The sequence below is a fragment of the Cryptomeria japonica genome, chromosome 6 (assembly GCF_030272615.1).
Source record: "Cryptomeria japonica chromosome 6, Sugi_1.0, whole genome shotgun sequence".
Taxonomy (NCBI): domain Eukaryota; kingdom Viridiplantae; phylum Streptophyta; class Pinopsida; order Cupressales; family Cupressaceae; genus Cryptomeria; species Cryptomeria japonica.
Window position 1 is genome coordinate 667,942,711 of NC_081410.1, and position 72,089 is coordinate 668,014,799.

The following is a 72,089-nucleotide window of genomic DNA, read 5'->3' on the forward strand; positions in this document are numbered from 1 at the left end:
TTAATCATGTTCACGAGGCCAAAGCAATTTATGGGATCCAAGAGAAGCGGATGAACCCCCAACACCAAAGTATTATAAAGTATGTAATTTACTCTCGAGATTACCTTTTTTGCAATGAATTTCCTGATGTCAAAGTTGTTGAAGTAAAGATTGTGCTCTGATACCATGTTCAATTTTGAGAAAGTTTTTTATTTTAGGAAATTTAATATTTTTAAGTTTCCCTTTTCAAAAAAAAAATCATTTCTAGGAATCCTTCAAGCCCTAATTAGCATGTAGTTTGTTTCTTGGCCATGTAACATGGTTAAACAGACTCTATTTTTTGCCAATAAGATTGTAGATGAGGAAAAAGGGGGTTAGTTTTGAAAACCAAAACATGCATGCAATATTTCCCAAGCTAATCATGACAACTCAAATTGAAAGCTAACTTTCCTAATCCAGCCAACAAAGTAATTGAAACAAAACACAAAGTAAATGCAAACCATTAACTATGCTCCTTCAATTAGACCTGGATGTGCTTCTTTTCAGCTCTAACGTTGATATGCCACTCTCAAAAGGCAAGGTGCATGAAACAACGAAAGCGAAGTGGATGGTGTATGAGCTTTATTCGAAATATGTGATTAAAGATGACTTAGTAATGATTATCTGGACAAATTGATAGAATAACAATGCTCAATCTAAATGATTACTCGAAATTAGGACAAAATAAAATTACTAAAAAAAGGGATGAATTGATTGAAGGGGGAGCCCTCAATTTATAGAAAAATGGAGACTCGATGGACAATTAGGATTGAAAATATTTTTGATCGAGAAAATGGATGAGATCGGATGCATGATAGAGCTATCTGTTAGATATTAGAGTTGTTGGGATACGTTGTTTTCATTTATGTCAACATATTCCTATGTTGCAGTGAACTAGTTTGTTGCAGAGAGTTGCTTTGGTGATCTGTTGCAAATGTGCTGATGCAAATTATTGGATTTTGAGATACTCATCTCTAGTTGATTTAGTATGAGTTTCATGATGCTATGTGGTGATTTGGTCAAGTTGTGAGGCTCAGTATGTGAACTGGTTTTTTAGTATTCTATGTTGCAGAATTGATCCATATTGCTCTGGAATGGTTATATATTGAGTTACGGATTTTGGAGAATGTTTGGGATGCTCATGTGTGTCCTTTGATCAGGTGGTTCATGATTTAGAACTTCACAAGCATATCTTTTAGTTTGTCAGTTGGTGTTCTTGAGCTCTAGTGATGTAGTAATGATGAATCTTGTTATCCGAGGTATTGTGGTGATTGTGATGGAATTCACATTGCTTTTTGATATTCTATGAACATGTACTATACATTTTGGTGGTTCACGTTGATCATGGTGCACGTTAATGAATATTTTATTGATCTGGTGGTATTCTTCATGTTATGCAACATATTTGATGGTGTACTGTGTTGCGGATGATCTTGGAAAATTATTTTATGGTCTAGCATGTTCGAGGATTTGATTTGGGTCCATGCTATGTCCTTGCTAACATTTTATTGGTTCAATTATGGATTTATGTATCATTTGACGTAATTTAATAATTAGGTCTTATGTGTTGAACTGACCTTAAGGGTTAAGGTTGATGATTTGTATAAATAGGTATTTTAATCATGTAAATCATGTGTCTGCATGAATGTACGAGCTGTATGATGGTATTGTATGAGCGAACAAGAGAATCTATCATTCAGAAGTGTCAAAGAGCAGAGAAGAGTTATTGTGCAGATAGTGTGCTTAACCATAACTATAATCAGGCATTTAGAAATGTTATTCTTTCAGTTCATGTAATTAAGATTGTTGTCCGAACAATCTTTGTAAGGCAGTGAACCCTCTTTTATGTTGTAGCCCTTCTTGTTTTTTAGTAGTGAGCTCTAGGTAGTGTGCCTGAATGCATGTGCATTCCCCATTGTAATATTTGCACATACTACTCTAGAGTATCATCTTATTGTGGGTAGATTCCCACCATGGTTTTTCCCTTAATCTGATCTTCCATGTTAAAAATCCTTGTGTTATGTGTATTGTTGATGTGGTAATTCGTTATGTTATTGTTGTTCATAATCAAATCTGAAGTTGGGATTAATTTGGTTGAGTTTGGTGAAAGCCGATTCACCCCCCCTTCTTAGTTTTCTTACATTATTGTTGCCCTACTATAAACAATTGGTATCAGAGCTAGATTCTCTAGAAGGAGCTTGTCCGCTTGAGGAGATCTGAGATGGAAGTTGTTATTTTCAAGAAGGAGAGTCTGAGATTTGATGCAACTAATTATTATATATGGAAGCATCAGATGGAAGTTCACTTGAACTATCTTAGAGAAGACTATTGGACAATTACAAAGAATGCATACATTGTTCTTGTGAATGGTCATGTTATTGTTGATGAGATCAAAGATGTTGAACATAATATAAGAGCTAAGGAAGCATTGTTGAGGACCCTAATTGATGTCTAGATGAGTAATGTGATGGATTGCAGACTGCACATGAGATTAGGGTGAAGCTTGAAACCCTGTATCAAGGATATAAACATGTGAAAGTTGCTAAACTGTAGAGATTGAAAGGTGTAGTGTCGTAAAATTGTACCCCTTACAATTTTGATCGTATTTTGGGCCCCTACCTTGGCTATATCATCTCCAACACTTGATCGGGATCCAACTATGCCTCCACCATGGAACTAGGCCTTATTTTTGCACTTTAAAACTTGTTTAGACCCTGTTTTAGGCCCCAAAAATGGGCACGACCGTTGTGTGGCACCCCTATCCCCTTAGAATAGGACCTTGGCTACCTTATCCCCTTAGGACAGGTGCATAGCGCCCTTGTCCTCCCTCTTTGTGTGGCCTCAAAATGGGTCCATCTGACCCTTGGACCTAATTTTCTCTTCAGGATTTAATTTCCCCTACATCGGCCTTCAGTGAGATGATAATTAACCCTCCAAGGCAAGTATAAAAGGGATCCAGTCCTCTCATTTTCATAAGCGAAGATAAGCAAAAATTGGGCAAACAAGTGGAAGGTCTCCATTATTGTCATCAAGCGTTCAAGTTTTCAAGTCTTCAAACATCTTCTTCTTCATGTGTCTTCCTCATTCATCGATTGGAGAAACATTACAACATTCATTTTCAAGCATGTGTGTAAGTTAGGGTTTTGTCATGTTACATGCCATTTCATGCAACACTTATGATTACATTCAAGAAGAAAAGAAACCATCATCAACAAATTGCAGATCTACAAGGTATACATTTTCATTATTTTCATTTAAGCATTTGTAATTACTTTCTTTCAAGGTTGATTCCTCAACCAGGGTTTGACTAAGACAAACCCCTATCCACAACCCTTCTTTTCTTCTTTTCTATGTGTAGGCTACAGGTGTGTGACTATAATTGTAGATTTAGGCTTCATTTTCAATTATGAAAAAACCCTTTTTGACTTGTGGATTTTTTCAGAGGACCGTGTGCAAGTTGCACATGGTCCCAATGACTTTTCTCCAAATTTGTAGGGCAGATCTGTATCAGTCTAAATACCTCAGATTTGAAGTTACAGCACAATCCCAAATCAGTAGCTCCTTATTTCAACCATTTTATCTTCATTTCCTATATAGTCAACAAGTCAAGTCTTGATTTCCCTTGATATTCATGGTTATGTGGATTCAAGCTGGGTAGGTGATATTTGAAAGTAGAAGATCCACCATTTCTTATGTGTTTACTTTATTTGGTGGTGCAATTAGCTAGATGAGTAAGCAATAGGATATGATTAATTTATCCACTATGGAAGCAGAGTATATGGTAGCTACCCATGCTTGTAAAGGAGTCATTTGGACTAAGAGATTGTGTTTAGATATTATAATAAAACAAAGTGCAGTGACAGTTTATTGTAATAGTCAAACTGCAATTTTCTTTGCTAAGAATGTGACATTTCGTGCTTAGACCAAACAAATTGATGTCCAATATCATTTTGTCAGAGATATTCTTGAAGATGATAGGGTGAAGCTGGTTAAGGTAGAGACTTTGATGAATGTTGCAGATTATGGCCCCTATAAATTAATTTATTGTGTAGATAATCCATTTTCTCTTGCAAGGTGTTCGACAAGTGGGAGAATGTTGGGAAAATGGTGTCTCAACCTTGCATTTACCTGAGGTTACTATGTATAGTAAGTTTTTGTTTGAGCACAAAATGGTGTGAAATTCTTCCCAAAGCTTTGGATTGGCTAGATAAACATGCTAGTAAACTTTCATCGCAAGATCATAGCTAGTTTTGAAGATATTAGTTTTTGTTTTTGGAAGATGTGATCAAAGGTTTAAATTTAATTTTGAGGACTTTAGACCCTCAATAATACCCTAAAACAGTTCATCAATCAAACACCCAGTTCACAAGTTATGGCCTTCAGAAGTTTGGACTCTTGGAATGGGTAAGTGCAAGAAGTTGTGTCCACTTAATGTGGAAGTTTTGGACTTAGTTAAAAAGTTGATATCAGGCAGAAAGAATAGGAGACGAATCGGGATCCCATTGGCTCTCGGCATCCTGAGCCTAAAATCAAACGGGATCTCGTGGGCCTCGGGATCTCGAGCCTAGAGCTCCAAACGGGATCCCGTTTTGAAAATGAAACGGGATCCCGTGTTGAAATGAAACAGGATCCCGTGTTGAAATCTCGTTTCATTTCAACACGGGATCTCGTTTTGAATATATCATTTTTTTTTAAAAACGAAATGTTGTTCATTTTTATCATACGCCTGATCTCGATTCAAGGTGTGGAGCCCTCACAGGAATTGCCAGCAACTCGCCTTCTAGTCTTCCAGGTATGCCCAATACCCATTTTTATTCAATAATTCATGTTTAGATTAATTTTTTAGTTGAAAAATTAGATTTTTAGTTTTAAAATTATTTTTTTTGTTAATAATTTTTAGTTTTAAATTTTTTTTTTTTGTTAGAAAAAAATGTTTTAGTTCAATAATTTTATTTTAATTAGAAAAGTATGTTTTTATTTTGAAAATTAGTTAAATTTAGTTTGAATTTTTTTTATGAATTGATTAGATTGGGATTTTTTTAAAACGAAACGAAAACCCCAAAAAAAATCAAAACCAAAACATTTAGTTTACAAGATCAAAACAAAAACAAAAATGAAAACCAAAACCAAAAAATTACAACAAAAATGAAATATTTAAAACATCTTTAAATTGTATACAACATACCCCTTACGACCACATAGGATCACATCATGTCCAACCCCTTACGACCACATATGACCCCATAGGATCAGCCATAGTGTCCAAAGGGGTCATGTATGTGGTCTTAAGGGGTCATGCATGCACAGTCTAATGTACATGTGTGACCCCTTAGGACCACATACATGACCCCTTAGGACACTATGCATGATCCCATGGGGTCGCACATGTACATTGTAGAACACATGCGTGTATCCCCTTAAGCCATCTCCTATTTTCAAATTCATTCCCCTTTTAAGCCACATTTGTCCTATAATTTAGTTTGAGCCATGTCTATATTATACCTTGAGTTAGAATGCATGTATGAGTGTGACGATCCTTTACTAGGACCACATTTTGTTCTAATGGGTCATAATATGGTCCTAAGGGGTCACACATGTGTGACCCCTTAGGACCACATATGACCCCTTTTACCATCCTAGTAGTTGGGGTATATTGCATACACTAAGTATAAGATGTTAAAAGGGCTCATATGTGGTCCTAAGGGGTCACGCATGCGTTAGAACACATGCGTGACCCCTTACAACACAATGTGGTCCTAAAGGCCCGTCACACACATGCCATTTTTTTAACATTTATGTACACAACATGTACCCCTTATGACCCAATTTGACCACATAAGATCTCCTATATTGTGTACATACATCCATCCCCTTAAGTCGAGTGTCTTAAGTACATGAAATTAACTAATTAACTATTTATGAATATACCCCTCTTAAAACATACTATTACAATCATACCCAGTTTAATGTATACTAGGACCTATTAACTGTATTTACAGTAAATCTTCTTATAAAATGATCCCCTTAACTATATGTATACTAGGACCTATAAACTATATGTATACTAGGACATTTTAAAATGTATACTAGGACCTTATAAAATGATCCCCTTAAGCCACATGTGTGTCCTATATTTAAAGTAAATCTTCTTTCCTTTACTTGCCACATACATCCTATAATCTAGGCAAATGGTATTAAGCCACATACATCCTAATTAGCTGAATCCGTTTAAGTCATGTGTCTTAAATGATTAATTACAAAAGTTGTAGATGCTAAATTTGAAATTCCTATTCTAAACTTACATGAAATTAACTAATTACAACCATACGGGCCTCTTAAATAGCATGTAATAGGTCCTATTAACTATATATTTAATTTATTAAACTTAATTATGATCAAATGTAATATAATTTCGACCATGTCCCCTTAAGACACATGTAATTAGGAAATGTTGCACGTACATCCTATAATTTCTAGGCCTATCCCCTTAAGCCAGATACATCCTAGAATTTATGCCTCTCCCCTTAAGCCACATACATCCTATAATTTGTAGATGCTAAATTTGAAATTCCTATTCTAAATACATTAAATCAACTATTTACAACCATACGGACCTCTTAACATACTATTACGACAATTCCCCTTTTAACATATTAGGACCTATTAATTATATATATTATTAAATGCCATATATATTAAATAGCATGAAATAGGTCCTATTAACTATATATTCAATTTATTAAACTTAATTATGATCAAATGTAATTTAATTTCGACCATGTCCCCTTAAGACACATGTAATTAGGAAATGCACATACATCCTAGAATTTATGCTCGTCCCCTTAAGCCACATACATCCTATAATTTGTAGTTGCTAAATTTGAAATTCCTATTCTAAGTACATTAAATTAACTATATTTACAACCATACGGGCCTCTTAACATACTATTACAACAATTCCCCTTTTGACATACTAGGACCTATTAACTATATATATTATTAAATGCCATATATATTAAATAGCATGAAATAGGTCCTATTAACTATATATTCAATTTATTAAACTTAATTATGATCAAATGTAATTTAATTTCGACCATGTCCCCTTAAGACACATGTAATTAGGAAATGCACGTACATCCTATAATTTAGGCTCCTCCCCTTAAGCCACATACATCCTATAATTTGTAGTTGCTAAATTTGAAATTCCTATTCTAAGTACATTAAATTAACTATATTTACAACCATACGGGCCTCTAAACATACTATTACGACAATTCCCCTTTTAACATACTAGGACCTATTAACTATATATATTATTAAATGCCATATATATTAAATAGCATGAAATAGGTCCTATTAACTATATATTCAATTTATTAAACTTAATTATGATCAAATGTAATTTAATTTCGACCATGTCCCCTTAAGACACATGTAATTAGGAAATGCACGTACATCCTATAATTTAGGCTCCTCCCCTTAAGCCACATACATCCTATAATTTGTAGTTGCTAAATTTGAAATTCCTATTCTAAGTACATTAAATTAACTATATTTACAACCATACGGGCCTCTAAACATACTATTACGACAATTCCCCTTTTAACATTCTAGGACCTATTAACTATATATATTATTAAATACCATATATATTAAATAGCATGAAATAGGTCCTATTAACTATATATTCAATTTATTAAACTTAATTATGATCAAATGTAATTTAATTTTGACCATGTCCCCTTAAGACACATGTAATTAGGAAATGCACGTACATCCTATAATTTAGGCTCCTCCCTTTAAGCCACATACATCCTATAATTTGTAGTTGCTAAATTTGAAATTCCTATTCTAAGTACATTAAATCAACTATATTTACATTAAATTACTATTCTTAACATACTATTACGACAATTCCCCTATTAACATACATTCAATCTATCCCCTTAAGCCAATCCCCTTAAGCCAATCTATTAACATACATCCTAATTAGGCCTACCCCCTTAAGCCAATTGTCCTAGTTAGAACAATCCATTTAAGTCGTTTGTCTTAAATGATTAATTACAAAATTTAATTACGACCTATTTAGGCCTATCCCCTTAAGCCAAAATTATCCTATTTCTAGTTTGATCCCCTTAAGCCACATGTCCTAACTGTAGGCCAGTCCCCTTAAGTCATGTGTGTCACTTGATGATTAATTATAAACATTTTCATGTAGATGTTAAATTTTAAATTCTTCTGTACATGATCATATATATTATATGTAAAATCATGCATGTTCTTGATTTCATACATGTACACATGTAATTTTTTATCATTTATCTATTTGTAAAGTTTGCATATGTATATATATGCTTACAATGTATATATATGTAGATTGTACATATTTTAAAATTATTTGTAATTAAAATTCATGTTTTAGTTTCAAAAGTTAGAATTTAAATTCTTATTTGATTTTTAATTAAATGTATTGAATGTGTACATGTGTATATATATATGCAGAGCTCAGATTACATACACATCATCACATGGATTTGTTTGATATATAAGATTTTCTTAATGAAACAGGGCCTGAGCAACCCCCCCCCAGATGACCTTGCCCATGGTGCACCACCTCCACACCCACCTCCTCCTCCACCTCCACCCCCACCCCCACCCCCACCCCCACCTGATCATCATCCTCCACCTCTTGATTTTGTTGAGGGTCGATTTTGAGCCATTATTGATGAGAATGTTATTTTCATATAGGGGAAAGTTAATGAGATCCTTAGAGCACCACATGTATCCCTACACATGCACCATTTTGCATCGAAGATGCAAAACGTTATTGATGCAGTTAGGTCTATAGATGTAGAGCTCGATTCACATCGAACATGGAGAGAGGAGAGACGCCAGTTTTATTATGATGGCCTCTCCTATAAGGATATTTTGAACCTAAGAATAGACAAATCTCACCTTGTTCCATATTTTTCAAACCCCGTCATAGGTGAACCCATTCCACCAAATAAATCCCGCATATCCATGGGGTCGTGTACACATCGAGGCATAGCCGATAATTTTTGGGATCGATGGTAGATGGTATTTGATAGTCCACAACATGCCAACTTAGAGTGCCCTTTATACTTCTTGAGAAAATTATATGCAGAGTTTGTTTGGGGTTTAAAGCCCAATTATTTTGATATAAGAGCATTCCAGGGTGTTGGTGGTGGCATGCCACAGGATAGGTTGGGGGCACGTATTGACCCCAATAAACCTGCCCATCACCAGGCCATCATGGCTCCTATGCCTGTTATACCTATGATTTCTCATCAGTGACCTGTTATCTCCATATTGGACTCATTGACCACACTCACTGGTAGCCTTAGTCAGCAGACAGCCGATTTGTTGGACCGTGGCGACATTGACACTGGTGAGGATGATGTTGACATGAGTACAACCATTCCATGTACATCGACACCTCATTTTTGTATGAGTTGCCATCGACTATGCTATGGGTCTTGTGATGGTCCACACCTTGCTTCGAGTTCACATCATGGTCCATCCTCTTCAGCTGCTTGGGGAGCATCCACTGATTATGATAATATTTGTTCATATGTTGATTTTCTTTGTGCCGATGATCATCCCATAGATCATGATTTACGTGGTAAACAGGTATGGGGATATCCAGTACATACATTTACAGTTTGCAGTTTTATATATATATATATATATATATATATATATATTTACATAATTTATATAGATCTCTCTATCTATATGTCTTCACTGTTTACACATTTGCATGTCTCCAGCCCATGTTTGGGGCCACTACAACACCGAATTCCATGTTGGATTACCCATCTACCACTGTGGTGAGTGCAACTCCTCCAATATCGGTTGTTGTGGATGAGCAGAGAGATTCGGTATGTTGACACTCTATCTTAATATATATATATTTACAGATTTAATTAATTTTGTTCATCAAACTTACATTCAATATTTTAAATAAATAAATAAACATCATGTACATTTGATTTAATATCTAGATTTAATTAATTTTGTTGTACAGGTGGACACGACCGTCAGGATGAGTTTAGATCCAGATGGACCATATGATCATCCTGATCCACTTGATAGTTTTCTACAGACATCATCATCATTTTAGGTATTTAATGTTGATTTAAATTTTAAAAAAATTAATACAAGTTTCAGAATCATATTTTATTTAAAAATTAAATTAATTGATACATATAATTGACACATGCAACTCTTTTTTAAATACCTTGTAGGATCTTGTTGATAGTGGCTCAGTTTTTTTTTATGGCGCCCCGGATACTGTAATGCCTAGAGGAGATGACCTGAGTCCAGTATGTATGCATATGAACATTAAATTATCTCTAGTTCAAAATGAACATTTTAAATATAAATTAGGTCTATATTTCTATTTTAAATCATCAATTGATCTTGATCTATATATATGTGTGTGTGTGTGTGTGTGTGTTCATTTACTATATATAGCATGAGATACCAGTTCCATCGACTGCCCCTATAGCACCTAGAGATGCAGAGCCCTCAGTAGAGTCTAGAGGAGATGAGCCTAGTCATGTACACGTATGTGCTACTGAACTTATAATTGAAAATTTTAAATTGTTTATATATATATATATATATATATATGAATGTGAACTACGTAGAACTCTCACAAACTTGAACATTTATGTCTTGTAGAGTGGATCTTCTCCTCTTCGTCTGCGTGGCTTGAAGAGGAATCTAGATCATATTTAGGGCTTACAGTCATCTTCATTTTAGGGGCTAGATTTGTTACATGTTTCATGCAGTTTACTAACATTTGATCATTCCATCCCATGGGACTTGTTTATTTTGCGCACTTTGATTATATATTTCATTTTGAGCATGGACTTGATACATACATGTGTGTACATGTGTACACATTGGGACTTGTTTATTTTGTGCGTACACATGGACTTGTTTATTTTGCACGTACACTTTGATTATATTTATATGTTTTACATTGGAGTGTTCACTTCTCTAGTACACATACATACATGTGTTTCATGGACATTATATTTATACATATATTTATTTATTTATAATCATCTCAAGCTATATGTAAATTTCATTTATTTTTAATCTAAATCTATATATGTATGTGTATGTGTACTTACATGATACTAAAACCAAATAAATAGATTAAAAATAAATGAAGCAAGTGCAATCTTGAACACATATATGTAGTATGAGCAAGTGCAATTTTGAACACATAGATTAAAAATAATAATTTAGAGCTTCATCCACATCTCAAAATAGCAAGTGAAATTGAACACATACACACACACGAGGAATTGATATTTATAAAAATAGCACACTTGTACACATGTACATATATATCATTTATTAAAAATAAAACACTTGCAATTTTGATATTTTTCCAAATAACACATGTTTACACACACAAATGTTGTATACATTAAAAATTTAATTCAAAGCAATTGATAATTTCTAAAATTACCATGTACATGCACACATATATACATACTAAAAACTTAAATATAAAAAAGTTTAATCCAAGTGCATCTCTTGAATATATAATAATTTAGCTTCATCCATGTATCTCAAATTTAAAATTTTCAAGATCCACACGTCTTAAATCTATATATATATTAAAGTCTAACTCAATATTCTGAAATCTAAAGTATTATATAAGTTTGATCCAATCTAAGACATTTAAAGCAGGTTCAAAAATGATCTAGATAAATTAGATCGCCACAATTTCAAAAGCAATCTAGAGATTTTTAATTAGATCTCCACAATTAAAAGCCTGGTAACAAGATGTGCCTACATGCACACAAAAAAAAATTAATCAGAACTTAATTAGAAATAATTTGTTAAATGCATGTATATTAAGTAAGTCAAATTTAATTTAAAATACCAAAATAGGACATGACTCGGCTTAAGGGGATGGGTGTACAATTGGGACATGTGGCTTAAGGGGATCAAACTAGAAATAGGACATGTGCGTTAAAAGAGGATCATTTGAACTAAATTATAGGACATGGCTTAAGGGGAGATTAATTAATTAGGACATGACTTGGCTTAAGGGCATGGGTGTACAATTAGGATATGTGGCTTAAGGAGATCAAACTAGAAATATGACATGTGGCTTAAGGGTGTCAAACTAGAAATAGGACATGTGCCTTTTAAAGAGGATCATTTGAACTAAATTATAGGACATGGCTTAAGGGGAGATTAATTGATTAGGACATGACTCGGCTTAAGGGGATGGGTGTACAATTTTGGACATGTGGCTTAAGGGGATCAAACTAGAAATAGGACATGTGCGTTAAAAGAGGATCATTTGAACTAAATTATAGGACATGGCTTAAGGGGAGATTAATTGATTAGGACATGACTCAGATTAAGGGCATGGGTGTACAATTGGGACATGTGGCTTAAGGGGATCAAACTAGAAATAGGACATGTGCCTTAAAAGAGGATCATTTGAACTAAATTATAGGACATGGCTTAAGGGGAGATTAAAATTGATTAGGACATGACTCGGCTTAAGGGGATGGGTGTACAATTTGGGACATGTGGCTTAAGGGGATCAAACTACAAATAGGACATGTGCCTTAAAAGAGGATCATTTGAACTAAATTATAGGACATGGCTTAAGGGGAGATTAATTGATTAGGACACGACTCGGCTTAAGGGGATGGGTGTACGATTGGGACATGTGGCTTAAGGGGATCAAACTAGAAATAAGACGTGCCTTAAAAGAGGATCATTTGAACTCAATTATAGGACATGGCTTAAGGGGAGATTAATTGATTAGGACATGACTCAGCTTAAGGGCATGGGTGTACAATTTGGACATGTGGCTTAAGGGGATCAAACTAGAAATAGGACATGTGCCTTAAAAGAGGATCATTTGAAGTATAATTTTAAAGCAAGTATAATCATTTCAAAAGACATACATAATTTTAAAACAAGTATACGTACCTCTATATATTAAATAGTTATTCCATTACATGTGACACAATTGTGTAAGAGCTCTCAATAAGGGGATGGACCTATATATATCAAACAATAATATTTAAACCATCTATATGATCAAATGGTATGTAATAAAAAGAAATTATACATGTACACAATATATACATACATACATTTAACATGTATACATACCTCTTTATTTAAATACTTATTCCATTGTACCATCTACATCCTCTCTTTTTTCCAAAGCATAGATAATTATCTCGTGATCTTCCATAGAAATTTTCCACAACTTTTTATTACTAGGTCTGCTGCGATATCTCACTAGTTGTATATTTGTTGCAACAATCAAATGCGAGTAGTGTATTATCTTCTTATGTGTTTCATAATCTTCAAAAGCAGGCAAACCATTCTTCTTTGTCAAATATTTCCTTAGCCAAGTTCCAACAACTACCACTGAACCAGTCGGATAATGAAAATCATCATCATCTTCTCGAGGATTAACTAGTTTGTGTTTAGTCTCAACACATCGAGCCAACCAATATTCTGTTTCCTCTTCATTGTCCTTAGGTGCAATAATGACATACACATGTCCTAGACAAAAAAAAAGTTAATAAATTATCACAATTTAGAATTTAAAAAATGCCATTTTTAATTTACACCAAATATAAAAAAGTTTGAAACTAATTTTATTAAATAGCCAACAAAATAATAAAAAATGATTACCTTTCTGTACAAGGTCTGAAACACGATCATAATCATCTGATGCAAATAGTTCATCATTATCTTTAATTGTGTTAATCTGATCTTGTGCTTGAGTAGGAGTCAACGATCTTTGATTCCAATCTTCAACCCATTCAATATTCTCACATACATCAGAATCACCTGAAATACAAAACTGACAAAAACATGCAAGTTCCCTTATCCATATAGTCCATGTGCTTGCATTTGAACTATTAAATGAATGCCATTTTGCTGATCTGCTAATTGTCTCACAATCAAGTTTCAGCACAATGTTTTCCTCTTCAACTAACCAAAAGAATCGTTGAATTGTATAGTTCACACTTGATCCAATAGATAAGGTTGTGTTGCACCAATCTACAATTGCACATGCATCTTTAAATTTTACATTATCTTCAAATTTTAATTGCTCTCTAGCAAGAATTCTAATAACACATGCACCAGCTCCATCATGTTCTCCTTTGCCATGTCCAGCTTCAAAAAAACTCCATATATGTTGGATATTGTATTCCTTGTGAGCCCTGCTAAACCAATAAAACATTCGAGCATTCTTGAATTGTCCAGTACAATTATCTGACCATATAAGATGTTATGTCATCTGGATTCCTCTTTCTCTTATATTTCTGTAGAATATGCTGAAACAATATTGAACAAACTCTGACGAGTGCATCCTATTATCACTCACATAGAAATGATACTCCCTTAGTATTTTTCTATCATCCTCTGTGCTATCATCTGCGTGTCTATAAACAATATGAACAAAAATAGCAACTTGAGTGGAATTGTAATAGTGAGATTGAATTTCCTCTTGTGGCTTAAAAGTATAGTTTTCTGCAAAGTCCACCACTAATAGTATACTTCCAACTGGAAATGTATTTCTACATGTGTGAAATTGAGAATCAAGCCATCTAGCATGTTGAGAGTGTGTCACATATTTTGGTACAATCTTACTTTTAAATTCTTATATGAATGCATGTACACTAACTTTCTATGTGATTAAATCAACACGCTTTCCTATTTTCCCATCCTTTAAGGGATACTCAACATTCTTAAATCTTCTAACATCCACTAGTTGTTGTCCAAAATTAGTTTCACTACTCTCATGCATACATTCTACTAGTGATGAAAAATTGCCACAACTAGAACATTGTCCAGAAATACATGAATGTAAATAAAATAATTGTGCATCGGTTCTTTGACAAAATAAACTTGCTACAAATTCTTTGATTGATTCAAGTGGCATATCAATACCACATTCCTGGATAAGCATGTTACTATGCAAAACACAACGTATGTATCGAAAAACATCATAATAGTAATGAAATTGCACGTGCATTTTACAACAACAAGAGACTCTTTGCTTGTTAATTTTCACATACCAGGGCTTACATTTTTCAAATGATCTTTGACTTATAGTGATATTTCTAGGTAACAAAACTTCATCCAAAAATTTTATATAAAATTCAGTTTGAGTTGTGTCTAATAGGTGTTTTGGATGAGGGTCATGAATTTTACACCCCACTCTCAACTTTAGAACATCTCTAGCATTAGATGATACCCTTGTATTATCATGCCAAAACTTTTCAACCAAAGATTTCACTTCAATATTCAATTTCATATCTGACCTGCAAAGTCTACCACTAAAACTCCAACTTTGGTTGATTGGATCACTTTCAATAATTTCTCTTCTTTTAGCTGCTCTAACCAATGTTTTAGGATGCATCTTTAAAATTCCACTAATGTTGCTTACCATCTTTTTATTCAAGGTTGCTTTATTCACTATGGCAGTTGTTATAGCTCGTCGTGCTGCATTCTTATCTTTAGATCGACTCGTTGTACCAATAGATTCAATGGCACTTGCAATAGTAGACATAACATGCTTAACAGATTCATTTGTTTTTTATGCTTTCACATAGATGCCTATTTTCTTCAACACTTTTCTCATTTTCCACATTCTCATCAATTGCATCATAAGTTGACATTAAATTGCAAGTTTTTCTCGATAAAAAAATTCTTTGTATATTCTATTGGTATATGTTCTTATCTGTCTCCAAGAAATCTTACCACGAAGATTATCCAAAACATTTTTTTCAATTTTTATAAAAAAGTTTCCCTGATTTTCAACAATTGGAGGATTTTCATTTTCACCATGTTCAAAGGGATTTTCAGTTTCAACATTCAAAAGAATTTCATCTCTACCAACATGAAGGTTTTCATTTTCATGGACAATTCTATCAATCTCAACATTGGTATATCCAGCTTCTACTAAATCAGCAATATGAAGATCACCTATAATCACATTATCCATGTCTTGCAGAGAAGGATTTGAAGATGTACCTGGATAATTTGAAGATGTACCTGGATTTGAGGATGTTGTACTTGGCATATTCTTCATAATTATTTCATTTGCATCATCATCATCCATAATTGCATCATCTACGTCCATATGATCCCCTAAGGCATCATCTTGAATGTTTGTCTCTTCCATTGTTGTGGATCCAGAAGCATCAGGATTATTCATTTGTCGAATCATCATTCTTCTATCCCTTTGACGTTTGGCCTCCTTCTCTCGTTCTTCTTGAATTTCCTCGACGGTCAATTTCCTCCTTTGTTTCTTCTTCTGACGTTGTTTATACCCCATGACTAAAAACTTATGCAATAAATGCCACCTTCAAAAAATGGATCTAAAATTGCAACCAAAAACCATCCAAGGGACAACTAGATCATAATATATCATTTAAAAACTTGCACATTTGAATCAACATGTTTTATTATGTTAAATGATCATATATTTATATAATTCAAAAAAAAAAAATAATGGTAAAAGCAAACAGGATCCAGTTTACAACACGGGATCCCATTTTATTTCGAAACGGGATCCCGTTTGCAACACGGGATCCTGTTTTAATTCGAAACGGGATCCCGTTTGCTTTTTTTTAAAATAATTTGCAAAAAAGAATGGGATCTTGTTTTCAACACGGGATCCCGTTTGTAAAAAGATTTTTTTGGGGCCCACTTTTAGGTTCGGAAATAGGCTTGGTAAATGGTTCAGAAAGCCAAACCTGAGGCTCGGAACTGGTTTGACCTACAACTTCAAGCCTAAATCAAGCTTCATACAAAAAAATGACTTCAAAAATATATCTGAACACCTAATTTTCAGAATTGTTTTAAACAACAAAAACCCATTATAGTACACACTGTCTAGATTCCAAATATATAATTTTTTAAGAGAATGGATCAATATTTTTAATTTTAAAATAATTTCTAATGAAAGAGATCCATAAACTTGAAATAACATGGTTTTTAAAAATTTTAATAACTTTTTTGTCTTTAAGTTTTTTGAAAAAAAAATTATATGGCATCAAACTAAAGACAAATCTATACGGTTTTAAAAAAAAAATTAAAAGTTTAGGTCAAATTATGCTTGCCGTACATGCGGATTTTTCAAAACAATGATTATGCCCAATTAAAAAATAACAAAAAAAAATATAATGAAAAAAATACCAAAAAAATATCCTCATCAAAGATGAGTGAGTTATAGATCTTTTCCTAAAAGGATAAAGAAAAATAGTTTCATTTAGGTCAAATTATGCTTGTCGTACACGGGTATGGTATGGTCCTAAAAAGTGACTTTTAAACTATAGGCTTTACTAATGCCTATTCAAATTTCCTTTTTAAGATCTGGGTATTGAAAAAAATTACATATTTGGAAAGTAGACTTCGAGCACTATATTTTCTATTAATGAATGTTTTCAAGAATCATCCTTTAAGTGCCTCAAATATTTAGGTCAAATGGGATGAAATCGGAAAAAAAGGGAAAAAATTCCACTTTTTGGCCAAAAAGTGGACACAACTTCTTGCACTTACCCGAATAGAAAATATAAAATTGCATTGGAGACATAAATGAGCCATAAAAGGGAGGAACATCTGTTGATGTGTATTTTGACACATCTTAGGAAATCTATATTGGAGATAAGGTCAACTCCACTTTATTGTATGGTTTTAGCCCATGGTTTTTTAATATCATTTGACGATTTCTTTCATTGTATCTCCTATATGTGAGGTGCATGAGATTCTATGTTATCTAAAAGAGTTTGATATCTATTGAGTTACCTTTGAATCTCTGATTAGCGGTACTCCTGTGAAGAGCTTACTCTTCAAGTATATTGTAATCTATTATTTATTTCTAAATAATATATTGGGTGGCTTTTAGAGTGTGGGGTTTTTCTCCCAAAAGGTTTTTCCCTATATAAATCACTTTGTTGTTGTATGCGTACTATTATGTCTATTTTTGTTAAGTTTATATAACTTTTGTAATGATCTATAAAAGTTTTTATATTATCCTCCTCTCAAGGTTAGTGTAGGAATTTATTCGGCTACTTAACTTCCTTACAGATCCCTAAGAAGGAGAATCCTAAAATATTGGATGAATTTTGACCAATCTCTTTATGAAATATGCTATCCAAGCTATTGGCCAAAATCATAGCAAACAGACTTAAAAAAATTCTGCCAACAATCATCTCAGAAGAGCAAACTGGATTTGTCTTGAACAAATCCATTTTAGATGGTATCATCATAGCCCAAGAAGAAATTTATTCAATCCAAAATAATAATGTCTCGGGTATGATCATCAAACTAGACATTAGAAAACCCTATGATAAAGTAGATTTGAGATTCCTCTGCAAATATCTTGGGGCATTTGGATTCAATAAATAGTGGGTTAAATGGATATACACCTACATTTCTAGCCCTATATTTTTACTCCTAGTAAACAGTGCCTAGTGGGGTTTTTTGAGGTGTCCCCAAGTTTAAGATAGGGGACCCATTTTCCCCATTTCTCTTATAATAATGGCTAAAGCTTTAGGAAGATCAATCACTCATGCCAGGATGAGTGGAAAGTTGGAAGGCATCAAGATATCCAGTAGATTGGGTCCATGTTTTCATCAACAATTTGCAAATGATACCTTTCTTCTAAGGGATAGGAAGCGGAAGGAGGCCAAACAATTTAGAGCTTTCCTAGACATATATGACAAAGCTTTAAGAAAAAGATTAAGTAAAGAGAAATAAGCTATCTCTCATAGTTACATATTTTACTCCTGCATCTCATGCTTTTAGTTTGTCTCCTTGTTGTATATAGTTTCAAGTTTTGTGCCTATATGGTTATTGTCCATATCTATGTATACACATACATATATATACACATATACATATATATGTATATGTATATATACATGTGTACATGTATGTTTATATACATGTATATGTATACATGAAGAAACACACACAATAGCATAATATGTTCTATAATGATGGTTGTTTTGAGTTTTGTGGCTATATGGTTATTGTCTATATATATTTTTATATGTATATTAACAATAACCATATAGCCACAAAACTTGTTGTAATCAACAACAATTTCCTTATTCAAGGGCGCTCATTCAGATTGGTACACACTGAATTACTAAATTCCTTCTACAGTCAATGTTAAATGTTATAAATCTTTCAATTTAAATTATACTATTTTCAGTAAAACAACATTTCTTTCAATATAGTCAGTGTAAATAATATTAACAGCCATATTAGATGTCCAATGATGGTTTATGCTCCTTCGTAGTTGCATTATGCTTTGTATATTGACGATTTCTTTGTATGCGGTTTACAGTTTCATTTCAATGCTCTCTTATAGTTTAATGTGCCTATATGGTTATTTTCCACACATACATATATGGTTATTATCCATACACACACACACTCACACATATACATGTGTGTGTGTAGATGAAAACTGAACAATTCGAAGCAATGGAGGACTACATATTCAATATGACATGAACGACTGTTTCCCACAAAAATTCAAATTTGAAAATAGCTAGCTACCACAATTAAATGCATTGCACATTCGAATTATATTATAAGACAAAATTTTCCATGTCACTTTCATTACAATCCAATTCATTACATATTTCTGAGTTCTGCAAATTCTCTTTGCACATTCCTTATGTAACTATTTGTTTGCAATAAGTATGTATGTTATACATATGCATATGCATATGTATGTATATGTGCATATGTGCAATTCTATGTACATGTGCATATGTATGTAGGTGGATATGTATATGTATGTACTTATGCATTTAATATGTATGTATGAATATGTAAGGATTGTATGCATGTTGTCAAATGTTAAAGACGGTTAAAAAGTTGTTTTGCATTCAATAATGTATGGATGATTTGTTGTTACAACGTTACGCTATGCTTGATTATTACTATTTTTTGCAGGCGTGCTAGAGCATTGAGGGAAGAACCATACTTGTGGAAGATCATCATATCAATGTAAATGTGTTTATTAACACACTTCAATTCTTTGGATATTATGCCTTTAATGCTTACATTTTATATCAATTTGTGTAGATATCTTAGGTAGTTATGCATTTCTTATTAAATGTGTTCCTTAACACACTTTAGTTTGTTTTGCATTTTGTTGTGATTGTTATGGCAAGCAATGATCTAGGAGTCACTATGTCGAAGACAACACGCATTCCTCTCAGGTAAAGTCAATATGACTTTACTTTGGTAATGATCTAGTAGACAATGCAATTTGTGATTTGTTTACGTTTCAATTTGTGAATTGTTTATGTTTAAATTTCTAAATTTTTTGTGTTTCAATTTGTTTAAATTATTCACTTATTTCATATGTTTCAATCTTCTCTTTGTTGGACCAGTACTTTCGCAATGATCTAGTAGACAATGCAATTTTTTATTTGTTTATGTTTCAATTTGTGAATTGTTTATTTTTCAATTTCTGAATTATTTATGTTTCAAATTGTTTAAATTCCTCACTTAGTTCATATTAATGCAAGAAACACACTTAGTTCATATTGATCAAAAGGAAGTGCCCTATTTGAGAAAAAAATCAAACAAAGAATTGTTTTATAGTGCCTTAAAATATATTTTTTTAGATACTGCCAACAAGGAAAACTTGGCAGCTAACAAGATAGTTTTTTGTCTAGTGTTTTTTTACAAATAGGACACTTCCTTTTATCATTTTGATGCAATGACCTAGTAGACATATTAGTCATTGCAATTTATATATGATGACTGCAATTTGAATACTTATAAGTGTTCAAATTTCTCACTATCAAAAGAGGACATATCAGTGGCATCTAAATAATCAGATGACATTAATATGGCCTTTTTGATAGTGAGCAATTTGAACACTTATGTGGCCTTTTTTTATAGTGAGAAATATATGAGATCAGTTCAACTGATATATGTGAAATATCACATCACAAAAAACAAACATATGAGATTTACAACACCATCAATTCATTGGAATATCCATCTGAGATATCTAAAAACAATGGAGTTCTGAAAACATTACAAAATATGGCAGTATGTCATTCTATAATCACATCACAGTTATATCAAAACTCAAAATCTGCTCTTCAGAGGGCTCACAAAATATAATTCATCACAGACTCGATCAATTCTCCCTATGGGTATTAAATGGAGCATGTGTCACAAATCCAACCCCAACAAACTGTGGCCTACTAGGATCTGGCCCAACAACATTGTTTTCTTGGCTAGGAGGGGTTTGTAAGCAACTTTCTATTTGAGCAAGGAATGCCTGGTTTACACCTGAAGTAAGTTGCATGGTGTCTGAGGATCCAGGTGCAGTCCCAACTTGCATAGTATTAATAGTTGCAAAGGTTGGGGACAAGAGGTTCATCATTTCCATGAGAATTGGGTGTTGGATGGGAAGAGGTTTTACAACTATGGCCACATCTTTCATCCTCTTTGCACGCTTGGCTTCCTTTTTAGCTTTCATCCTCTCCTTCTCAAGCTTTTCTTCTGCATCTTTCTTTGCCTTGTCTTGTCTTCGAATGAACTTGTCTTGGGAATCCTGCAATTTTTTGTCCTGTTTTTCCACCCTCATAGCCTCATTTTCTATTGCTTTTGCTTCACGTTGTGCCTTCCTCTATCTCATCTATTCTTTCTTTCATTCTGTCAATTCCTCAGCTCTTTTCCTTTTAGACTCTTTATCTTTTTTCCTTTGAGTGTACTCATTAGATGTCAAGATCTATGACTAGCTACTAAGACATAGCACCCCTTTCCTACCTCCACGTGAATATTGATTCATTCTCTGCACTGGAAGTCTTAAGAATCTACTGATTTTCCTTGGCACTTGTTGCCCATCCTCTTGTGTGCATGGTATAAACTTAGGTTCGTCTTCACTTATGTGAACTTCGTCTTCACAATCAACACCATCTTGCTGCTCCGAGTTGACTGCATTGGTGAAGTAATGTATCACATCTGCTAGGATCAATTTCTGGCAAACTTGGCATGGAAAGGGTTACATCATCACAGTTGGCGGCTTCTTGGGTCCACTCTAGTATGTCATCTTGTGTTGGACAAGACATGCTTGTTGATGTACTTTCAAAACCCTCATTTGGTTGGCTGGTTTGTGGGGGCAGACCTGCTTCGATAGTTTGTGGTGTCAAACTTGTACCCTCAACCATTGTTTTTGTTCCGCTATGGCACTCTACAAAATCTTGAATGTCTTCCTCATTAAAACTAGCTAACTGCAAGCAAGCTTCCGCTGCCATATACTCTGGTTCTTCATCCCTTGAAGTGGCATCATGTTCTATTCCAACAGCTAGCTGTATATCAACTGCAACCTCAAATGCCTCACTTGGTCTTATATCATTTTCTAATGTGTATGGTTAAGTGGCCAAAACCCTATTGTACAAAAGCCATTGATTATATTAGCTGGTGTCAATTCTTAGGCAAAGGTCTTGCTCGCAAGAGTTGCCAACTCATCCCTTCCAATTTCAATTTGTGGGAACTTTAACATCCATTTACTCCTCTGCTGTTTGAAATGAGTGTTGAAAAGTGAGAATAGAGAGACATAAAGTGGCTGCAATTTGTGGCTTGTATGAGCCGGAAGGGTTACCAAATCTATATCTATCCGCCTTTCTTCTTCAATTGTCTTGAAGGCTACATGGCTGCCATGATCGTCAAAGATCAGTAGGGCCCTATGTGAGGGTGAAACTCCACCAGAGACAGAACGTGCAAAATGTTCCAGCCAATTTAAGAATAGCTCCTTTGTCATCCATGCATGTTCTTGGACTGCCATGCATGCTCCTGGCTCGCAGTTTGCAATGTAGTTTTGGATATGCCTCTTAGATTTGAACAAATAAAATCCAGGAATGCTAAAACCACATGCCCTAACACATGCCAAAACAATGATCCACTCTCTACTCTTCGAAATTAGGTGCGGTACACACCTCTGGCCCAATTTGGATATCACTCTCATTCCACAATTCCTCCCAACTTGCACACCAATCTCATCATAATTCCAAATCTGACTGCTACCATAGTGACTGAGGTTGTACATTACCTCAAAGATGTCATAGAAAGAGGCAATAATAGAAGGTCGAAGTATAATATCCCTATCGGAGTCCACTCCTTCTGTTGTTCTCATCATCAGATCAGGGTGCCTTCGTCTAAAACTTGCCCACCATGAACTCCCTAGCATCCCATTTTTGAATGGATTAGGCCTATTCTTAGTAATTTGGGCAACGGTTGATTGAATTTGATTGATTTGGAGACCATGACCAATTTCAGCCATGTCTTTGCATCATTGGACAACTTCATCCTCCTCCTCTGCTGATAAAATGGTGTGTGGACCCTCACAATCGTGGTTGTGGTTCCCATTAGCCATGCCCTCAAAGAGGCAATGGGGATACCATACTTGATTGATGTGCCTCTAAGAGACATGTTCTTGTCTTCTATGCATGATATTGCTTCTTTCATGTCAGATATGCTCCATTTTGGTTTGGGAACCTTTGAGGCCACCTGTACTTGTGGTGTTTCTGGAATAGGATTACAATCTGCAATAGGATGGTCATGTACAACAGTAGTTTCCACATCAGTTACATTGTTAGGTGAATGGTCATCTACAACAGGAGTCATTAGGTCTTTATTTTGGACAAAACTATCTTCATCAGGGAAGTGTACCCCACAAGTGACTCTAACTGTTCGATGTCTAACACACCTGTTTCCCTTTCTACCTCATGTCATTATGTTCAGTGAACCTACAATGATAAGGTACCAATAATAAAATACAATTGTGTGTGCCTATATAAATATATATATAGAGAGACAGATCATTGAAATGAAACCCTCAATGCCATTGAGATAAATGATGAAAAACAAATCTATTTCTGTAACTCATAATTGAACATCTTTGAACAAAATAAAATGGTATTGTGTCTCTATTTTTGTATGCATGGTAATATAGACAATAACCATATAGGCAGAGAACTTGAAAAAGCCATGTAGGAGTTCAGTATGTAACTGTGATGTGATTGAAAATAGGATATTGTTGATATTCTATTAGATAGTGAACAATTACATCATTGAACATGTTTCAACAAAAAAAATGGTGGTGTGTGTGTGTGTGTGTGTATATAAATACACACACACGTAGTTACAGAACTTGAAACATTATATAGCAGGGCGAGAAACTAGAAGCACGAGATGCATGAGTGGAAGATGTAACAATGGTGTGATTAAAAACTGGATATTATTGATATAGTATTAAGATGCAGATTCATTTCTCAAATGAGTAAATGGTTGAATGATGTTGTTGTATTTCTCATACGAAATTTATTGGAAGTAATATATGGTATGCCTGATAATACTATTTACAGTGAGTATATTAACAAATTGAAGGCAGAGCAAACAATGAAAATGCCACAAAAAATCTTCATTTCCCTAAGCTTTTAGGGCAAAAAAGATAGCGGGAGTTCGTGCAACGTGGGGCCATAACGTGTCCGCGGGTAGGCTTTAATGGGTGTTCAACATATTTTTGACCACCCATTTTAAAATTTATAATAAAAGTTGTGTGGCCTGGTGTGTGTGTGTGTGTGTGTGTGTGTGTGTGTGTGTGTGTGTGTGTGTGTGTGTGTGTGTGTGTGTGTGTGTGTGTGTGTGTGTGTGTAACCATATAGCCAGTATATAGTCATTGTAAGTAATAGTATCAGGCATACACATTATTGTAATGATAAATAATGAGGGGGTTTCGAATAATTATGAACACTAATCAATTTTTTTTTGCATTATCTGTAATGATTTTGGCATTATAAATAGAGAGACACCATTTAACAGCTCACCCATAAAATGAAATGATAAATAATGAAGATGTTTCGAAGAAAACGAAGAGATATTCAATTGTTTTGCCATTCTTTGTGAGGATTTCGGCATTATTAAATTGTAAGAGAGCATTGAAATGAAACTGTAAACTGCATACAAAGTGTAGACACTCAAAATTGTCATGTTTAATTAAATAAATATTTTATTTATTTAATTATCTAAGCCTAATTCTTCTATTAATTAAATAAATCCTTATTTATTTAATTAATTCATTTATCCTCTTCTAGCCTTATTTCTCATTTAAATAAATACATTTATTTATTTAAATTATCCCTTTCCTAAATTAAATAAATATTTTATTTATTTAATTGTCCTACTTCTTCTATTAATTAAATAAATCTTTATTTATTTAATTAATTCATTATCTTTTTCTACACATGACACTTGTCATTCATCTCTTAATTCATACACTACCTACCTCTTTCATTATTTTATTATTTCCTCTACCTACCCTCTAATCCTAGCCGACCTCTCTTTTTACACCTCTCAATCTTAACCCTCCATTTCTTATTGTGTCTTCTATTTAAGGAGATGCTTTCTTCATTGTCAAACCCTAATGACTGATTTTGGAGTACTTGGCTACACTACAATTCCACTTGCAACCACATTCCGTTCTTTGTTGAGCTCTTGTGCATATAAAAATCTGAGAGCAAGTATATCAAGCAAGATCAATGGAGATAGGAAGAATGGAGATCAAAACCCTATTGGACATGTGATGGTATAATCTTTGTGATTTTGAGTTATTTGCATTGTCTTAGGTAATCTTCATATGTTATGGTGGATCTTTGTTGTTGTTAGGCTAGGGTTTGGTGGTTGAATTCATTTAGCCTTTCAATTTTGTTATTATTGTTATCCATTTTCACCATAAACACAAAGAAATCATCAATAGGCAAAGCATAATGCAGCTGCGAAGGAGGTAAATCATCATTGGACATCCAATATGGTTGTTAATATTATTTACAGTGACTATATTGAAAGAAATGTTGGTTTATTGAAAACAGTATAATTTGAATTGAAATATTTATAGCATTTAATGTTGATTGCAGAGGGAATTTAGTTATTCTGTGTTTACCAACCTGAATGTGCGCCCTTGAGTAAGGAATGTGCAGAGGGTATTTGCAGAGCTCGAGAAAATGCAATGAATTGGATTGTAGTGAAAGTGACACGAAAAATTATGTCTTATAATATAATTCGAATGTGGAATGCATTCAATTGTGGTAGCTAGCTATTTTCAAATTTGAATTTTTGTGCGAAACAATCGATCATGTCATATTAAATATGCAGTCCTCCATTGCTTCGAATTGTTCGATTTTCTTCCATGCTTTGAATGAAACTTGGTTTTTTTAATTTGATTTTATGCAAATTCTTGGATATTGGGGAGCCTTACACTATTTGTTGCAAATGCAGGTACCAAATGCAGATCCATTTAATGCATGAAGTTGTGAAGTGATATTTGGAAGAATGTACACTTGAGTGTCTAAGAAGTCTAAAATTGATTGTTTTTATGTCATGTAATGCACCAATAGTTGTGCATATGTAATTGTAATTAGAGTACATTTGTACTTTTAAGCCACTTGCATAAAGTGGCAAATGTAAACATTAATTTTTTTTAAAAATAAAAATGTTTATTATTTGTGCAAGTTGTTTTGTATTAAAATAGGAAATGTACCAGTAGTTGTTTATTTTTTTTACTTTTTTATTTTCAACTACTAATTCATTTGTGAACATGTATTGGTGTTAAAATAAATATTTACTGGTATTTTTTTATTCATGTACTGATAAATTTTTTTTATGTTTTGGGGGGTCAACATGGTATTAAGGTGACGTTTATTGGAACTATTTCAGCTATTGGTACTCTTCCCCTATACAACCTACAACTTTGGGATATTGTTTTATGGGTATAAGTACATGATACGAATTATAAGTCACTTATTGGCACTAATATCTACATCTAACGTAAAAGTGATTTTCTTTGTTTCTCACAAAAAAGAAAGATTTATCCAATGTTTTGTTGATGCCTTGCCTGATGTAAGGGTGACTTGTGAAATTTTTAGTGTTTGAATATCTTATTGGTCTCAGGTAAAAATAGTTGATTGAGCATGTTTTTTAGCTAATCTATTTGTTAACAACTCCATATAAGGCAGGAGGAAGACGGTATGTATTTGGATTAAATCCAACAATGTATCTATTGCACTATTGCAAATAGCTTCTAAATTATGTATATCACATGGATGACAATCACAAGCTAGAGAGCGTGATTGCAAGGCATCACAACATACATGGAAATATTGATTACTGATTCTTACTTTGCAGTGTGACGGAGACGTGGGGAATACGTTGGTTAAATGAAAGCCTCTATGTGAAGAGAGCTCACCTATTCAACTGCACCAAAGAGGAAACGTGTAGATCTCTTCTTGATTTGGTAAATGGATGGTAGGGGAAGAGCATCAATATTTGTCATAGTCAACTTCGGGCACCCACAGATCTTAAATGGTACATCAGATTTTGATTTTTTTTAAGTTGTCTTTGTATGCGACTTAATTGCTTATTTTTGGGATGTGAAGCCCAACGGTTGCATGACTATTCATCTTCCCAGACTCTTCACTTGATAGCTGAATATGATTGTATAAGTATATGAGTACATGCCATGTAAATGTCAGTTGATTAATGAAGTTATTCCCCGCTTTGAGTGTGGATGTAGGCAAATTTGCCAAACCACGATAAATCGTGTGTTGTCTCTTATTATTGCTTTATTCTATTTTTGTTATCATTTTCTCTACTCATTCTAATCTTTACAATTGGTATCAGAGTCATGTTGACTTGAGCAGAGATGAAGGAAGAAGGAGAAGGTAAAACTTATAACTTCTATGGCATTTTTACGTTCCATGTAAAACTATGCTTCAAGCGTCGCGTACATTGGTGGGATGGCTGGAAGAAAAAGGGGAACTCAGTTGAAGAAGAGAATCCAACGAAAGAAAAGGATGTTGGGATTATTATTTTCTCTCCCCTTGAGCTAGCCTTGGCACTTATTGGCCAAACTGTTAATGGTCGGGAAGTTATTGGCATTCGTGTGGTGAAGGTTGAACGTCATGATAGTTCCTGTATAAACGCTGGAATTTCTGACCAGAAAGATGCTGGAAAAGAGGTTGTTGTTGAAGAGGATGAACTCAAGAGATTGTGGGATGAAGAATGTATGTCGTCGGAGACCCAAGTTGAATCTGTTGTTGACTCCTGGGATGAGGAGGGCGTAGATTGGAGTGAGGTAGCAGAGCAATGAGGCCTGGGAGAAATTTTGGCTTTGGAAAGCTCTGCAGATGGCATGGCCTTGGCAAAAATAAAGAGGCACTCCCATGATGATGACAACCTTTGCACATATAATTTCATAGAAGCCTACGAGCCTATGGACTTAGATGAAGAAGTGCAAGATGAAAGATGATTTTCTGGTTTGCAGCGGAAGAGGTCTTTGATAGGAGCAGAGGACAATGGGAAATGCTCTAAGCGATTTAAGATGTCACAAACAAAGAAGGGAGATATCGTTCCCCACCCTGATTTGATGGATGTGGATGAAAAGGAGGCTACCTTGTTAGTAGTAGAGAAGCCATTTTATTTTCAGCTAATTGAAACCATTTGGCAGGAGGTTTCGTCTTTGGCGTCAGACATATCGGATTATCTGTTTGGCTTCGATAATTTTGAGGATTGGGATCAAGATGAGCGCACTTCGAAACATGCGCCTGTGAATAGGAAGAGTCGCTCTCCCATGTTGGAATCATCTCCTTACGATTCCACTTCCTCCGCTCTTCCTTGTATCCATTTTGGAATCATCGATTTGCCACCGATGAAGCGTGAAGGATTCAACTGCCAGACCTTGGAGATCCATGAGGAATTACTCCCTCAATCTTTAAGCACGGTGGGGTCACAAGAGATCAAGCGACAAACTCAAAACTCGCGAGTGGTTTTCGAGGATCACATGACCCCCGTCGCGAAGAACATGGTGGTGATGGATTGCAAGAGTGAGAGTAAAATGATGAAAAAAATTCATTAAAACTCACAGAGTCAAGGTGTTTCGTGTTGTGGCGGATGATGCCCAACATGTGGTTGGTCGAGATGGTGTTGGACGACAGTGAAGTGCACGCCGCTAGCAATGTTAAGATTATGTGGCAACACCCACCCTGACTCAGCTCCCACCTCACCAAAGGCCCCATTCATCTCGTGCCTCGTGCTCTCAAGGGGATGGATCCAGTTTCAATTGCGAGGTTGTTTGCAAATGGGAGATGCATAAGAGAGCATAGAATTGGAGAAGAAGTTGTTGTCTATATTTGTGGGAAACCATTTGTGCTTCGAGAACTTTATCAGCCAGTAGACATGCTCAAGCATGTTGGAATTAAAGGCCATGTGGTTGAACATATGGAGGCTAGACTGAAAGAAGAAATTTTGTCTGAGGTAGCATGATCAGGTGGGCGTGTGAATTTGCATCGTGAGGAGTTAAATCCTATCACAAACCAGTTAGACATCATAGGATATTGGGAGAATATATCACTTGAAGATGTTAAAATACGAGCATAAGTTTATGTTGCTCTCAAGGTTGATGAGCACATGCCAACATTTTTCCCATCATATGTGGTGAATGATAATGGAACAGTCGGAGCTGTAAATGTAGTGATTGAGCAAAACAGAGGCTATGATCCTCTGGCCATTGCAGTGGTCGAGAAAAACGACAAACAAGGAGGTGTTCACATTCTTGTGGACATCTCGATCTTTAGGCTTTGGAAGATGAACCATATGTCCATTGCCGCTGCCTAGGCCTTGCGAGACTTAACCGTAATGGAATTCATGATGGGAGTGGAGGACATGGTACCTCTAAGCACCTGCAATAGAATTTGTAACAGGAGAGAAATTTTAGTTTTCCTGCCCGATTCCAATGATGATATCGCCCACGTCTCTAACAAGCAGTCTAAGTTTGAGGGAACAATGGAGCCTATAAATCCGTTACATTATGATTGCAATAGGCATGAGAAATATGATAGTGAATCCTACTTATGGGCCCTGGCACACCTAACAGCTCGGGAAGATGTAACTATTTTTGGTAGCCTGGTACCAGAAACTGCTAGTGGCATGATGACCACGTATATTCCTTCCACGTTGTCCTCTCAGCCTAGGATCAATTCACCTCTTGTAATGGCTATGTAGTGGCCAATTCATAAGACTCTTCTCGAATTCTTAAGGTTTTTGTCACTTTTGAGAATCAAAATAAGCCTCATAAGGCCTTTACAACAGAGCATGCAAAATAAATTGGCGTAGCAAATGCAGCTAGTGGGTGGATTTTTGTTACTATTCCACCAGATCATTTTGGACCAATTCTTGGAGAGAATGGTCCAGATCCAAATCAAGGTGTCTGTGTTGACGTTTTTCTGCAAGATGACATAAATGTCTTGGTGTCTAAGGCAGATGACAAATTTTTAGATTTTCTATTATGGGGGAGAACAGAAACAAGAGCCTCTGATGGAGAGTGTTTTGCACCTGTCGGAAGTTGTGTACCTGAGTATCAGTTAATGGGTGTGTTTGTGCTGGGTAAAGAAATAAGAGATGAGTTTTTCGACTCTGATTTGGTTTGGAGAAGGCTCATTCGCAGTGTGTTGGTACAGAGTCTAGCGAAGTTAAAATCTACCATGGGTCTGGTTTCGTAAGAATCGAAATGGAGAGCAGGGGATGTCACAGTGCATGGCTGTGTCGGTTGGTCTTCACAGGGGAGATTTTTGGGATGTGAAGCCCAACGGTTGCATGACTTTTCATCTTCCCAGACTCTTCACTTGATAGCTGAATATGATTGTATAAGTAGATGAGTACAGGCCATGTAAATGTAAGTTGATTAATGAAGTTATTCCCTGCTTTGAGTGTAGATGTAGGCAAATTTGTCGAACCACGATAAATCATGTGTTGTCTCTTGTTATTGCTTTATTATGTTTTTATTATAATTTTCTCTACTCATTCTAATCTTTACACTTATAGCTATTGATTTGGCTTTTGGGTAGTAACGATGCACGTTGTGAAATCAGTTATGCGCACAAAGGTCAAAAAGTACACATTTCAAAGTGTCATCTGATACCTAACTAAAGATGTTCCAATAACCGTCAACTCAAAATCACTAGTACTTGTTGACAAATGTCCCAATAATGGTGCACAAATGTCCCAATAGTGGTGCACAAATGGGCCAATTATGAACAAAAAGCTACAAAAAATGATGATCTATTGGTATAAAACAAATTTAATGGTGTTTTCACTATGGTGGCTATTGGAGGGTCAACATGACAATAAGGTGATGGTTATTAGAACTATATCATCTATTAGTGCTCTTCCCTACCTAAATTGACCAATAAAATTTAATTCCCCCTATTTGAAATGCAACTTGCAACAGTCGAGCGCATATCAAATGTAGATTTTTTCATGGGGAATGCAGCATTTTAAATGGAGAATACAAGATTTTTTTCCCTGTGTAAAGAATTGTAAGCTATCATAGTCTTTTTAAACAAAGATTACAGCAAAAGAAGGCGTACATGTTAAATACTGCAACAAAGAGTACTGCAACAAAGAGTACTCAAAAGGAAATGAAGAATTTGATATGCTCTTTATTGCCTAACAGTACAATTCCTATCCCCAACTAATGAGTTGAAAATGGGTCTTCTTTCATAAATTGATCAGGAATTATATGTAGGTACATAAATGAAATTACAAATATGATCATAATCACTTTCCCCTGGATTTGCATAATATTTTGGTTCCAAATTCATAGTCAACATGGAGTTAGGTAGGGGTGTAACACTTAAATATCATGTTGCGATATAATATGACGACCTTATACAATATCTCAAGCGATGTCAGTAATATGTTTCCATCTGTATTAAACAAGTGATTAGTTAATCATATATAAGAAATTATTAGTGTATATCCAATGAAGTAAAATTAAGTAGGACAATTAGCATTATAAAAAGAAAAGAGAAAAAATTGTTGGGTTTTCTTGATGAAAATTTTTGGGCATGACATTGGTATTAGAGCACTAGGTTGCAGCTCTAGGGATTAGTTGGGCCTTAATTTCAGTATGTTTGTAAGGAGCATGCAATCAACTTTGTGCTAATTAGAATACAGTGTGGAAAAAAAATTATTTGTGGGTTACTAAATTTTAGTGAAATTATTTTGTATTGAAAATACGAAATTTGGCTCTAACCTAATTAAACTCATAATATATCCAATTGTTAAATATTGACCTTTAGATATGATTCAAGTACATATTTAATTAGGACATTTGAAGAAAACTCAAACTTAACAAAAACTCTATGGTTAAGTTACATAAAGAAAGCATTTGTCTAATTAATAAGGGTTATTGTGTTAATCTTTCAATTCTACTATTTCATTCACTTAAACTCTAAAAATGGTATATTTTAGTTTTCAACGTGGTCATTAAATAAACTTCAACGCATTGACTTTTGAGAACATAATTTTTTGAAAATGTTACTTCTTAAAGGTATGATTTTTGTTTGGGGACCACATGTTTGGCTATACAATTTTAGTACCAATAAAAAATATAAAAAAGTGATTGTAGTAAGGAACAACATAACTTTAATTCTAAAAATAAAAAATCAAATGAGACAAGGTTGTTTTACTCTCAAAGGTGAATAGATCTGCAAATACTTGATATGATTTATAATAGTAGCAACAACAGTGAAACATAAGAACCCACTTGACCTTTATTTTTTGTGCACTTTCAACATCTCATCTAGTACCAATTGAGTATGTTTTAGGGTTAAGAGTACACCTTTAAATCATGGGTTACTTAAACCAAACTTTAAGGTCTTGTTCACATATTGATGTTGGACTAGAGATACTCATAAAACTAGTACCTTCTACACTTTAACCTCATATACTCCCCTTGCACAAAAAAAATCAATATCTACATATAGCTTATATTAAGAATTAAAATCGCACTCTCTTATGAGATAATAATTAATGTCATCTTGAGGTCGATATTTCAATTGCTCACATAGTCAAATTTTATTGAAAACAAAATCCTATCTTTCTTGATAAAAATTATATTGTAGGTAAGTTCACCCTTATTCTACTTTAAAAAAATAAGGGAACTACAAGAATACCAGATATTTTGCATACAAGTAAAATACATAACAAGAGCATTGAAGAAGCATTATAACAAGCATTTAGTGATTGCATTCCATTGTTTTTCTGACTAAATAGTAAGTTGTAAGACACGAAAGGTTGAAATTCAAGTTACAGTAAATATGGTACAAAGTGTAAACAAGGAACATTTGCTAAATTAGATAATACCATTGTGCTTGATTAACCAGGAACCTTTAAGCTTAAATAACCTATCTACAGGATGTGCCCCGCTTACACTATTCTATCTAATAACATCACCTTTCGCTACTGCTGCTGTCAGTGTCGCTTACGTCTGCTTTCTTGTCCATGAGCGCAGAGCTTTGAATCTGCGGAATTTGAGGCTGCATCTTCCCTTCCAGCATTAGCACCACTTGCCTCATGCTTGGCCTCACCTCCTCATCCTTTTCAATGCATAACAACCCTACAATACTTGCTCTTCTCACCTCCTCAAGATCTCTCTCCTCTGCAATACCCTCCTCCACAATATTAATCATGTTCCCATTATATATTTGAGTTGCAACCCACCCTGGAAAGTAATACTGATTGGAATCTTGCACGGTTAAATCCAGAGTTCTTCGACCGGAAATGATTTCCAAGAGCGTCATACCAAAACTGTATACATCAACCTTGGGAGGGATGGGAAGACCGGAGATCCACTCTGGAGCCAAATAACCTCTCGTTCCTCTCGTTGTTGTCAGGACGCGGCTGAAATCTCTACCCACAAGCTTTGCCAACCCGAAATCGCCCAATTTTGGTGAAAAATTATTGTCCAGAAGAATATTTTCGGGCTTAACATCACAGTGAATGATGCAATTTCTGCATTCTTCGTGGAGATAAAGTAACCCTCTTGCGGTGCCTAAAGCGATCTGGAATCGGGTCGTCCAGTCTAGTACCTTCTGCTTGCGTTTGATATTATTTGTGAAGAGTAAGGAATTGAGAGAGCCGTTGGGCAGGTAATCATAAATCAGAAGCCTTCTCAATCCTTGTACGCAAAACCCTCGAAGCCTGACCAAATTCGCATGCTGTATGTTTCCAAGAGAACTGATTTCTGCTCGGAATTGCTTCTCATCCTGTCTGGAACCCTCCAGTCTCTTTACGGCGACCAGCGTATCGTCTATTAGGTATCCTTTGAACACCGTGCCGAATCCTCCACTCCCCAGCTTATACCTGAAATTCCTAGTTGCAATCTTCAACTCCATGTAACTAAACATTCTTAGAAAAGGGTCCGAGGAATCTGCACACCTCTCCATTGATCGTAGCCAATGTCTCTGCCGATGCCACCGCCACATTAGAATTGAAAAGATACTCAAAGTAACGGTAGCAGCACCAACAATACCTAGCACGATACTTGAGGTTATGCGTTTGGAGGAGGACGATCTATCGGTCTTCGAAAGTGCAGAGGCATCTACCCGAATAAAAACATTTGAACTGTTTTTGGATTCACTTTTATGCATGTTTAACAAATCCACTGACCAGATTTGGCACGGCCCTGAAGGTGGATTGAAAGAAAACGCTGTGCATGAGCAGTTAAGGAGGCAGGCTTTCTGGCAATCTTTCTTTGAGGTTGCAGGGTACGAGGAAGCGGAATCAACATCAGGCAACGTGACGCTCGGCTCCACGAATCCGTCCGTGCTGCCATTTTTGGCATAACAGTTTAACGGGCTCTGCCGAACACAGCCACTGAACCACCACTCCTGCGAAGCCCAGGTGTAATTATTCAGCGGGGTGAAGCCTTCCACGCAGCTGCAGAATTCAATATTGTTGGGTTTGCAGCTTCCGTAAGCGCCGCATTGACCATATACGGCACACTGATCTCTTGGTTGAAACCAGAACAAGTTCCATCTACTGTCATCAAGCAAAGAATATTGTTGTATTACTCCCGACTTCACTAGGACGAAACGTGAGAGCTCATGCTTCAGAATCATCCATGTATATGTAATATACAAACCAGTGTTAGTATCTTCAACGCTGATATTGTACAAGGCTTTGTTTGTCATTTCTGGAATTTGACTGAAAACATGGCCGTCCCAGGTTCCGCTTGTCCAATACTGTACAGAATTGTTCCATGTTAGAACGAATTGTTTGGCCCCAGATGGATCCACATGAAAAGAGAAAAGACCAGGAGCAGGATCCAATGAACTTTTCCAACAGGCTAGCTTTTGCTGTCCACCAATCCTCATCCCTGGAAACAAAGTGTCAACAGGATAGTCGAAACTCTGCCAAACAATTTCAGTTTTATAGTCATCACTGAGCATTACAAAATTACCAGAATCTAATATCACAGCCTGTGAAGCCTTCTTGGTCACATTGACCAGCCAAAGAGATGCACCTGTTGCATCAAAGAGTCCCAGATCACCTTCTTTTGACAACTTCAAAACGCCAGACCTTTTTCTCGCGGGACTCTCCCTGTTAGCCACCCAAACGACCGTCTTCTGTGTTATATTGGCATACCAGATGCCGACATACCAGTTACTGGTTCCATTTGGGTTGAAGAATCCCAATTCAAATGTGCCATTCTTGGAAATTATTGTCTGGTTTTCAGTAAGCGAGGTGTCCAAGGAAAGAGTATCTCCACCCTCGACAGCAGCACCATAACTTTTCAGCTGAATAAACACCGCAAAAACAAAAAACAGGCGCAAGCATAAGTTTTCCCTGATCTCTCCCATCGCTTTAGTGTTTGGTATGGAACGAAGCTTCTAGCGTTGAAACACAACGGAAATAAATGCTAAGGTGGAAATTTCACCGAAAGCAAAATGTCACTTCTAAGAGACCCAGTTTCCCAAACGTGTAAGCTGCAGATTCGTACCAAAGAGCTTGGAATGAATGCACACTGTCACATGTAATAATTTTGACACGATATTTGCACCACTTAACACAAAGCTTTAAATTTAATGGACGGAAAACTGTATTTAGGCTTTACGAAATTTAACGTTTGAGACTATTTGGGCACAATGAGGATCGATCGCCTTTGAAAAAACAAAGTTGAGGGACAACAATTGTAGTGTTTTAATTTAAGGGCATTGAAACTTCGTTTTTTTTTTTGTCTGGAAACAACTTTTGACTTACTGATAAACCGTTTTCAGTCGCTTGTATTTCAAGATTTGGGACTATTCACATGTCTTTATCTTTATAATATTATTTTTTTTACGAAGGAGAATGCTTGCGTAAAGATCTGGTGACAAAATTTGTACGATAATGCAATCAAAGCTCTCTGGATTTAATCTCACTAACCACGTTTGGAAATTTGTGCAACTCTATTTCTTGCGAATAGCTGGTGTGTGGGTACATGCACCATGCAAACGTCGTCACTACCTGAATAACAGCTGGATCCTCTCTGTCAAACCGTACATGTTCCAGCATGAAGAAAAACCGCCGTGAGAAATCAGAAACCTTCCAAAAACTGTGCAGATTGAAATTCAGTTGTGTCCTCTTCAAAATGATTTATCAGTCGGCCTGAAAATGTTGGCATTGGCTATCCCGGCAGCAAAATGGCCCCTACCTTAGGCGCTGGCTATGGGGCCCTTTAAACAGCACCCCATAGCCCCCTACTTCCTAACCTTCTGTGCCTGCCTCCTCCTGCAGCATTGTGCAACCCTCTCCTGTCCGTGCAACCCTCTGCGGCTTCGAATAGTGTGCCCTCCCGTGCTGTCGTTAAAGGGATTCCGTTGTCCCTATAAAAAATATTACTTATATTTTTGTTAAATTTTGTATATATTTTTTTAAATGTATTTTATTTATATTATATTTTTAAATATTTTTATTTATTACTATATTTTAAATTTCATATATTTTTAAATATATTGTTATAATTTTTTTAATGTATTTAATTTTGAATTTTTATTTTTTAATTTATTTCTATATTTAATTTTATAAACTTAAATTCAAATTATATTATATAATTCTTAAATAATTACATATTCTACATTTTATATAAATTAAAAAATATTTTTATGTAGTTTATAGTTTAATAAATTTTATGCACTTTTAATTTTTGTATTAAGTATCATAGAATCACAAAGCTCATTTTTTGCTCATTCCAACATCAAACTAGAAATAACAATTGGAAGACCAAGGGTCACAACTTAGAAATCTACTTTAAACAAGCAATGAAAGACCAAAAGTCACAACTTAGAATTCTACACAAAGGTGTCCCTCATGGGAGTTGAACTTGGGTCTCCACATTGAAAACTCAATGCTTTAACCAACTAAGCTCAATCCCTTGTACTTATATAGTTATAAATCAAAAGTAGGTAAAGTTTATTATAATATAAACTTTATATGTTTTTTTATTATAATTCAAAAGTGAATAAGCTTTCACTTCTAGTTCAAAAGTGGAAGTTTATTTTTCAATTGTGGAAGACTCGAGTCACAACTTTGAATTTCATATTAGATGTCCCTTTGGGATTTGAACTGTGATCTCCACAATGAAAACTCAATGCTTTAACCAATAGAACACAACCTCCTTAGACAACTTTATGCACTTTTAAAAAAACTTTCTAAGTTTATTAAATTTAATTATAATTTAAAAGTCAAAAAAATTTAAAACTTTATAAATTTATTAAACTTAATAAACTTTCAATTATAATTCAAAAGTGAATAAACTTTCAGTTATAATTTACTTTAGTGATTTTTAATTATAAGTGAAAGCTTATTCACTTTTGAATCATAATAAAGCATATAAAATTTATATTATAATAAATTTTATGTAGTGCATAAAATTTATTATACTATAAAGTACTTAAAAAATATAATATATTTTATATTATATAATTCAATATAGAATATGCATTTATTTATGAATCATATAATATAATTTAAAATTTAATATATATAATTAAATATAGAAATACATTTTAAAAAATATAAATAAAGTACATTAAAAATAAAATAAAATATTTATTAAAATATAAATAAAATATATAAAATTTAAAATATAATAATAAAAAAATATATATAATTTTTTTTTCATGTTTATGTAATGGTAATTATAATTAGTGAATCTGCAAATTTTCGATGATTAGTGAGAGTTATTGCTATCGATCAGCACTCTATCATACGTCTCACGGTTTTTCCTCCTTCCAAGTGTAAGCCAACTAGGAGCGAAGTGGATGGGGCTTGGCAAGCAGTGTCCCAAGGGAAAAAGACCAAGCATTGGAGGAAATCCCTTCAAACCCTCACAAGCCCTAATTCGATTCCCTTAGGGCACAAAATTGCTCTGCAATTTTGAACAATTTGTTGCTCGAGGGCACTAAATATGCTTGCTTTCCCCCATCCTCCCCCCATCCCTCAGGGCATTTCAACAAATTGGTGGGACAAGCTACGGAATACAGAAAGGTGTTGAACCAAAGATGGCTTAAGGCAAATCCTACAAACCGTGGAATTTCATGGCAAACTACGGTGGAATTTTCCATGGTTAACAAACTCAGGAAAGCAACTCCTCCTCATACTGCGAAGAAGGAAGAGCGGTCGTGGTCGAACCCATCAAACCTAGTAGGTCAAAAAATGGAGATCAGGCTGGATTTAGAGATTCTCCAGTAGAACATCAACTTTCACCAAAGAAAGAGATTCATTGCTAATTGGCGAGGCTCTCATTATTCCTTTGAAGATATGAAAGGTTGGTGGGAAACTAAATTTCACAACCTAGTAAGCACCTATAATCTGGGTTCTCATTGCATTCTAATTACATGCATAGACTCAAGTGTTAAGCAAAATTTGCTTAGAAGTAAGGAGAAATTGCTTAATGGTTGTATCTTTCATTGCATTGATTGGGTTCCTAATTTTAACCCTAAAGCTTTTGAATTCAATAGCAAACTGCATTGGGTCAACATTGGTCCCCTTCCTGTCAAATTTCATGTTTCAGAAATAATAGAATCACTTGCGGTAGGGTTAGGGAAATGCCTGGCTATTGAAGGTATTCAGGATAAAAACTTTGATAAAGACATTAAATTACTTATTGATTTCAAAACTGTTGGTGTAAATAATTATTCATCTTGGATATTATTACACTTTACTTAAGTTTACTTAGGAAATGCATTTCATATTAGTTTGGGTATGAGACACTTGGGTGTTTGTGCCACATTGGGATAGTGTTTGTAGGAGAATTTCCACCTTTTATAGTGTTGATCTTGTTGTTACACTCTACATTCAGTGGGCGATCCATGTAATGTCCCTTACTAGTAATATAAGTATCAATATGTTTGCCTGGGATAAAGATAGAAAAAATAAATCAGAAATGAAATCATTGCTCATATAAAAGAAATATCATATTTAAACATACAGAAATTACTTTTCCTTACAGATTATACAGATGCAGCGGAAACAAGATTTATTCAATTGTAATTTATATGGTTTATAACATTTTTTTTCCTTTAATAACCATAGTTGGTAGCACAGGGAATGATCCAGTTAGCCCATCCATCCCACTCTGGATCCAAAGGCAATCATGATGCCCCTTTGGCTTACTATTAGTGGTGTGGGTCTTATCCCCGCAATTTATTCCTTGTCTCACCCTAAAATTATTAAACCAAGGAAGTTTCAGATTGTAGAGGGGCTTATTAATGGCTAGTCCTAGGCCCAGTAGCAATCATAAGCCCTACTGGCCTACTGATCTTACATGGATTAGTAGGTGGACAACTGAGATAGGCTTATCCTCCTCTCCCAACCACTCTGCCTTCCTGGGATTTTTAGCAAATTAGTGAATAGATTCATTGTTATTGACATAAGATTCTACAGTAAGTTTTAGTTTCTGATTTGTAAAATAATCTGTCAGTATTACAGCAGAATGTTTTATCCAAATTTTATATAATTTTATGGTTATTATACTTGGTGAACAGAAAATGTACTCATTAAGGAATTCACTTATGCCACTAGTGGTTTAACTTTATTAGTAATCTAGTTATGTATATCATAATATATCAGATGTACTGTGAAAGACTGCCAATTCCTTAGCATAACATTATTCATACTTTATTACTATTGTAACTGCTTATACATATCAGATTGTGACTATTTGTAATCATAAATACACATATGACATTAAGTTTAATTAACTGATATGCACAGCTCTATCGAATCATATAAATAGTTACAGTTTAATGTATTATGCAAGTTGAATGGTGGATATTTACGGGTTGATTCCAGAACACATGAATCTGGAATTGATACAAATTACCGTTGTATGTATAACCATGAATCTAAATACTGTGCACGTTACAAGTCAACCTGAAACGTTAAAACTAATCAGCATATTTTCTGAGTATGCGTCATACCTGGGATGATTGGTTTATTTGATGAATCAAAACTGCGATTGGTTTCACTCCCTCAATATTCAATTCTCTTTCTTCCTTTTCCGTATCCTCTCCCTAATTCACCAAAACCCGATATATATATTCCTTCATAAAGCATATTAGAAAGTCACAACTAGTCAGAAAGATGCATGTCTTCCTACAATCGTGACTTTTGTTTTAAACACCATAATTAGTAATCGATGCTTAATACTTTAGGCATCGTATATAATAAACTCTAAGTTATTTATTAAATTAAGAATAATGATTAATTGAATTAGCTTTGTCATCATTAAATTAATTAATTTAATAAAAGATTAATATAAGACAAAAAATCTAAAATCTGGAACAGAGATTGTATTACATAGATGTTAACATTTTGTACATTTATCATAGGATATGATAGTCCTCCCCTCTTGAGTTTGCTTGTCCACAAGCAAATTTTGTGTTGGGGGTGATTAAAAATTTCCTCCCCTTCCCAAGTAGCATCTTCTTCGGGCAACCCTTTCCATTTAACCAAGAACTCCAGAATGGTTTTGTTCCTCAACTTTTTTTCCCTCATATTCAATATTAGTTCGGGTTTTAATAAGAGTTTGCCTTCATCATCAAGAGGACGTAGATCAGCACAGGGAGCAACATGTTTCCCCAAAACTCTCTTAAGTCTAGACACATGAAAGATGTTATGGATCCTGTTGTTTGCCGGAAGCTCAATCTCATAAGCTACCTCTCCTATTTTCCGCAATACCTTATAAGGGCCATAAAATCGTGGTTTGAGTTTCTTAGCACCATTGGACTTCAGGGATGACTGCCTATAAGGCTGAAGCCTTAAAAAAACCAAGTCACCTTCTTCAAAAGTCCTTTCTTCTCGATGATGGTCTGCGTACATTTTTTGCTAATTTTGAGAGTGGTGTAAGTTATCTTTCAAGGAATTCAGAATATCCACATTTTGCTGTATAAAGTCTTTAGCACTTGGCACTCTACTTTCTTGGATTGCTAATCCTCCAAAAGTCATTGTTTCATATCCATAGAGAGCCTTAAAGGGGCTCATGCCAATAGACATATGATAGGTTGTATTGTAACAATATTCCCCTAAATGCAACCACTTAATCCATGAATTCTACTGATTTGTAACATAATTCCTCAAATATCCTTCTAGCCATTTATTTACTATTTCAGTTTGCCCATCTGTCTAGGGATGATAACTAGTACTAGGGGTGAGGGTTGTCCCTGCTAATTTGAACAATTCTTGCCAAAACTGACTGAGGAAGCGGCTATCACGATCGCTTACAATATTCTTTGGTAACCTGTGTAATCGAAATACTTCTTGGAAGAAAACTTCAGCTACATGGTGTGCTCGATACGCGGTGGAAATGCCAAAAAAATGGGCATATTTGGTTAATCGGTCTACCACCACATAAATGCAATCTTTTCCCTGAACTCTGGGTAGGCCGGTAATAAAATCCATAGAAATACTTTCCCATTTGTTATTAGGAATGGGCAACGGTTTTAGGAGCCCGACCGGGTGTGTTTGTTCCACTTTATTCTTTTGACAGGTCATGCATTCCTGAACATACCTTAAAACATCTCCCTTGAGTCCCTTCCATGAAAATTTTTCTCTTATTTGCTTGTATGTTTTATAATAGCCTTGGTGCCCTACCAAGGGATTATCATGATATTCCTTTAAAATTGTTCCCTTGAATTTGGAATTTGATGCAAGGAAAATCTTGTTTTTATAGAAGATCAATTCTTCCATCACCTTGTAATCCTCACTTGGCAAATTCCCTTCCATTATTTCAGTAGCTAAAGAATTTTTGCATATTCTACTATGATTTTGGATTTCCAATCCCCAGTAATCCTAGTTAGAGTATTCAAATAGGACCATCTGGATAAAGCATCAGCTACCACATTCCTTGCTCCCTTCACATATTCTATATCAAAATCATATGCTTGAATTTTGCTCACCCATTTCTGTTGGCGGTCATTAAGATCCTTTTGGTTCATGAAGAATCTGAGACTATTGTGGTCGGTCTTTACATTGAATTTTCCTCTGACTAGGTACTGTCTAAACTTTGCAAAAGTGTGCATAATAGCTAGCATTTCCTTATCGTAGATGAAGTAGTGTTTTTCTTTCTCTGATAATTTACGGATTTCAAAGGCAATAGGGTGCTTGCTTTGCATGAGAACTGCCCCTATTATGTCACCCAGAGCATCACATTGTAACTCAAAGGGTTAGGTGAAGTCCGGAATTGCTAGGACCGGACATGAACTCATTGCCTCCTTAAGTGTTTCAAAGGCTTGCTGTGATATTTCACTCCATGAGAAAGCCCCTTTTTTTGTCAAATCTGTGAGAGGTGCTGCTATTTTAGAGAACTCTTTAACAAATATCCTATAGTAGCTGCATAACCCAACAAATCCTCTTAATTGGGTCAAACTCCTTGGTTTTGGCCACTCTTTGATGGCTTTGATTTTCTCCTCATCAACGCTGACTCCTTGGGAGTTAATTTTGTGACCAAGATAAAGAATTTCTTCTAAGCCAAACTCACACTTGGAGGCTTTGGCATACAATGATTCTGATTCAAGAATACTCAATACCTCCTCGATGTGTTGTAGGTGTTCCTCCCATGTTTGACTGTAAATAAGGAGGTCATCGAAAAACACAAGTAAACATTTACTTAGGAATTTGCGAAAAGTGTGATTCATGCAAGATTGGAACATTGCCAGGGCATTTGTGAGGCCAAATGGTAGCACCAAGAATTCGAAATGCCCATAGTGACAGCGAAAAGCAGTTTTTGGCACATCTTCTTTCCTCATTCTTATTTGATGATATCCCGACCTTAAGTCAATTTTTGAGAAATATTTGGCTCCATGAAGTTCATCTAGCAGTTCGTCAATTCGGGGAATAGGGTATCTATTTTTTATAGTTTTCTTATTCAGTGCCCTATAATCCACACACATTCTCATTGTCCCATCCTTCTTTTTCACCAATACTACAGACGAGGCAAAGGGACTTGAACTTGGTTGTATATGACCCATCTCCAATAATTCTTTGATGGTTTTCTCAATTTCTACCTTAAATTTATAAGGATGTCTATATGGTGTGGTGATTACTGGTTTAGCACCCTCTTCTAACTCAATTGAGTGTTCAAAACCTCGGCTAGGAGGGAGTCCTATTGGAATATCCTCAAAGACCTTCTTGTGTGTTCTTAAAATTGGTTGGATGTCAATATGAATTGCCTTGTCATGTGGGGTTGGTTGATCTAAGACCAGACATCGAGCAATCCATTCCCCTTGCGCATTTCTAAGAATCTTTTTCATTTTTTTACATGTTATCACTTTAGTTGTTCCATCCGGCAGCCCCTTTAGGGTGACCTCCCTTCCATTGTGCTGAAAACAAATTTCCATGTTTGGGAGATCCATGGTCTACCTAAAATGGCATCATTGTCAAGGGTAACTACATAGAAGTCATCCCTGATTGTGTGATTCCCCATGTTGAGCTCCATTTGGGGAATGAGTTGTCTGCAAGGAGCTATGAACCCATTGGCCAATGCTACTTTGAATCCTTCAAACTCTTGAGTTTTTAACTTCCTTCTAGCCACTAGTTCTTTGCTAATAAAGTTGTGGGAGGCGCCACTATCCACCAAAGCAACTACCCTTTGCCCTTGAAGAGTGCCCTTCAGTCTGAGGGGTCTATGTTCTGAATTTTGTGAGATGGTTGCTAGAATGACAGGTTCAGTAACATCAAGTTTTGCCCTTTTTTGTGAATTTTCTTCTATTTCATCTGCTAACTCCCTTTCCAAGCGATGTGCTTGTATTTTTTTACAATGATGATTTTTTTCCCATGGTTCCTTACATCTGAAGCACAAATTTTTTCTCCTTAGTTCATCACGTTGTTTTTTAAATTCCCCATTTTTACAAATGTGACCTTTCTCCCATGGTTCCTTGCAATAGTGGCAAGGCTTTTCATTATAATGATCTTTCCTGGGATTTTCTCCTTTATGCTGGCTTTTTGTATTAGATTGGAGATTCTTAGGTTTCTCTTTGCATGAGGGGGCATCAAATTTTTTTGCTTTCAAAATTGCTTCTTCTAGACTGATTGGTTCCATAGCACCTACTATACTATAGATTGAGTCTTTTAGTCCTTCCACAAAGAGGTAAGTGAGCCTCTCTTGAGAAATTTCTGGTACCATCATTGCTAACCCTTAAAATTCAGTGGCAAATTCTTTCACAGTCCCTTCTTTTTTTAACCGGGTTAGCTCCTTAAAGTACCATTGTGGATGTTTTTGATCGAACCTTTTGATGATTTTCTTAGTGAATTCTTCATAGGAAGTGATATGTTGGTGACCTAGGGTGACAAGACCGTGGTGCCACCAATCATGGGCAGCTCCTGTGAGATGTAATACTGCAAATTGGATTGCATTTTCTTCTGTCATAGGGTTGAGGGAAAGATAGGTATCAAGTTTTTGGATCCATAATTTGGCAGAAAATTTTCTCGACCCATCAAAATTGGGAAGGGTGATTTTGCTGATTCTTTCCCTGAGGTCTTTATTTCCATACCTTGGCCTTTTAGCTTGGGGAATAGCCCTCGTTTTGGCCTCATGGTAATCTCTAAATGACACATTTGCTTTTAGTTTTGGGTCTAAGTTTGTATATGCTCTTAATATCTCATCTACATTATCCAAAGGGCAATAATTTTCTTCTTCCCTGAACTCTTCTCTAGGTAAAAAGAATGGTTTTGTGGGCCTTGTATTTGCACTATCATTCCCTTGATTATTTTCGGAATGATGAGAGTTGGTGTCCCTACCATTATTTTGGGTAGCTCTAGAATTATCGTTGCTTAGGGTTTGGAGTGTTTGTGGGATCAACTGATTGGTTTTCTCATTTTGCTCCATGAATGCCCTAATGTCATTGCTCAGTTGGTCACTCATTTTACTATTGCATCTATGCATTAACAATTTCTACAGGGTGGCAAGAGATATGCTTTGATACCACTTGTAATGTCCCTTACTAGTAATATAAGTATCAATATGTCTGCCTTGGATAAAGATAGAAAAAATAAATCAGAAATGAAATCATTGCTCATATAAAAGAAATATCATATTTAAACATACAGAAATTACTTTTCCTTACAGATTATACAGATGCAGCGGAAACAAGATTTATTCAATTGTAATTTATATGGTTTATAACATTTTTTTTCCTTTAATAACCATAGTTGGTAGCATAGGGAATGATCCGGTTAGCCCATCCATCCCACTCTGGATCCAAAGGTAGTCATGATGCCCCTTTGGCTTACTATTAGTGGTGTGGGTGTTATCCCCGCAATTTATTCCTTATCTCACCCTAGAATTATTAAACCAAGGAAGTTTCAGATTGTAGAGGGGCTTACTAATGGCCAGTCCCAGGCCCAGTAGCATTCATAAGCCCTACTGGCCTACTGATCTTACATGGATTAGTAGGTGGACAACTGAGACAGGCTTATCCTCCTCTCCCAACCACTCTGCCTTCCTAGGATTTTTAGCAAATTAGTGAATAGATTCATTGTTATTGACATAAGATTCTACAATAAGTTTTAGTCTGATTTGTAAAATAATCTGTCAGTATTACAGTAGAACGTTTTATCCAAATTTTATATAATTTTGTGGTTATTATACCTGGTGAACATAAAATGTACTCATAAAGGAATTCACTTATGCCATTAGTGGTTTAACTTTATTAGTAATCTAGTTATGTATATCATAATATATCAGACGTACTGTGAAAGACTGCCAATTCCTTAGCATAACATTATTCATACTTTATTACTATTGTAACTACTTATACGTATCAGATTGTGACTGTTTGTAATCATAAATACACATATGACATTAAGTTTAATTAACTGATATGCACAGCTCTATCGAATCATATAAATAGTTACAATTTAATGTATTATGCAAGTTGAATGGTGGATATTTACGGGTTGATTCCAGAACACATGAATCTGGAATTGATGCAAATTACCATTGTATGTTATAACCATGAATCTAAATACTGTGCATGTTACAAGTCAGCCTGAAATGTTAAAACTAATCAGCATATTTTCTGAGTATGCGTCATCCCTAGGATGATTGGTTTGTCTGATGAATCAAAACTGCGATTGGTTTCACTCCCTCAATATTCAATTCTCTTTCTTCCTTTTCCGTATCCTCTCCCTAATTCACCAAAACCCGATATATATATTCCTTCATAAAGCATATTAGAAAGTCACGACTAGTCAGAAAGATGCATGTCTTCCTACGATCGTGACTTTTGTTTTAAACACCATAATTAGTAATCGATGCTTAATACTTTAGGCATCGTATATAATAAACTCCAAGTTATTTGTTAAATTAAGAATAATGATTAATTGAATTAGCTTTGTCATCATTAAATTAATTAATTTAATAAAAGATTAATTTAAGACAAAAAATCTAAAATTTGGAATAGAGATTGTATTACATAGATGTTAACATTTTGTACATTTATCATGGGATATGACAATCCACCTTAGGTGGACTATTATATTGTTTCTCCTACCTACCCACACCTATTTCCTACCTACCCTTGTTTCTTATTGAGCCACATGTCATGTTGTGTGCTCACATATCCATATAGCCTTGCCTATATAAGCAGGCTCATATTCATTGTATGTAATGATTGATGATCCAGTTGATTAGTATTTTCATCTTGATAGAATACAGTTTATTCCTATCATTATTTTGTCTCTCTATTGTATTTTTCATTGAGCCCTAGATCTTGGCAAAATATCACATGGTATCACAGCCTATAGGGCTTCATTGATTTGTCTTTTGGAGACATTTTGGAGGCTTCAATTTTTGGATTTGGGGATCTTCATTTTTTGGGGGTGTCATACAGTGATTTGGACATCACGGTTGAATCCTGGAAGCCGTTTCCATGAATTTTGGTTATAAAGTCAGCCTATTTTGGTGAGAAATTTTTTTTTGCCCATTTTGGCTATTATTGTGCGGATTTCGAAAAAAAAAAAATTCTGAAAATATATATATATTTTCTGAAAAAATAAAAATTGAAATTTTTTTTCGAAAAAATCAAAAATATATATATATTGTTTTTGGGGGGTCCGCAGACCCCCCCCCCCCCCCCCCCCCCCCCCGTGACCTTGTCGTACCCTGTAGGTCTGAAGGCCCGTGTCATCCCTCTACTTTCGACCGCCGCTGATTCCCGTGCTCCGGCCACCTGTTGACAGGCCCTGCTCCCACCACCGCTTGTCATGCTCTGGCCGCCTATTTACGGGCCCTGCTCCCATCGTCGATCGCCAAGCCCGCCGTTGGTTTGGACGCCTCCCGCCGGCAGCCGCCTTCCTTCGACCCCAACGCCTCCCACCACCGGTATCTCTTGCCAGCAAAGACTGTCGCTGGCGCCTCCCACCAGTGCAACCAACCACCAGCAATCCTCCTGCCAACAACTGTCGAGCCACCACGTCAGCACACAGTGCCACGTCACCATGCACCACATCACCTGCCAATCAACTGCCACGTAACTACATAGTCATCATATTTGCCATGCGTCATTAGTCCATATGGTACAGACATCGATTGGGTAGGGAGGCAAAAAAAAATTGATGAGCAGAAGGGCGTCAATTTTAAGCCCATCATTTGCTGACGTCAGTGCCATGTCAGCAGTATTTTGAAAATTTTTGCAGGCCCCTCTCATTGAGCTTTTCAGTTTTACAGTTCAACTTTGGAAGGCCATATCTTGCTCATTTTTGCTCCTTTTTTTGGTGCAATTTTTTTTGAAATGGGCTACAATTTTGTGCTCTTCGTAGTGTCGGAAGATTTTTCTGATTTTGATGGACGAAGTTTTCAGAAATTGCAGATCTTCATGGTTGTACTTGTCTAATCCCTGATTTTGCAACTTCAGAGACTTTGTTTGGGGTCATACAACCTCCTTTTTAGGTGTCGGTTTTTTTGAAAGTGCATATTTTTTCCTCTACTTTCATAATCTACCATTTGTTTGCAGTGATTTTAAGTAGAAATTATAATTTCGGTATTTGGCCATTCTTGGCATATTTGGTACTTGCATTTTGCTTGGATCTCAGTTTAGATCACTAGCAGTATTTATTGAAATCTCTTAGATCTCATTTTGAGAAGTTGTAAATTGAAATAAGAAGTCCACTTTGCCTTGTTTTGCAAGTGGCCCATTGTATACACACTAAGTATAAAGTGCCAAAATCACCATTTTGGGGGGGTTTCTTGATTGAGTATTTTGGGGGGGTGTCTTGTGTGATTGTGCCTCTCTCTATCTTGTATTTTTTTCATTTTGGTGCTATGGGTTCTCCTAAATTTCCACGTTTAACTCATAATTATGCATCATGGAAGATTAAGGCATGGAGTAAACTAATGGAAAAGGACTCATTCATTATGTAAATGAAACTATTACAACACCACCTAATCCTAAGGTTGATCCTAATGCTCAAATTGAATGGCTTACTAAGAATTCTATGGCATGTGGAACTCTTAGAAAGTATGTATCAGATGACCTCATTTTTCACATTCATAAGTGTACAACAATTAAAGAGGCTTGGGATATTTTTAAGAAATTGTAGGGTCAAGTTGATGAGATTAAGGGCTACAAGCTTGATAGTGAACTCACAACTTTGGATCCCAAGGATTTTGATAGAATCGAAGATTATGTCACAAAAGCAATAGAGCTAAGAGCAAAGCTAAAGGATTGTGGAATTGACAAAAAGGATGCTCAATTGGTTTATAACTTGTTGGACAAGCTTCCTTCAGAGTATGCAGCCTTTGATTCTAGCTTTCACACCCATAGGTTAGCTCAAAGTTCCTCATACAGTTCTCCCTCATTTTATTCATTCACGAATATGTTGATACTTGAGCAATCTAATTTGACCACTATGGGGATTCTCAAATCTTCAAAGTCACAAGCTTTGGTGGCTAACAAAGGGAATCAAAGTAATCAAGGAAAAGGCAAGAATTAAAAGCAACCTAAGTCAAAACCACAACAAGATGGAGCACAATCTTCCTCTCCACAACAAGGTGATTCACCATTCTCACCTAAGAGGAAATCATATAAGGACAATCTTTTATGTGGATATTGCAAGAAGTTAGGACATGATGAACATCATTGTTATAAGAAGGATATTGATGAGTTGAAGAAACTTCTTGAGAAGAATAGAATCAACCTACCTTCTAGAATGTCTACGTAGGCTTCTTCTTCCAAGGATAAAGGAAAGGATCACTCTTTTGGGATAAATAAAGGAAAGGGAAATGCTCTTTGTGCTACTACAAGTCCTAATTCAAGGAGATGGCTTCTAGATTCAGGGGCTTCTCATCATATGCCATCTTCGCAATCTATGTTTTCTACATTTGAGCCTTGCCACATGCTGCATATTTTGATGGGCAATCATACATATATGGATGTAATTGGGAAAGGATCTATTCCCATTGGAGATACCTCCTTCAATGATGTGTTGTGTGTACCCCACTTAACAAATAATCTTCTTTCCATCAATCAAATCACACATGGGGCAACTAGGAAAACTGTGGAGTTTACACCTGATTCAATTATCATTAGAGACTTGGAGAGTGGATCTATCATTGCAACTGGGGTGGTCGATCATTCATCTTGCATAGTCGAGACCCATCTTGCATTTCTTAGTTGCATTGTAGACTTAAGTGTATTCCCCTAAGTTGCACTTAAGAGGGGTGTTGATGTAAATAATTATTCATCTTGGATATTATTACACTTTACTTAAGTTTACTTAGGAAATGCATTTCATATTAGTTTGGGTATGAGACACTTAGGTGTTTGTGCCACATTGGGATAGTGTGTGTAGGAGAATTTTCACCTTTTATGGTGTTGATCTTGTTGTTACACTCCACATTCAGTGGGCGATCCACCTCATGTGGACTATTATATTGTTTCTCCTACCTACCCACACCTATTTCCTACCTACCCTTGTTTCTTATTGAGCCACATGTCATCTTTGTGTGCTCACATATCCATATAGCCTTGCCTATATAAGCAGGCTCATATTCATTGTATGTAACAATTGATGATTCAGTTGATTAGTATTTTCATCTTAATAGAATACAGTTTATTCCTATCATTACTTTGTCCCTCTATTGTATTTTTCATTGAGCCCTAGATCTTGGCAAAATCTCACAAAAATCATTTTCCCTAAATTGAACCCTTTCGAATTAATAACCTCAATGAGGAAATAGGAGATAAACCCTTCCATCTATAAAGGAATTATTGATGCTTCAAATATGTTTATCTACCATAAGAGCAATGTAATTAAGGAGACAGTAATCAATCATAGTTCTGCAATCCACAACCAAATCACCCATAACAACAAGCCAGTCAAAGCACCTGAGTCTCACCCTAATCTTACCCCACTCGTGCCCATAGTCGGTCCATCTCTCTCCAAAAAAACCAAGGATGGCACATCTCCCTTTTCCTCGTCCTCTCATTCCTCAACACTGGCATCAAAGAAGCAAAAACCCTCGCTATCTACTTCAAAGAGAAAAGGAACTCACTTTCCCACTCATAGAGATACCCATTTAGACTTAGACCATGATCCTTCCATGGATAATAGAAAATCAAGCCATCTTCTAACAGATAATCAATATCTTCCCAACTTAGTCCAAGTTAACAATAATCTGGACAAACAATCTATCTCTCTTAACAAAGAAGCCCTTAACAACTTACTTGAATTCACCAATGCCTTGAAGCCTGATATAGTGGAACAAATAGAAATAGTGGAGCACAACTTGGCTGACGAAGATGAAATTAGGGACAAAGAACTCATTTCATCTCTAGGAGGCTCAAAGTAATTCAACCTCAGGGAGGCTCAAAAGGATTCATTAGACAACACTCTTTTGCTCCCCCCAACACCATGATCCTTGATAAGATCATATAATATTGAGGTACTTGGAGAGGCCTCTCCCAACCAATGCATTGAAACCCTTGTGGAGGAAGGCCCGTTGGGTCTATCTCTTAATTTGGTAGGCAGACCTAAGCCAGAATGTGGATCCTCTCATAAGAGAAGAGGGAAAAGATCAAATTTGGAACTTAGACTCAAGGATGGGGAAGCTTTTGACCAATCTAAGATAACAAATGCCTTTAATGTAGGGAGGGGAAAGTTCCCTCCCACGTTGCCATGAAGATAATTACATGGAATGTTAGTCTAATGCCTCGCTAGGAAATCCCAAAGGGATAAAGCTAAAACATAAGAATAGAGTGCACATATTTTGTTTTTTTAAAGTTAAAACAAGATCAAAGATACATTGAGTTAACATTAAGTTCAGATTACACAATGGAAGAATTCATTAGCACCTAAAGAGTTTCCCAACGTGATTACTTGATTCAACACTTAACTCAACTCATGCTAGTTAATCCAATGAAGTTAATTAAATTAATGACATGATAATAATTTAAATAAGGATAACTTCATTCGGTAAGTTAAAGATATAGATACATGATTAAGTTCATCCATTACAATGAAACCATACATTACATCCAATCTTACATTAAAACATATGCCATGCATCTACTTTCCATGCATAGTTTAATTGCATTATCAACTAATGAATACATTCAATTATACCAACCTACATGCTTCATGATTCAAATTACTGCATTTAAAAGATGACTACAACATGCATTTAAGATTAACATCATCTAATCCATATTATACATTTTAACCATAATGTCATCCATCCATGCTAAATAAAGAGGAAATAGAAAAACACAAACACCACATAACACCAAAATGATATCGGAGTTCACCCCTAGTGGGCTACATCTCTGGGTCTGCACAACTGCAAGACCCATCTAATAAATAATAGGGTGAAGAATACATAAGGTTCAAATCATTTACATCCTTCCATCAACACGTACATAAACCAATAATACATATGACCACATTGGTCCAATAAATACATGAATAATCCCAAAAAAGGAAAAGGATCCATCTGAAACATGATAAGAAGCAATCTCAAAAAAACAACTAGAGCACTTGCGAAAATAAGTTCTTGCAACCCATCATAAACAACCCATGTTCTAGCATGAATATCAGGTTCTCACAAGGGCATAAACATATAGATATGACTCCACAACAGTTCTCCTAGCAAAGACAACACAGACATCACACTAGTGAACATAAGGGACAAGTGTCATCACATAACTTGGTATGGTTACCATGACAGGCCTCCATAGGTCCCGACCCCATCAACTGGGTTACCTTGGAAACCTTTCTCAAACCTTTGACCCATCCAAGTCTCATGTGGACCCAACACATCCTTTCACGAAGACAAGGTTGTTGGTTTTCCATTTCAAGCCTTCTCACTGCATGTAGAGTCTGTACTATCACTCATCCCATGCATGAGGCACAATTATCTTCCTTAGTCTTTTCATTAACTAAACTCTCTAATAGGCTATTAGGTTATCACTTATTTAGACACACTTTCGATGGGTTACCCTACAACCACTTTGGGCACGACCCCCACTCGAAAGCCACTTTCCCATATGACACTAGACCATAATCATATGAAACTCCTAAACCAAGGAATATACTAAGACAAGCATATAGAGTTCGATATGGTAGGAATACCCACTTGACCAAACAAGTCTTCATACGAGGGGCACTGACTGACGGTACTTTGACTAGAGACATGATTAGCTACAGTCAACCACATACCAACATTCAACACTCACATAAAGGACATGACCGGATACAAAACCATGATATGAAAATAGTTCAAAACTTGAGATCAAGAAAATAAGCAGATTCCAAAATAAACATATGACAATATCCAACAATCACAATCGAGGACTTGTCATTTCTTAATCAAATGCGAATACAAAAAATTAAACATGCATAGACATAAATCGGAAATTAAAATCTTCTTCCATATCATTTAAACATAAAACTCGATCCAGTTTTCTAATAGATCCAAATAGATTACAAGTTGTCTACCTTGTCTAGGTATAGTTCACTCATGGTTTACTAACTCACTATAATTTATTTTGCATCATAAAATAATATAAATACTTCATCATGAGTTTTCAAACCAAAATCACGTTAATATAATTATAATATATGCAAAACCTCCAGGGATATAATTATATAAACATTAATCAACTAAAATATGATATTTATTTTTCAAAATAAAACATCATTTCCATTCTTGTTCGAAACAATTTATCTAAACTTATCTTTTACCAAACCAAGATACACTTTCCAGAATATGGAACTATACATTAAAAGAAACTAGGATAGATAATCATTTCTATTTCCCTCAAACTAAAATACCTAATTTAACCTTTTCAGAATTAGGTAATGTCCTTTCATAGATATAAATTTACAAAAAGAAATACAAATTAAATATTAACACACACACACACACACACATATATTAATTTACAATTAAAATATATATACTAATTAATAATTACAAATGAAAAAATACTATTTAAAACTTTTTAAATAAATAATATTAAACACTTTTTAAATAAATTAAAATTAATAAACTCCGATATAATCTTTTTTATATATTTTATATAAACAAAAAAGAGAAATCATGGGGCCCATGTCCCATTCACAGGAGTGGAGGTTGTTCCCTCACTGGAGAGGTTGTGGCCACAATGTGGATGCAGACCGTTGCATCCACACTATGGAAGCGACTGCTGTGGACGCAGGCCTCTGCGGCCACATTGTGGATGCAAACCCCTGCGGCCACACTGCAGTCGCAGAGCTCTGCGACCACACTGTGGACGCAGACCTCCACAAGTTGTGATCCATGGGAGGGGATGCAAGTCGAGCCTCGGCTCCCCCACCCTCCAAAACCTAAAATCGCTTCAACAATAAAAAAAAAATTATATTCATTTCTTTTATATAAACTTTTAAAATGGAAAACCCTAGTTAATCCACAATCTCAGACTGATACTAAAACAAATTTCCAGAGTACCCATGGTTTCCAAATGATAAAATTTGTTGAATAACCAGACTCAGAATATGGAAATCTTTCCAACCAAATACCATATTTGGCAAATAGGATTAATTACACACATTTATCCAATCCATTCAACCAATCTTGCCCAAAACAAACTAGTTTCCCCAAAGAAAACTTGACTCTGAAGACATTCATTGAAGTTTTAACAAAATTTAATCATGAACAGCCAACCCCAATATTTGATTTTAAAAAAACAATTTGAGCAACCAAAATTTAATTTGTAGATTGGGAAAGAAGGTAGGGAGGATTTGAATTTGAGTTTAAGCTACAACTCTTCCTTATTCCACAAAATATAAGAGATTTTCAACAAGCAAAACCATATTTCTTCAAAATCAAAACAATCTCTATTTAGCAAAGAAACCAAAGAGATAAACAAGAATCCTACCTTATTAAGCAATCCTGGAAATGGTTTTGATGAAGAGCCCAACCTACAAGCTCCAGAAAATCGTTCTTCCCCAAATGCCCAAAATTTTCATTCCAAAAATAACTTTCCCAAAATATTTTCCAAACCTAGGTTAAAAAGGAATTTGTTTGACGAAAATTCATATTTTGGATTTAAAATATTTTCCTCCAAATAAAAATGAAAATAGTTTTTTTCAAACAATACAAATATGCAAAAAAAACTTGCTTTTCTTCTAAAATTGATTTTCTTAATTTAATTAAAACTAACATTTCTATTTCAAAATGCCAAAGAGGGTAAATTACTTCTATTTTCGAATACAATTCAACCTTTCCTTTTAAAATACATATACTGAATAAACTCATCATTTAAAATTAACCATTTAATCGAACTTGCTACAAACATGAATTGAGCAATTCTAATTAATGATTCATCACACAAAATGGGTCCTATTTAATTTAGTCCCTTAATTCACTAATGCGTAAAAGAACACATTTAATCAAATTAAATACTTGATTTTACCACACGCAAAACATGCAACCCAAGAAAGCCAACCAGATACATGACACGCATACGCAATCAAAGGGGAAACTAAAGGACGACTGACAATGCTCACTTGAGCATGACTAGGGTAAAACGAAGGTCTTAGGAACACCTAATCCAATTCCTTAGGACCAATGAGGTACACTCAAACCTACGAATCCAGGTGGAGACAAACCTCGTACCTATGCAGTACTGTACCTGCAATCTCCTGCAACCATGAACCACACATGCATGCATATATATTGAATGAAAGTGCTAGCCCAAGATTAATAACACGAATCAAAAGAACAAATAAACTTTCACGAGAATCGATGCGAAAACAACATTTACAGGTATGCACAAAAATCATAATATCTGACTATAACATTACATCATGGTACATCAACTATGTTCAAACCGGGTTTTAAAATCTGATTAGGGTAGAGGTACTACATCCTCCCCCCTAGGTTCCGACTTACTCCTGGAAGTCGTAAGGCTAGACGGAAAACATGCAACACGCATTAGCCCTAAAACTCATGTAACAAATATCAAATTGCACATATGAATCTTTTCACAAATAAATGAAACATTATTGCTAAATCCTCTACGAATGCCATTATCCATTGATAAGATACATCTAAATCCATACATCTCTTATAACATTCTAGGAACTATCTATAATCATAGTAGTGAAACAAGAATTTTCTTCCTTTTGTCACACCAAATTAAAGCATTAAAAGAGGTAAACAACAATTACCATACTCATCTACCAAATATGACAAGAAAATATGCCATCATGATCAGTTTATTTTACCAATCCATCCTCTTCATAAAATTTTATCACATAGAACTAGCTTCAAATTTCAAATTCTTTAACCAAGTTAACTTTCATGAAATAAGAGCAACATATAGAACACAATTGTTTACACTTTCCAGGCATATAAAAACCTTTCCAATGATTATGTCCCATAACATAGTGACAAGATAACACATTTTACTCCATGATTACACATAATAACCATCCACATAACTGAAATGTACAACTCAAAAGGCCACATGTGAGCATGTCTAATACTCGGTCATAGATAACATGCATGATCATCATCTCTATGCCTGATCTCAAAGAAAAATAACATGATCATACATATCCAACATCTCACTCAAGGGCTTGATGGTGCTAGGGAACACCATAGCAATGATACATTCCATACAAAACCCTCGTGAACATCCCTTGTTGCATAAGGTGGTTACCCTCCAAGAGATAGTCAGCACACATAGGTAGGTAGTGGATCCTAGCTATATCACAGCCTCACATACCCCCATCCCCAAGGTTCCCTACGTCTACTTCCTCATATACACTCAACCAAGACCATCTCATACGTCCTTGGAGAGGAATTCACATTTCAACACAAGACCAACATACGAAAATAATAAGGATAAACCAATTTAGCCACCAAAATACAGATGAATAAAGATAATAAATAATCAATTCCAATAGTAAGGCAAGAAAAGTCTAGAATTGCAACACCAAATCAAGTAAGTAAAAGATCACAAGATTGTGGCTAAACCTTCAAAGTCAAAATAGAATAAATTCCTGGTCCACAAAGAAATAAATTAGAATATCATAATTGAAAATAACATCACTATGTGACTAGCATCTAGCCACCAACGAGGAAGGAGAGAACAATTGTCTAGCTATCGCAGTAGCTCATCATGTGGTGTGGCCTAGTCACACATCCACACGACATAGTAGTGTGCACCTTGACATCACCCTACATCACGTAGTCACACGGCATGGTAATACTCCAAGCGAAAAAGACACACAATGGACGTATCCCACATGGTAGTGTACCTCGCGGAGAAAGGCATGCGCAAGACACATCCCGCATAGCGACATACCTCTCAAGATACTCGTCGTAAGCCAACGGTACACCAAGCTAAGGTCGACCCACATGTCTACCAATGCTTGCTAACAAGCAGCTCATGTGGAAATAACATACCTTTCATGAAGACAAGGAAAAAAGATCCTCCAAGATACACCATCACTATGGTCAAGAACTGCTATAAAAAAGATCAAGTAAAAGTGGGGAATAGGCTGGTACACATAAACCATATAAGTTGGTTCATAAAAAAGGGAAAGTATTGAGTACACCTTAAATATAGTTTCATAAAATAACTATATCTTTCCTTGAAATAGATAAGCTAAGGTCGCTTCATGCCAACATTACTCATACGCCGAAAATTACTATTCAAGGAATGGTGACTCCTAATACTACCCCTTTACATACTAAGGTACCAACAACCCACGGTTTGGTACTTAGTAGGGTAACAAATAAGCAGCATCACAAAAATAGTATGGTTTCCCATATTCATAAGTAAACATATCCTCCATGGTTGATTACTTCACCATCCCATGGGCACATATAAAAAGCACAGGTTTCTTACAATACACAACGAAAGCACCAATACTGGTTTATTCACATTTATAGGGAGTACTTTTCAGTACACTATCATCTACTCAAGGAAGGTTTTAATTATGCTTCCCACATGAATAACTGAATAAAATTTATTCTAGAAACAAGTACTGAGATTCTTTATAGTTCAAAATTACATAAGGATGTAACGTCATTCCTCTATCTTTCACTAATTCCACTCAGCATTCATATTCACATCACTAGCCATGCAAATTTTCTTTTCGAATCTTAAGACTTCCATCTTTCCATATGAAACCAAAATGCAAAAATACAATTTCATATACTTTATATACATTCTATTTCAATCAATGCACTCTCTAGTAGCATTTCTAAAAATCTTATGATCTAGGTAAAGAGAAGGAGAAAGAGAATTTGATAGCCAACCCATTTCATACACATGCACAAAATCAACAAGATCACACAACGTGCTAAAATTTTCTCTATATATGCCTATCATCTTAATTGAATGGTTTTCATTTCACTACCATTTAGAAGAATGCCAATTGGCCTAATCATGCCATTTCTAAATATTTTCGTTCATGCAAGACCTCTTGCAAACACTCACTACTCGTAATTAATACGAAATATATGATAATCAGAAACTTTTCATTGAAAACCAAATTATGATAAGAAGGTAAACAAGGAGCTATCAATTAAATAATACATATTTATGCATGCACATCAAACAAGCTTTTCATTTGCACTTTCTATCCCTACTAAGTCAATTATATATATCCAAAAGCAAGTTCAATATAACATTGTTAAAATAGGTCTGCAATTGAATCAGTATAATGAAACACATAAAACAATCTTTCATGGAACACATCAACACACTCTTAGCCACTATAGCATGTTCCCTTTTTACACATCTTATTACAAACAAGGTAGTTTCACATAACAACTATTCGTACAAAAATGCACATCACCTAAGATAGAAATTCATTATGTTACTCCTACAATACACATGGTGAATTCTTTATGAAAACATACAATTTCCTCCCAATAACCATTATGATATTTTAAACCCATAGCCCTCTTATCATCTAAATGCATAGACAAATTCATTAGGCTCCCACAAGGTTTCAAGAAGTCGCAACCTTTCTCTTGCAATAAGAAAACTCACATAAGTGATAAATAAACATATAACAATCATTTTAATTTCTAGAGAGAAAGAGGAGGAAGGCTGATACTCATTCAACTCGCTACATAATAAGCATTAAACATATACCATACAAGTCCTTCAAGTTCACAACACTAAGATATATCATAATCTTTATACAAGCACATTTCATACTTCTAGCTTCAAGACAAGCACTGAGCAACCTAATAGGTTAGTCAAAAGAGTACAACAATAAAAAAGGGAGGTACATACCACTCTCTCTCTGAATAAGAGTAATCATATACTAAGACATCAAATCAGAAAATAAAGCACATATAATCACTCAAAAAACACCAACATCAGGAAGGTGAAAGCAAGGTGTGAACACACATGTTACACACAATTAAGGTTTGCTCAAAAGAATACGCAAAAGAAAAAAACATGAGTCCTTGAGATATTCAAGATCTTATGCCTCAATCACATGTATACAATAGGGGGACAAGCATGCAACATAAGGTCTATACACCTCACACCAACCAAGGGCACAAAGCGACACTAGAGATCCCAATGTTTGCAACATTGGCTCTGATACCAAATGTAATGCACCGCCAGGAAACCCCGAAGGCATAAAGCTAAAGCACAATAATAGAGTGCAAATATTTATTTATTTTAAAGTTAAAACAAGATCAAAGATACATTGAGTTAACATTAAGTTCAGATTACACGATGAAAGACTTAATTAACACCTAAAGAGTTTCCCAACATGATTACTTGATTCAACACTTAACTCAACTCACGCTAATTAATCCAATAAAGTTAATTAACTTAATGACATGATAGTATTTTAAACAATGATAAATTTGTTCGATAAGTTAAAGATATAGATACACAATTAAGTTCATCCATTACAATTAAACCATACATTACATCCAATCTTACATTAAAACATATGTCATGCATCTACTTTCCATGCATACTTTAATTGCATTATCAACTAATGAATACATTCCATTATACCAACCTACATGCTTCATGATTCAAATTACTGCATTTAAAAGATGACTACAACATGCATTTAAGATTAACATCATCTAATCCATATTATACATTTTAACCATAATGCCATCCATACATGCTAAATAAATAGGAAATAGAACAAACACAAACACCACATAACACCAAATTATTTTGGAGTTCACCCCTAGTGGGATACATCTCCGGGTCTACTCAACTACAAGACCCATCTAATAAATAATAGGGTGAACAATACATAAGGTTCACATCATTTACATCCTGCCATCAAGGCGTACATAAACCAATAATAAATATGACCACATCGGTTCAATAGATACATGAATGATCCTAGAAAAGGAAAAGGATCCATCTTAAACATGATAAGAAGCAATCTCAAAAGAACAACTAGAGCACCCAAGAAACTAAGTTCTCGCAACCCATCATAAGAAACCCATGGTCTAGCATGAATATCAGGTTCTCACAAGGGCAAAAACATACAAATATCACTCCACAACAGTGCTCCTATCAAAGACAACATAGACAACACATTAGTGAACATAAGGGACAAGTGTCATCACATAACTTGGTATGGTTACCATGACAGGCCTCCATAGGTCGAGACCCCATCAATTGGGTTACCCTGGCAAAATTTCCCAAACCTCCAGCCCATCCGAGTCTGACCTGGAAACAACACATCCTTTCGTGAAGACAAGGTTATTGGTTTGCCATTTTAGGACTTCTCATTGCATGTCGAGTCTATACTAGCACTCATCCCATGCGTGAGGCACACTTATCTTACTTAGTGTTTTCATTAACTAAACTCTCTAATAGGCTATTAGGTTATCACTTATTTAGACACACTTTTGATGGGTTACCCTGCAACCACTTTGGGCGCAACCCCCACTCGAAAGCCACTTTCCCATATGACACTAGACCATAATCATACGAAACTCCTAAACCAAGGAATACACTAGGACAAGCATACGAAGTTCGATACGGTAGGAATACCCACTTGGCCAAACAATTCTTCATACAAGGGGCACTGACTGACGGTACTCTGACTAGAAACATGACCAGCTATAGTCAACCACATACCAACATTTAACACTCGCATAAAGGACATGACCGGATACAAAACCATCACATGAAAACAATTCAAAACTCGAGATCAAGAACATAAGAAGATTCCAAAATAAACATATGACAATATCCAACAATCACAATCAAGGACTTGCCATTTCTTAATCAAATGCGCATACAAAAAATTAAACACGCATAGACATAAATCGGAAATTACAATCTTCTTCCATATCATTTAAACATAAAACTCGATCCAGTTTTCTATGAGATCCAAATAGATTGCAAGTTGTCTACCTTGTCTAGGTACAAGTCATTTATTGTTTACTAACTCACTATAATTCATTTTGCATCATAAAATAATATAAATACTTCATCACGAGTTTTCAAACCAAAATCACATTAATATAATTATAATATATGTAAAATCTCCAAGGATATAATTATATAAACATTAATCAACTAAAATATGATATTTAATTTTTAAAATAAAACATCATTTCCATTCTTGTTTGAAACAATTTATCTAAACTTATCTTTTCCCAAACCAAGATACACTTTCCAGAATATGGAAATATACATTAAAAAGAAACTAGGATAGATAATCATTTCTATTTCCCTCAAACTAAAATATCTAATTTAACCTTTTCAAAATTAGGTAATGCCCTTTCATAGATATAAATTTACAAAAAGAAATACAAATTAACTATTAACAAATATATATTAATTTACAATTAATAAATATATACTAATTAATAATTACTAATTAAAAAATACTATTTAAAACTTTTTAATAAATAATATTAAAATCCTTTTAAATAAACTAAAATTAATAAACTGCGATATAATCTTTTTTATATATTTTATATAAACAAAAAAGAGAAATCGTGGGGCCCACATCCCATTCACGGGAGTGGAGGTTGTGCCCTCACCGTGGAGGTTGTGGTCACAATGTGGACGCAGACCACTGCATCCACACTGTGGAAGTGGCTCTGCATCCACATTGTGGATGCAGACCCCTGTGGCCACAATGTGGTCGTAGAGCTCTGCGGCCACACTATGGACACAAACCTCCACAGGTTGCGATCCATGGGAGGGGACACGGGTCGAGCCTCAACTCCCCCACCCTCCAAAACCCAAAATCGCTTCAACAGTAAAAAAAAAATTATATTCATTTTTTTTTTATATAAACTTTTAAAATAGAAAATCCTAGTTTATCCACAGTCTCAGACTGAGACTAAAACAAATTTCGAAAGTACCCATGGTTTCCAAATGATAAAATTTGTTGAATAACCAGACTCAGAATAGACAAATCTTTCCAACCAAATACCATATTTGGCAAATAGAATTGATTACACACATTTATCCAATCCATTCAACCAATCTTTCTCAAAACAAACTTATTTCTCCAAATAAAACTTGATTCTGAAGATATTCATTGAAGTTTTAACAAAATTTAATCATGAACAGCCAACCCCAATATTTGATTTCAAAAAAGAAATTTGAGCAACCAAAATTTAATCTGTAGGTTGGGAAAGAAGGCAAGGAGGGTTTGAATTTGAGATTAAGCTACAACTCTTCCTTATTCCACAAATATAAGAGATTTTCAACAAGCAAAACTAGATTTCTTCAAAATCAAAACAATCTCTAATTAGCAAAGAAACCAAAGAGATAAACAAGAATACTACCTTATTCAACAACCCTGGAAATGGTTTTGATGAAGAGCCCAACCTGCAAGCTCCAGAAAATCGTTCTTCCCCAAATGCCCAAAATTTTCATTCCAAAAATAACTTTCCCAAAATATTTTCCAAACCTAGGTTAAAAAGGAATTTGTTTGACCAAAATTCATTTTTTTGATTTAAAATATTTTCCTTCAAATAAAAATGAAAATATTTTTTTTCAAACAATACAAATATGCAAAAAAACTTGCTTTTCTATTAAAATTGATTTTCTTAATTTAATTAAAACTAATATTTCTATTTCAAAATGCCAAAGAGGGAAATACTTCTATTTTTTAATACAATTTAACCTTTCCTTTCAAAATGCATATACTAAATAAAATCATCATTTAAAATTAACCATTTAATCGAACTTGCTACAAACATGAATTGAGCAATTCTAATTAATGATTAATCACACAAAAGGGGTCCTATTTAATTTAGTCCCTTAATTTACTAATGCGTAAAAGAACACATTTAATCAAATTAAATACTTAATTTTACCACATGCAACCCAAGAAACCCAACCAAATACACGACCCACATACCCAACCAAAGGGGAAACTGGCAGACGACTGATGACGCTCACTTGAGCACAACTAGGGCAAAACGAGGGTTTTATGACCACCTAATCTAATTCCTTAGGACCAATAAGGTACACTCAAACCTGCTAATCTAGGTGGAGATGAACCTCGTACCTATGCGGTAGTGTACCTACAATCTCCTACAACCATGAACCACACATGCATGCATATATATTGAATGAAAGTGTTAGCCTGAAATTAGTAACATGAATTAGAAAAACAAATAAAATTTCATGAGAATTGATGCGAAAACAACATTTATAGGTATGCACAAAAATCATAATATCTAGCAATAACATTACATGATGGTACATCAACCAAGGTCAAACCGGGTTTTAAAATCTAATTAGGGAAGGGGTACTACAGTGAGGGGCATCAATGCCCCTAACAAGCAACACATCCTCAAGCGTTGCATCTTCAAGGTTAAAGCTGAGATAACCATTATTCAGGAAACAAAGTTAGATAGTGCTGGAGGAGATAATTTTGGCAAGCATCTAGGTAGATTAAATTGGACAGGAATTCCCGTGGTAGGGGCATTTGGAGGTCTAGGTATCATATGGGACTCCAGACAAATCTCATTAGAAACTCTAGGGAACAATAGATTCTTGATGAGTACAAAAGTTAAGTGTGTTGGAAATAACTTAAATTTATACTAATCAATGTTTACGGCCCCACCCCTAATGATTTAAAGCGAATAATTTGGGAGGAACTCTCCACTTTTATGAGAAAATATAAGAATAAAAATTGCATTATAGGTGGAGATTTTAACACCATTTGCAACCTTGCTGAGAAATGAGGTGGTTGTTCTTGATAAGCTCAGTCCCTAGTAGATTTTAGAAATTGGTCCTTCCAGAACAACCTCAAGGATATGCTTACAGACAATGGAGTTTTTACCTGGACCAATAGAAGATCTAGTTTCAGTATGATAGCAGAAATATTAGATAGGTTTTTTATTAAGGACAACTTAGCCTCCCTTAACAACAACCTAGTCAAGGCACCCATACTACCTGTCTCGGGTTCTGATCACTTCCTGATTCAACTGACTATAGTTGAAGATAATAAGCCTTTAAACTACCCCTTCAAATTTGAGCTTATGTGGCTGAAGGAAGAAAAATTTATTAACATGGTAGAAAAGTGGTGGCTATCATTTAAGGTCTCTAGATCCAAGCTATTTTGTTTTGTATCTAAGTTAAAAATGATCAAACAATCTCTCTTAATATGGAATCATGAAAAAATTGGTAATATCTTTGACACTAAAGTCCAAATTGAACTTGAGTTAAATAAAGTTAAAGACATGATGATCAAACTTGGGATGGATCAAGACTGATATATGCAAGAAAAATTACTAATGAAAAAATATGAAGAAATTCTGTCAAAAGAGGAAACCTTTTGGAAACAAAAATCGAGAGAGACTTGACTCACTAAGGGGGACAAGAACACAAAAAAATTTCATGCTAGTACCAAAGCTAGGAGAAGCACAAAATAAATAACCAATATCAATGATAGTAATGGTTGCCTAATAGAAGATCCGAAAGGAATAGCCAAAATAATTGTTAACTTCTTTCAACTCCTTCTTAACTCGGAATCCTCCAACCTTGTAGCCCAAGAAAGTCTTCTGCAAAATATCCCTAAACTAATCACTTAAGAGAATAACCTTTCTTTAAATAGGAGCTTCACAGTAAAATAAATTGAGAAAGTAGTTAAAGAACTGCACCCGAAAAAAGCACTTGGGGCAGATGGCTTTCCAACAGCCTTCTTCCAGTCATGTTAGCACTTTTTGGGAAAGGAGCTAGTGGATGCTTTAGAAGGTGCAATAAAATCAGGTAGGATTCTTTGAGAGATCAATAACACCTTCATTGCTCTCATTCTAAACAAAGCTTCTGCAGCAAGCTTGGAAGAGTTTAGACCTACCGCCTTCTGCAATACACTACAAAACTCTCACAAAAGCATTAGCTAATAGGCTGAAAATTTTGCTCCCAATTATTATCTTGGAAGAACAATCCGGTTTTGTCCCTAGCAGATCTATTTTGGATGGGGTTATCCTCGCTCATGAGGCAATCCAGTCCTCTCAAACCAATTCTTGCTCTTCAATGCTCATTAAGTTAGATATTTTAAGAAAGCTTATGATAGAGTTGACTGTAGATTCCTTTGCAAATGCATGGCAACCTTTGGTTTTAACAAAATTTGGGTTAACTTGATATTCGAATGTATCTCAACTCCTCATTTTTCAATTTTGGCAAATGAGACCTCCCAAGGATTCTTTACAAGCTCTTGATGATTGAGGCAAGGGGATCCTATATCCCCCTTCCTCTATATTATCATGGCAAAAGCCCTGGGCAGGACAATCCAGAAGTCTCAAGAGCTCAGCAACATAGAAGGAATAAGAGTCACTAGTAATGTCAGTCTAGTTACTCACCAACAATTTGCGGACGATACGCTATTGCTGGGCAACAACACTCCTTGTGAAGCTAGGAGATTTAAATTGATTTTAGATTGGTATGTGAATGCCTCTGGTTAGGAGGTCAACAAAGACAAAACCAAGGTTTTTTTCCTCAACACTAATGAGAAGAGAGAAAATGAGATTTTAAATCTCTTAGGATTCCATTCAGGAACCCTCCCATGTAAATACTTAGGCCTCCCATTGGACAGAGGGGTAAGAGTAAACAAACTTTGGGATGGAGTACTATCTAAATTGGAATCAAGATTGCAATCATGGAAAGCTAAATGGTTATCGCTAGTAGGAAGAATTGTCTTGATTTATTCTCTCCTCTTGACAATCCCACAATACTATATGTCTTGCATCCAACTCTCAGGAGGTATCAAGGATAGACTCATTAGGATCTTGAGGACCTTCTTCTGGCATGGTTTGGAGGAAAAGAAAAAGTTTGCATTAATTGCATGGGATAACCTTTGCCTCCCAAAAATTAATGGAGGATTAGGCTTTAAAAATCTAGAAATTCAAAATAGGGCACTTGGAGGAAAATTAGTTTGGAGAATATATAAAGAGCCACAACTAAAATGGGTAAAAATAATTAGGAATAAGTATCTGGGCAACCCAAATCTGACCAGCATCTTCAAAATTTCCTCCCTCCTCAAAGGTTCTAGAATATGGAACTTCATTACCAATTGCATAGGAGTCCTCTCTGACCAACTCTCTTGGAATATTGGATAAGGGGACACAACCCTATTTTGGGATGATTCCTAGGGTGGGTACCTCCCTATTAGCAACATAATCCACAATGACTCCTTAAAACTGGAACTGGAAAACTCTATAGGAAAGTACATCAAAGACTACATCACCTTCTCCAACTCAGACCCTGCTCTAGGATGGAGCTGGAAACCTTTAACCGTATCCTCTTCTAGTCAAAGAGATTTCTCCCTTCTATTTTCTATTCTCCAGACCAGGAAGCTCTCATTTAACTCGAGCCAAGACAACTTAATTTGGTCAGGATCCCCTAATGGAGGATATAGTGTAAAATGGGGCTCTACAATCCCTCATAAGATAGAATCCAGAATGATCTCCAACTTGCCCTTGTCCCTCTGCTAGCATAACTCTTTCTCTCCAAAAGCAGGGACCTTCCTTTGGGCTACTTTGCAAAAGAGAATCCTTACAATGGACTGGTTCCAGAAACTAGGTTATGTTGGCCCCTCTAGATGTCCATTATGTTGCAAGATGGAGGAAGATGCAGACCACCTATTACTTAACTATGAATTTACTGCCTCCTACTGGCAATGAATTTTTGGTAAACTTAACTTGAGTATGTGATGTAGAGAGTCTTAGAGCTTGGTTTAATACACCTTCTTGAGTGACTTGTCCTAAACAACCCTTCAACTAATCAAGTCCAACCAATGGCACTTAGTAGGGGTTATGCTAATGAGACTTCTAAGGTTTGAACCTCTTTGGCTTTCCTCCTATGTATAGCCAATGTTTCTTTGGACAATCAACTGCACCTCTTGAGGTTGCCACCTCAATCACACACACTCCTCTCGAGGGCTCTAACCACTCCTGCAAGGATCTCAACACACAACCACTCCCAATGGATCCCCAATGCATCTACCAGGTGTATTTGAATTATTTTGAGGCTTTAGGCTCACAAAAACCCATCTCTTTATCTTCCTAACATTTCTAGGTCCCTACCAGCGCAAAATAGGCCTAATTGCATTAACCCTCCCTTGGCGGTTTTAGGGTCTTAGTTTGTAAAATTACCAAAAAAGGATAGAAATAAATTATGGATTCGAGTACCCATTTGGAAGTTAGAGCCAGTACTAGAAAAGTGCATCTGGGTTATCCGCACAAGTGGCGTTTCCAATGCTGCACTATTTTGAAGGGTTTAGGCCTCACCAGGTGACTTGGCAAGATGGGACTAAAAATCTTCACCAGTCAAATATCTTGCTCCAAACAATGTGGGAATATTCAAGGTCACTCAAAAGGATTTCCATTCATATGACATTTAGTCCTACACCAATCCCCATGTTCTCATAAATCTCACTTTTCCTGTTGTCCTAACTCACCTACTCCTAGTTGTGAGCTTAGGGCTTCATTGTTTCTCCTCCACAAGGACCTGCAAAAACCACAAATCCTATCCTAAATCTATGTACATACCCTAACCTATAATTCTTAGTGATTTCAATAGGTTCCATCAAATAATGCCTAGGTTAGAGTCATTTTCTTGCTCTTAAATGCTACTTGCAAGGGTTTTGTACCTAGTTGCAAAGAATGAAAGAAATCCCTGCAACCTAGGACAATCAAACCTACAAATCAACCTTAATGAAGAAAAATATAATGAACACTCAAGAATTGCAATGATTTTACACCATCGAGTCTATATTGGACTGTACAAGCAATGAAAACAAGAGTAAAACTGTCAAAAACCAGTGGAAACAAGTTTGCTTCATAATCCAAAAACTTGCTCTTGCCTTTTCAATCCTCCAACCTATACAATGAATTGAATTTTGACTTTTATGATCCTTTTTCATTTGGTTCAACCAACTTTTAATGCCTATAACCAAAAATGCAACTTTTACAAGAAATTGCAAAATGTTGCTCAGCAACTTTTTACATCTTTTAGGTCCTCAAACACCCCAGAAGACGTAAAAACAAACCAATTGACCCCTAATACATGAATACATTCATCTGGAGTACTTTACCTGTGAACTACCTAAGTATCTCACTTCTCAGGTTGTCAACATCCTGAACACAATTGACTCAAACCAAAACTTGGACACCTCAACCATGGTTCTACCAAGTCCTAAATGGTTGGTCCATTATTACATCACAAAGATAACTCACAAACTTGAAAGAAAACAAAAATTTCATAATTGGAGTGTTAGGTGCCCTGAACCATGCTCCCTTGGGACAAAGAACTCAGGTCCCTTGAGTTAAAAGGTCTACATTCTCCACTCCATGCTGAAGTATATCTGCCTCTAACATCCACATGGAATTGGAATTAGGTAACCCTTCCCACTTGACAAGATATTTCTTGTAGACTCCTTTCCTTGTCTTCTTTACTATCTTGGTATCCAAGATACTCTCCAACTTAACTGGTTAACTAAGTGGCAAATCCTTTATCCAATCTTCATGAACCGGTGATGGCATGTCCATCTGATTTGTTGGTGACTCTCCCTTATATGGATAGAGATCACATACATTAAAAATAGGAGATATCCCCAAGGTAGGAGGAATTTCAACCTCATACGCATTATTCCAATACTTGTGCACCACCTTGAGAGGCCCAATTTTCTTCATCATGAGCTTGATAGGCTGCTCTTTTGGAAGTATCTCCTTCCTAAGGTATGCCAGCACTAAGTCTCCCACTATAAATTGTACTTTCCTCCTTGTTTTATCAGCTTGAACCTTATACTACTCATATTTTTGTTGTAAGGATTGCCTTACCTTATCATGCACCTCTTTAATACCTTCTGCAAAGTTTTCCCCTTGTGCACTCTTGGGTTCCATTAAATCGAGATCTTTAAGCTCTAATATGCCCCTAGGATGGAATCCATACACTATCTCAAAAGGACTTTTACTTGTGCTACGGTTCACTGAGTGATTATATGCATATTCTGCCTATCCAGGTACTATATCCCAAGTCTTCCCATGTTGTTTTGTAATACATCTTAGAAAGTTACCCAATGACTAGTTAACTACCTCTATCTGACCATTTGATTGAGGATGATAGGCAGATGAAAAAGATAACTTGGTGCCCAACTTCCTCCAAAGTGTCCTCCAAAAGTGGCTCAAAAACTTCACATCTCTATTACTAACAATATTGATTGGAAGACCATGAATTCTAACTATCTCCTTGAAGAAGAGGCCTGCAATATAGGTGGCATCATTGGTGCTCTTGCAAGGTATGAAATGTGACATTTTGCTAAACCTATCTACCACCACATACACACTATCAAATCCTCTTGGGGTCCTAGGCAAGCCTAAAACAAAATCCATGCTCAAACATTCCCAAGGCTTCTGAGGTATGACCAAGGGTTGATATAGACCTGCATTACTTGAGGTTCATTTTTCTCTTTGGCAGATGGTACATTGCTCTACAAACCTTCTCACTTCTAATTGCAACTTAGGCCAATAATAAAACCTACCAACCTACTCCAAAGTCTCATCAATGCCAAAATGATATCCTAGACCTCCTTGATGCTTCTCTTGGATAATATTTTGCCTCATAGAACATTGAGGTATGCAAAGAAGATGAGCTTTGAACAACAAACTCTCTTGTATCATGTATTCTAAATAAGAGACATGTGAGGTGTTAGAAAAATCAATACAAACATTGTTAGGTCTCAGAGACAACTAAGAGGGGGGAGGGGTGAATCAATTGTCCAATAAATTCAACCAAAATTAACTTAACCAAAACTTAATCCTTAATATCGGTAAACCAAACTTTATGTCGGTAGACAATTTTATCAGTTAATTGTAGTACCGGTAAAGATTAATGCATGAAACAAAAAGACAATAACATCCACAACACATAACACAAATATTTGTACGTGGAAACCTTGTAAGGGGAAAAACCGCAGTGGGAAGCCTTACCCACAATCAAATGATACTACTGCAGATAGTATGTGTGTACAATATTGATTCTGCACATGCAGAAAGGCCAACTGCCTAGAGCTCACTGCTCAATCAGAAAATGAGAGTCACACTGACTACAATTGGATGGTTAAATCCAATGATAATGTACTGCATAAAATAGAATCTTCATATGTTGGATTCAGTACCAGTTTAGTTCTGATTGCCTTCACAAAAAACCTTCCTTCAACCTTCAAATGATGTCTATGTGTATAGCTCTGCTTATTTTTGCATATACCTTATTACAATTCTTTTTCCCAATCGCATATCAATCTCATAAATGAGATCTTACATTTATACCATAACCTAAGACCAATTGAATAGGTCGGCTCACTAAAAGATATTACAATAAAATCAATTACAAATAAATCAAAATCCGATGCATGATGTTAGCTCAATGCATTTACAATAATAATAAATCATCTCCATAACGTGTCGTGTTGATCTGGAATAGATATGTGTGCCGGTGCATATCCTGGACCTATTTGTCGGTAACAACAAATATGCAAACCCGAATAAGAAAATAACCAAATTGCCAAAACCAAGTGATCGAATAATGTCTTCGACATAGCCAAGTAGTCTCCAATTCATTCCAAGTGTCGGTGAACTAAATACCGATGACTATGCATAAGTCTCTAACTTGCCGGTGAACATAACCAAAGATCTCCAAGTGCTGATAAGTGTTGACAAGTGATGATAGGTGTTGACATCAATGATAAAACCATATCAACATATCCAAAATACCAACAACCTCCCCCTTTGGCATTGATGGCAACACAAGATGGAAAAACCATCAAAGTGCCAAAACAAAAATGTCAAAAACCAAAAAACCAACAATCTCCCAAAGAGATCATTAACCAGAAATGAAAATACAAATACAGAGAGTAATCAATCTCTCCAACAATCTCTCTCCAAATTAACAATCTCTCCCCAAGGGATAATGTGTTTTTCCATATGAATCTCCCTCCCTTTGACATCAAATGCCAAAGCATTACAAAAACTAGTTTCAAATACAAAATACCAACTTATTATACCAACTACTCCCCCTGAGAAGTAGCTCTCCTCATCAAAGCTAGAAAAAGATTTCTCTGTTAATTTTGCTAGTTGATGACAAACGTCAATTGTCCAATTCTCTACCGGTGGGGGTAGGACTCCAAGATACTCTCTGAGATATTCAAAAGTCTCCTTAGGCAAAGGACTTGAAAAAATATCTGCAATCTACTCTTTAGTATTCACATAAACCAATTTCACTTCTTTTGCTTCAACATTCTCTTTTAGAAAATTGAATTTGATAGAAACATGTTTAGTCTTAAAGTGGAATACCGGGTTCTTTGATATATCAATTGCTGCCATATTATCACAGTAAATAGTTATAGGTTCCTTACATTTTACCTTTATGTCCTTCAACATTTGTTTGATCCATAATACCTGTGTACAATTAGTTGTCGTTGCAACATATTTTGATTTTGCTATTGATAGACTTGTACAACTCTGTTTCTTGCTCAACCATGAAATTAGTCTGCTACCAAGAAAAAATGCTCCGCCAGTGGAGCTTTTTTTGTCATCCACATCTCCTGCCCAATTAGCATTTGTGTATGCACATAAGTCAAAATTTTCATCTCTAGGATACCATAAACCAAGATTTTTAGTGCCTTGTAGGTACCAGAAA

At 35.4% G+C, this 72,089-nt stretch overlaps 1 protein-coding gene across 1 annotated transcript; it reads right to left on the minus strand.

Annotated features, from left to right (window-relative positions):
- Positions 1 to 33,213: 33,213 nt before the first annotated feature.
- Positions 33,214 to 35,856, minus strand: LOC131039038 (G-type lectin S-receptor-like serine/threonine-protein kinase At2g19130). The gene has a single exon (XM_057971681.2). The coding sequence runs from the start codon at positions 35,799 to 35,801 to the stop codon at positions 33,390 to 33,392; it is 2,412 nt and encodes an 803-aa protein (XP_057827664.2). The 5' UTR covers positions 35,802 to 35,856; the 3' UTR covers positions 33,214 to 33,389.
- Between the last annotated feature and the right edge of the window lie 36,233 nt (positions 35,857 to 72,089).

What these genes read in the sequence shown, in the direction of transcription:
- LOC131039038 (XM_057971681.2), bottom strand. Translation starts at nt 35,801, where the DNA reads ATGGGAGAGATCAGGGAAAACTTATGCTTGCGCCTGTTTTTTGTTTTT.